At 43.3% G+C, this 62,185-nt stretch overlaps 2 protein-coding genes across 2 annotated transcripts; one reads left to right on the plus strand and one right to left on the minus strand.

The window, feature by feature from the left end:
- The first annotated feature begins 7,156 nt into the window (after nucleotides 1–7,156).
- LOC131091654 (GSK-3-binding protein-like) lies at nucleotides 7,157–7,793 on the plus strand. The gene has a single exon (XM_058037835.1). The coding sequence runs from the start codon at nucleotides 7,191–7,193 to the stop codon at nucleotides 7,791–7,793; it is 603 nt and encodes a 200-aa protein (XP_057893818.1). The 5' UTR covers nucleotides 7,157–7,190.
- Nucleotides 7,794–30,188: 22,395 nt separating this feature from the next.
- Nucleotides 30,189–60,407, minus strand: ESRP1 (epithelial splicing regulatory protein 1). Its single transcript, XM_058030928.1, has 14 exons — nucleotides 60,276–60,407; nucleotides 59,942–60,070; nucleotides 58,990–59,103; nucleotides 56,421–56,535; nucleotides 49,174–49,272; nucleotides 49,017–49,071; nucleotides 46,997–47,107; nucleotides 46,778–46,910; nucleotides 46,649–46,691; nucleotides 45,057–45,358; nucleotides 43,320–43,538; nucleotides 41,196–41,394; nucleotides 39,209–39,377; nucleotides 30,189–30,279 (listed from the first exon to the last, which is right to left on the minus strand). The coding sequence occupies exons 1-14, from the start codon at nucleotides 60,405–60,407 to the stop codon at nucleotides 30,189–30,191; spliced, it is 1,911 nt and encodes a 636-aa protein (XP_057886911.1).
- Nucleotides 60,408–62,185: the final 1,778 nt, after the last annotated feature.

A 62,185-nucleotide genomic window follows, 5' to 3' on the forward strand; every position in this document is an offset into this window, starting at 1 on the left:
GCTGAAAGGTTTGCAACATTAAGGGGTGTTTTTCATCATCCACTGAGGGTGAACTTAGCACTAAAAAAACATACAGGAAAATACAGTTGTTAATGTGATGGGAATTATTACTGTGTAATAATTTATGGGTGTTGTTTGTTGACTTGGCTATTGGGAAATTCACTGTCTAAATATATAGGCTTGATTTTAAAAAGGGAAAAATCAAGCTAACCTAATAGATGGTTGGAAGATAAAATACACAGATAGCAGAACAAAAATCCCCAAACCCCTCAAAATAGGCTACTTCTTCACACTCTGACCAGCAGGTTGAGAAAGGTCATTCTGCCCCTCTACTCCACTGTTGTGAGATCCCATCTAGGGTACAGCATCCAGCTCTGGGCCCCCCCGCACAAGGAAGATGCAGACCTGTCGAAGCGAGTCCAGAGGTGGGTCAGGAACATGGCTGGAGGGCTGGAGCACCTCTCCTGTGAGGACAGGCTGAGAGAGCTGCCTTCCAGGACCTCGAGGGGGGCTAAAAGAAGGCTGGAGAGGGACATCTGACAGGGTATGTAGTGACAGGACAAGGGAGAATGCTTGAAAGAGAGCAGGTTTAGATTGGATACTAGGAAGAAATTCTTTACAGTGAGGGTGGTGATGCATAGGTTACCCAGAGAAGTTGTGGATGCACCATGCCTGGAAGTGTTCAAGGATGAGCCCACACAATGGATTACCATCCCTGGAAGTGATCAAGGCCAGGTTGCATGGAACTCTGAGCAACCAGATCTAATGGAAGGTGCTCCTGCCCACACTAGGGGGGTTGGAACTAGATGATCTTTAAGGTCTATTCCAACCTGAACCATTACATGATTCTATGAAATGTGTTTGGATACATGCAAGTTACTGGAGAAAGAAAAAGAATGAAAAAAAGGACTGTAAACAGATCAAAAGGACTATTTTAGGTAAAACAGAAAGGAGCATGTGCAGTGGAATCATGCTGTCATGGACATAATATTTTTAAAGAGAAGAAGGAAAGGTGTTTCAAGAAGCTGGATCTATCTGTCTTGTTATAAAGGGCCAATAAGTCTTGAGAAAAATGAAGTTTGTTGGTTTTAAAATCTTTTACAAATCTCTCTCACAAGAAAAAATGGCAGATATTAAATATCATACTGAGTGAATATCACAGTGCTCTGCAGGATTAGATTAAGAAAGAAAATTTAATAGGAATTGTGAGGAATTCACAATGAGATTAGTAATACCACCCCCCCCCCCCAAAAAAAAAGAAAAAAAAGAAAAAAAAAAAAAGAAGAAGAAAAAAAGTGATCTCCCCATGGTCAGAGAGCAAGAGAAGGAAATGTGACCACATCTATAACCACTGCAGCTGCCCCAAGAGGTTTCTTACCTGAAGGCTGATCATGCTTCTGTGAGGAGGAAATCCAGGGTCTGAGTTGCACTAAGAGCACAGTTCAGACTCAAAACAAGAAGAAGCTGTCAGATCTCAGGTAGTGCCTGGTCTTCATTTTTCTTTTTAAGTAACAGTCATCTTTTTCTAATGGCTTAATGCCAAAAGTATGCTTGAAGGAGGAATTTCAATGAGGAAAGCTGGCAGTCCTGCCCAGGTTCCATTGATTCAGTGGAATTGGCTGCAGTCCTTGTGGGACAAGGGCTCCCTTAATTTTAGACAAGTCTACTTCAAATATAATTAGACAGGAGTCTTTTTTTTTCTTCTTTTTTGCCCTACATGCTGAGTGAGACACATTACTTGTAATCATTATATACTAGTTTATTGATCGTGCCTTTTCAGTATTCACTGTAGAGAGGCTTGTTTTAACAGAACTGTCAAGAGACATGTCTGGTTAACAAACAATTACCAATTGAAGGTATAGAAACAAGCACAGCGATTTTGCCAGGATATACAGAAATGTGCAGGGTATTTTGACAAAAGATGAAAGGGCTTTTCTCTTGAATCTGGTATTTTTAAAGAGATGTTCCTAAAGTCCGCTTAATGACGTTTTAGGAGTGGTTCAATACACTGTTTTCATCTCTGCTTTCTGTATTTCAATATTCGTAAGGATTGAACAAGTGGAAATTATTCTCAGGAATATTGCCTATATGGAAAACCTATGAGAGCCCACACAATGGATTACACCGGCTCATTACTTATAATACATGTTACCATTAAAATGTATTCCAGTTATTAGGAAAGCTGGAAGTGAGTCAATTATTTGAATAAACAAACAAAGACTTGGTTGCCCTGTAGTTTGGTGCATCCCTGAGATGTCTGTAGGCTCCTTTCCCACGCCTCCTGTCTCATTCCTGAACCAGCAGAGGCTGTTGTGCAAGGCAGCCTGGCAGCTCCTAATGACCAGGGAGAATTCCTGCACTGTCCACTGCTGCACATTTGCTGCAGGCACGGGGCATCCACTGCAGCTTGTGTGCATCAGAGGAGGAAAAAGTGTTTTGCAGCTTAGGAAAAGAGAAGCATCAGCTTATCAGGCCAATGGAATGTTACTGTGGTCCTTCCAAAGGGGCCCTGCGTTCTGACTGCCTGGACAAGCTGAAATACAGCAGTTTGCTGTGTCAGACATGAGAAGAAGGTGAGAAGACAAAAGAAGGTGCCAGCTTTTTGCAGTCTCCAAAAGACTGGAGAGGGTTTTTTGTGTCTAAAAGATATAAGAAACAGTGATAACTTCAGCAAAAAGAAGTCACTCAGCCTCACAACTGACTGTAGTTTCCAGCCTTGTTAGGAAGCAGTATCCCCACATGCAAATTCTTAGGTAATTGAATGAGGACAAACAGAGACGATACATGAAAGAAACAAATCCCAAACATCCACTGGGACAAAGTATGCACATTTCAATTCCTCAAGAATGAAAATCTGTATTTTCCGAAACAACTAATGTTTCCTGTTTCCATTAAGGTCTCAGACTGGGCATCCCAAACCATGCAAAGCTGTTGGCCAACAGGTTTATATTTACCCTGGGAGTCAAGGTGAGATTCATGACACTGCTGCTTATTAAAGCTCTTGTTTTAATGTCCTTGGCTTTTGCAAGTTATGACACAGTAAATACATTTGTGTCACTTAGCAACTTCAGTTGTTTCTACAGGAATGCCTTTTGTTCTTCGAAATCTATTACAAATGCAGATTACAAAACAATTATTGGGGAATCTAAATTTGTCTTATTTGGATGGTGTTCTGGCCTCTCTGCATTCTGCATTTGAACTGCGCACAGGAAAATAATTTACTTTGCACAAGCACCCTTCATTGGCACTATTGTCAGGAAGAGAAACTCTGCATATTTAACAAATATTACAGAAGTTTCTGTAGAAAATAAAGGATGTGAGAAACGCCTGGAGAAAGAAAGGACTGGAAAGGACTGCTAGTCACTGGGTTCACCCAGTTCAAAGCTGTCTTACTGTTTTGTAAACAACACTATAAATACTTTAACACTGTGATGCAACACTACATAGTCTCTATCATGAATTTATCAACCTGATTCATTTCTACACATGCCAAAGTCTGAGATCACAGACCATGCAGCTCCAGCAAAAGGGTTTGAAATGTAAAGACCTGCATAAATGAACTATTATTTATCATTTTCACATTGACTGGGTTACAGGGTCTCCATAACAGATTAGAACATGTGCATGATCCTGAACATGAAGTCAAAGGACTGAGATTACACTGGAATGCAGACTTCAAAGGATTTAAGGGTTTTCTTTCTTTTTTTTTTTAACAAGTTTAAAGCTCTGAATTCACAACCATGTTGTCAGGATCAATATAAAAGGTAAAATATATAAGTTGACCTTTATATTCTGAAATTAAAATGTATCCTCAGGAAACACAATAAAATTATGTCAAATTTTTATAGATGGACACATAATTAATATAATTAGTACTTGTTTATGAAACTCAGATTTTGTCCTCTTCTAGGAATATCTGAAGGACAAGTACTGCTAAAAGTATCTTGAAAACTGTTTTCTAAACATTTGAACAGATAAAGTGAGAGTGCAAGTGAACAATAATCACAAATAGGGACTAATGACTGCTCTCAACGGTAATATCTTACTAATAGAATAACTTAGACAACAAGCCGCCAAATGAGAATTTTGGCAATCCCAGCAGACTATACACAGAAATGCATCTGGGGAAAAAAAAAAGAAAAAAAAAAAAGAATAGCAGCAATGGTCATTTTCTGTCCAGAAAAATACTGTCAGGGGTCAGAAAAAGTTTGTCAACAATTTTGCAACTCCTTTTATACTTCCATTTTAAAAAGAACCTCACTCTGTGCTTAGTGTTCTATGCTTTGGGGTTTGGGGGATTTTTTTAATTGCAATTACTGTGGTAAAGTGCTAAAGAAAAGCAGTGTTGCAGAGCTCATCTCCAGCAGCAGAAGACCAAGTGTGATAACCAGGCTGGGATTCTCCTGATTAAAAAGAGAACACAGTGAGTAAGCTATCGCTTACTCAGGACTTGGCCAAATGACCTGATAGCTACAACTGACGAGGCCTCAGCTTCTTTGGGCTGACCTGGCAGCCAACCCTGTCACTTATGCTCACAAACTCCGCACCAGGACACGTGTGAAAGCCCTTTATTAGTTGAAGCTGTTCTCATTTCTTTGGAGAGGCACTAGCAAACAGCTGTGGTGTTTCTGCCAGGAACACCCGACAACGGCTGCACACAGTTTAGATCTGCCCCTAGCATGGACTCGGGTTTAGTCCCAGAAAGGTCTCTGCGTGCCGGCAGACTGACATCCATTACACAGATATGATTATGATGTAAATTCATATTGAGCCCTCTTTGGTACAGTTTCCCCACATAAACAAATCTTTGAGGGAGAACCACAGATATAGGATGTATGATCTTCTCCAGCATTTTAGCCTTTCTCTCAGCATCCAGTGAAAAGAGCAGATAGTACCTAAGTCATGGCTGAGGATCACAGCTCCTCTAGGAGGACAATCTGAAACACCCTTCTCCTGAATGCCCACAAATCTCATTTTGTTCAGCTAGTAACCTGATCAATAGCATTCCGTGTAAACATTTGCAGTATGTTTGGTCCTAAAACCCTCAGCAGATACTCAGTCCATTGTCATCCAGTGACCACTAAAATTTTGCATTTAAAAATATCTGGGGACATCAGGATTCTGCTAATGACTAGCTCTTCCCTCCCTATCTGTGGCACTGATCTGCAGGATCCTGCAAGCTTTTCCAAGCATTGCCGTTGGTTAGGGATGCAGTGAAGCACGATTTGCGATTATCATTGCCGGGCTCATGAAAGCCCCAGGTGTAGATGTAATCACAAGCAGCACTGAGCTTTTGCTGGTATAGCTTATTTTGCTTTTGTGGGAGAAGAAAAGGCTGGAATAAGCTGTACTGGTTTATTGCAGTTTTGCTTGTATAGAATACCAGATTACCTACTCAGAAGTGATCTGAATATAGATCTCCCTTGGAGTTGAAGTAGATCCATCCACTGCATCTGTGTAGGCCTGCTTCCATTGCTTTTGAATAGATACCGCATAAAATAAGGATTAAAGGTGAAAGCGTTTTCTTAAAAATATTTGGGAGCAGGCAGGAGGCAACAAAATCTCACTTTTTCATCATTTGTAGAAAAATGTGATCTGAGTTTTAATTGACAGTTACCAAAAAGGTGCTGAAAATAAGAAAGTGTCGGTACCTTAAGTATGCACATGAATAAATAATATACAATTAGGTAACATGATTTATGCCCAGCTGACACAAATCCAGGCAGGGGATGTAGTACTGGGCTCGGACGCCCAGGCTGGAGTGACCAGTGCCATGTGCAGACAGCAGGCATGCTCACAAACACGTGCAGTGCGCACAGGGTCTCCTGCTCTGTGCAGCAAGTGCAAGTAGCTCAGGAGGACATGAGGACAAACGGACCAAAGGACATGGCCTCTCCTTTGCCAACCGCTTACTGATTAATCAGGGGCACGGTGGTGAGAGCAGTTACGTGTATGAGCAACTCACACTTTACAAGCTGCTCCCAGCGGAACCGACCGCATGCCCCGTCACGTGAATAAGCGTGTTCCGGACTATGTCCCAAGAGTTCCAACACCGAGACAACCTTTTTTAAGGCTCATCACAGAAATTCCAGCCCCTGCTTGAATGATGCAGTGACAGAAGCAAGGGAAGGAATGGGACTGGGACATGAAGAGACAGGGCAGAGCCTTGATGTAGGTGATGAAGTAAACCGCAGGCTGAGAGAAACCCCGACAGTACACCTGCACAGAGTTGCTGCACGTGTGCAAATCCTAGCGATGCAAAGCGAGGCTCCGAAGGCATTTCTGTGTCAAGGAACTACACCCCGAACCAAAGCGCTGCCGGCTGCGGCCACACAGCGGGCACAGCAAGCAGGGCAGAGCCGCGAGCCGAGCGGTCAGAGCCGGGCGCTGCGGAACGAACGCGCCGCGATGCCGGCACGGCTCTGGCTGATGGGGACTACCCGCAGAGCCGCGGCCGCTCCCGGTGCGGGCCGGTCGCGCCCCGCTGGGAAGGGCCAGCTCCGCTTCCAGGCGCGCGGTGCCGCGGGAGAGCCGCACGCGCGCAACCGCCGGGAGCTCACGGGGCAGCGCCGCGCGCCCGCACCGGCGCCCCGGGGCGGTTAACGGCGGGGCGGGGCGGGAGCGGGAGCGGCACCGGCCGGGCGCTCACCGGGCCCTCACCGGGCGCCGCGCGCGCCCCCTCCGAGCGATCGTCCCGAGGCGGCGCGGGACCCTCCGCCGCGCGCCCCGCCCCCTCCTGCCAATCACAGCGGCCCCGCCCCCGAGACCCGAGGTGCGGGGTTTGAAAGCGGGCCGGTCCACGCGGCGCGCAGACGTGGGGGGGGAAGGGGACGGGACAGGCACCGTCGCGCTCGGTGGTCGCGGGGCGGCTCGCCCGGCCGACGGCGCCCGGCGGCGGAAGCCGCCCCCGCGCTGTTGGCCGAGCCCTCCCCGCGCGGGGTGCTGGCCTCGGGAGCGGCCGGCGAGCGGTTGGTCCGGAGGGCCGTCCCCCTTCCCCCCCCCCGGCCGGCGCAGTGGGAGGCGCCCGGGCGCGCGCGTCACCCATTGTTTACAAACCAACGCCAGCGGGCCGAGCTCCAGCCGCGACCGCAGCGCCGGAGCCGCGTGTGCTCGCGCGCGCGCGGGGCGGCGGGCGGGCGGCGGCCCCGGTCCCGCTGCGGCGGCTGCGGCACGGCGGAGACCCGGCAGAGATGCCGTGCCGCCCGGGCGAGCGCTTCCTGCTGCTGGAGCGCCCGGTCGCCGTGGGACAGGCGGGCTCTAAGGAGGTGGACGCGCTGGTGGCCAAGCTGGGCGAGGTGCTGCAGCTGAGCGCTCAGCGGGCGCCGCCGCCGCCCCGCGCCCCCAAGCACCTGGGGCCGGGCAGCGCCCGCGACCGCGCCGCCCCGTACTCGCCGCGGTGCTGCAGCGGGGCCGGGGCCGGGCTGCTGGCGCCGCGGGGACCGGCCCCGCCGCAAGCCCACTCGCAACATGTTGAGCCTCCGCGGGCGGACCGGAGCGGGCAGCAGCGGGTGACCAAGCAGCTGTGCGGACGGGGTTGGCTGCGGAGCGCCGCCCGCCGGAGGAAGCAGCCTCCGCCGGGGCCGGGCGACGGGCCGGCGGAGGAGGAGGACCCGCACCGGCTCCTGCAGCAGCTCATTCTTTCCGGCAACCTCATCAAAGAAGCCGTCCGGCGGCTGCAACTGGCGGCGGCGGCGGCGGCAGCGGCGGCATCCGCGGCCTCCAGCGGCAGCACCTCGGCGGGGAGCGGCGGCGCGGACGGCGAGGTGGCGGCGGCGGCGCAGCCCCTGCAGTAGCCGGCGAGGACGAGCGGCGGCGGTGACCGGGGCGAAGGAGCCCTCGCCGGGCGGGCTGCGGGAGCGCGGTGCGGGCTCCGCCAGGCTGTAAGTGTGTCCCGGCGGCGGGGCCCCCGGCCGGCGCCGGTTCCGGTTCGGGCGGGAGGGTGCCCGAGCCCCCCGCCCAAGGTCACCCGCGGCGCGGAGCCCGCGCAGCCCCGGCCGGCGGGGCCGCGCACGCCGCCCGCCCCGAGCTGTTGTTGTGCCCCCCTCCCTCGTCTGCCTTCCCCGGGAGCTCCTCCTTCTCCTCCCCCCGCCGGGGCAGCCCGGCCGGGGCCGCGGACCCCCCCGCCGCCGGTCCCCGCCGCCGCCGCCGAGCTGCTCCGTCTCCCAGGAGCCATTTGCAATAATCCTCGCTGACCCCGGCGGGAGGTGTTTCCTTTCCCCTCCCGGGCTGGTTTGGTTTTTTGTTGGGGGTTTATTTGTTGTTATTTTAACGTTTATTGTTATTATTTCTCGTTGTGACTGTATGAAGCAGTTTTAAAAAATGTGAATATCAAAGCTGGAAGGCAGCTGGACTTAATAACAAATAAGTGAATGGAGCCTGAGATGCATTGTTCACATAAGGTAGCCGAAACAAGTTTTTTCTACCAAAAAGAAAAACCCTGAATCCACCCTTCCCGACAAACTCAATGGCTCAAGTACAAGATGCGGCTGTTGATTTTAAATATATGCACTTCGTACCGGAGCGTTTGAAATGTGTTCCTGATTTACAGGACTTACTGTCTTAATTAACCTGTCTGTATTGAATAAACGTGGTCTTGTTTTTATTTTTGGGTCTGTGTCTCATTGTTAAGGGGAAATGAATTCTGGTTCCTGAGAACAAAACTGTGTAGGCTCGTTCCCCCTTGGTCTTCTTTCAGTTGTAAGATCTCCATTTTGCAAGCAAAAAAAAAAAAAAAGATCCCCACAACAATCCGCATAGTCTGATGCAGTGGGACACCGGTTATTAATGCACGGAGATGCAACTGAGCCCCTTTGTTTGCCAGCAGCGCTCATTCGCGAGCCATGAGACGCCCCTTGAGCAGCCCAGAACGTGGCTGCTGGAATTTATAAGTCAAATCATACCGAAACAAAATTGGGTGTTTTGTACTGGGGAAGGAACGTGGTTTGTGTTGGTCACTTGTTCGGTTTGTTTTGATTAATTTTTTTTTCCTTTCTCTGAGGATAGAGGGGGGGGGGGAAGACTCTAGAAAAGAGAGAAAAGGTCTAGGCAGCAATCAGTTGTTTTTTTTTTTTAAATCTGTAAACCAGAATTTGATAATTCGATGCTGGTCATTAAGTTTGAATACCTATTATGAATAGCTTCCTTTGTAAAATCCTGTGTTGGGTTTTTAGGAGTCATTGAGCTTCAAGATGAGAATTGAGCACATCAGACAGACTGGAGCTTAACAATCTCCCAACCCCCACTCAATTTGAGGTAAAAGCTTCTCCTTTGAAGAAGGTAGCAATCCCACATGAAAGAAAATGGAAGATGTTTGCCTTTGTCCAAGAGAGCAATTTGAGCAGCTACGTTTACTTGTGTGATTAGTTCTTTTATGAATACATTAAATCCACAAAATATTTTAGATTTCTTTCTCTGCCACAGCTGCTACTAGAAACTGATGCTGAAGCATTTTATGATGTCTCATTGAATTCCTCTTGCATTAGGACCAGTATGTGTTGTTATTATTAGCTTTATCTTGACTAATTTATAAGTTGAATGCAGTTTTTTCCATATCAAAGCATGTAAAATGCAAAAAAAGAAGTTCAGTGCATTTTAGAACCTCCTTAATTGCTAACATCTGAAGTCCTTTTTCTCATAACTTGGGCTGCTTTCGTGGCATTTTGCACAACTTGGAAAAGATTCAGATCTGCCATTAGTTCTTACTCTCTAATACAATGATGTACTGTGTAGGTTATCCTTCAAATTAATTTTTATTTGCAATTTTCTTGTTTCTTTCTCCAGGAAAAAAAGTTCAGTAGCAGATACAAAGAATATAACCACTAGCCACAATTGAAGAACTAGTTATTCTTGTATTTGTCCTTTAGATGCTCAGGGAGGTAGGTATTTGCTGTGTAGATGCTGAATTTGAACCCTGGGATGAGTAGTTTAATTACTAAAAAAAGCTGGAGGAAACAGGCTAAAAGCTGGGCATAGCTGGTGGAGCCTGAATAGTTAATTATGGTTAAAAATATATGGGCGGGGGTCAGCTGGAATTCTGAAAGCTGGTGAGTTTGACTTGAACTTTTTGCCACTGATAATTATGCATCGATTTTGCATCTCCTTTCCCTCCCCCCCGTCCTCCTCCCCAAACCCCAGCCCCTGTATACTAATGAGAACAGCTAACTTTACAAGTGTCCTTTGTAGTCAGTGAAAGCCTCGAGACATTCCTTTTAAGGATTTTACTAGAATAACACTTTTCAATAAAGTGGCAGTTGAAGTGAGGCGTAGAAAAGATGCTAATAAATTTCACTGTGACTGGCTGGTTTTTAAGCTTCCTAAATTACTTCTAAAATAGCTTTTACTTTCTCCTTTGTGCAAGGCTGGGAGATGTATATATGAACAGGGTTATAGGAAGCTAATATGCAGAGGGTGTGATGATTCAGTAGAAGGAATTTTGGCCCTTGTTTCAGATAACTTGCATAACTCACCGACACATCTTTGTCACTTACATCTTCCATATAAGCCTTTATCTTCTTCAAAATACAGAACATGTCGCTCCTTCATAAGGGAATGGATCAAACATGGCTCATTTTGGTTTTGGAAGACACATTTTAAAAGGTGTTGGACCAATTGAAGTATTGCCAGAAGGTTTCCGCTGATTTTTTGCAAATTTTCCTTTTCTTTGCCTTGTGCTACTATGCAGGCATACAAACTGTCGTATGAAAGTCATCATCTGCTTTGTTTCCCAAGCAAGTGTTGACCTGGGAAATAATAATTTTTCTAGGTTTTATAATTCTGTGTTTCAGAGGTGGGGTTTCTTTACTATATTAAGTCTGTGCCAGCCCTCAAATCCCAGCTTTTGGTTTCTAGAGAAAAAAAAAGGAAATATATTTGGCCTTTACAGTATGCTTACACTTTCTTCATTCATGAGTGAAAATGTAAGTTTACTTCCAGGTTTAAATTTGGAATAAAATTGTATTTTCATGATAGGCATTTAGCTGGGTTTTATCTCTTTTTTTTTTCCTGTACCGTGAAGAAAAAAAATTGTTCAAAACACACAGATTTTGCAGTGGATGACATGAGCTGTTGAATCAAAAGTAAACCATTTAGATTTTTGTAACAAGTAACCTTTCAATGCATTGGGAAAGAAATCTAATTTCATTATATCTACAGGGGGCTATATGTTTTGAGGGTAAACTTGATTTTAAATAATGTTGTAAACAAATGCACTGAAGGCTCACAAGCTCATCTTTCAATGTGCCTCTCTGTGGTGTTGCACTAGCATGGCACTGGGATGCCACAGATTTTTCATTTGTGGTTTACACTGCTGCTTACCTCCTCCTGAGCTTCCTCTATATGACTGGACAACTGTTTTCCTGACTGCCCAAAACTCAGCTTTGCATCCCAGTTACACCTTGTTCTTTTTACTCCCGTGTTCCCAGAGCTCTTAAAAGTACCTCAATTTAGCTAGAAGTCTGGCAGGTAGAATGATTTTTGTCTGCTATTTCCCTCATGTGACCCATATCCCTTGTAGCTCACTACTGTGTATTGTACCAGCACTCAGAATCTACTGTAAAAATTACATTGGCATGGTACTTGGCATGATAAACATGGTGGGAAAGTAGGAACTCCACCCTAAGTCCTTAAAATGAGGTTTAAAAAAGCCTTTCAAGCAAATAGCAAACTCCTCACGTGGAAGGCAGAAGGGAGAAGAAGGATCTATGCTGGTGAGTGCACAATTTAAGTTCTGGGCAGCTGGAGCCAGTCCCAGTGTTGGTGACTTCTCCACCAGCTCCATATAAAAACATTTCTCATTCCCTCCTAGTCCCTGGCTCCATGATTTTTGCCTCTTCACCCTGCATTCCCTGCCTTAGCCAGGCCATTTTTTTCAGCTTGTGGTTGAAGTATTTCACTTTTACATGTCTTTTGTTCATGTCATATTACTCTTCCCAAATATTAAGTAGCTTTGTTCTCTTGAGTTGCTTTTTGCTGGGTGCTTTTGATGTGCTCGTTCACTTGACTTTCAAATATTGTCACTTAGTCACTTCTTGGTGGCCACGATCTGGTTAATTCCTTACAAACCTTGCAGCGTGAGTTGGAGGGCAAGCTACAAGGGTCCATCTTCAGTTTGTACTGAATTTCTGCATAGGGCAGAAATCAGAGGAGAAATCCTAGCTGATGAAGTTACCAGAAAAGTTATTTTCAACTTCTATGGGAATTTCCTCCTGTTTTTGTTTTTTTTTAGAAGTAGCTGGGAAATACCACTTAAAGTGGTACAATAAGTACATAAACGCCTTTGGGGGGACACAAAAATGACATCAGCACACTCATTTCCTGACTCAATGAGTTTTGTTCACTTTTTCTCTTCCAAAAATTATGTTTTGGCTGTATGACTAACCTCAGTCACCTTTGTCAAAGCTGCAGAACTGCCATTATGCAATTTCCTTGGCAAAAGGCAGCTGCTGGAAAAGAATTGGTGCCCATAGAGAGGAAGGCTGAGTGTGCCCGAGCTGCATTAGTAAACACTGTAAACTCCACAGCAGAGGAAGCTACAGGAAATCAGGCACCATAAATTCAGAGGCGTGCAGCATTAACTGTTCCTTATGCAATATCCTGTATTTAAATTGTATTATTTTTGCTTCCCATTATATAATATGGTGGTGTCTGGTGGAGTAATACAGCCAGCTAAGGGTGCTCTTCATCACTGCAGGCATTAGGTAGGACATGAGCAATCAAAAGAAATTGTAAAAAACACCATGTCTGTGTGTCCTGCTTGTAATTACTGACTTGGCAGGACTTCATTCATGAAGAGGTGCAAGGATAGGCTCTAAGCTCCTGAGCTGTATGAAGAAGTTTAATATGTTCAGTTCCAACCCCAAGAACATCTTTTATAGCAGCAACAATTTTAAAGCTATGGGCAAAAAAAATCCTGCTGGAGCTTTGAGCTTGGAAGCCAAGTGGTAAATTCAAGAATAAATGGACCTGCTTTCATTTTCCTCCCATGTAGGTACTTCAGTCCTTATCCAAGGATCTTCACTGCTCCCTGGCACACTATGGGGCTTGTATCATCAGCTGCCCCTCAGGAGATGATCTCTGATTGATTTTACAGTCCAGGGAAGTTGTAGTCTTCCAGCTCAATGGGATCACTTTCAGGAGCAGTGCTGACTTAAATACATTTTTCATTTGGTGGTAAGGGATGAAACAGCACCAGGATAAAAATGTTTTAATTAGAGGAAATGGATCCTGGCTGGCTTAATAGTAAATATTTACTGCTCTAACCATTTTACCATAAGAGATTGGGGCTTATTCTACCCACATCACAACAATTGTCCTAGTTTCAAGGCTTAAATCTACAGGAGCATGGGCTCACCGTTAAAGTGCAAATTTGGGTTATTAGTGTTCTTACATCCACATTGCAATGCCTTTCTTGTTTACAAGCCTAACTTAGTGTTCCAGAGGAAACCACACAGGGCTGAGGCAGGTGATGAATGCATGTATGTACATCCCCAGATTCTGCAAAATGGAAGGTGAGGGGATGCCTAATCCTCTCCTGGTGCCAGCAGGCAGCATTGGCACTTGCTGTTCCAGCAATACTGATCTGTCAGTGCATGGATATGCTCCACTGGTGTGATATCTCATCTCTACATTGTTTTAGTAGGTAAAAAAACAGACATTTATGTTTTCCATCTTGCTGTTCTGCTCTGTTGTTAGTTTTCACGAGGCTGCTTTGACAGCTCCAATGCCTCTGATGCAAACTTCCTCAGCTGCTGTCAGCTCTGACCTGAGCTGTGGCTGGATTCTGGATCACAGAACACAGAAAACTTATTCCTGTAAAAAAGGAGTGTGCCAGACTGGTAGTAGGATGGAAATAAGAAACATAAATTTCCACATCAACACACATCTGCATTTGTGTATATCTGTTCTTCTGCTCTTCTCCCACAGGTTTTTTTTTTTCTGGTGTTTTTTTTTTTTGTTTTTTTTTTGGTTTTTTTTTTTGTTTTTTTTTTTTTGTTTTGTTTTTTTTTTCTTTTAAGAGAGGCCACAGATGTCAAGAATCTCTGGAAATCAAACTGCCTACCTCAGCAGGGGTTTAGAAGTGATCCACAGCCCCTATGTTCACTTTTCCTCTTATTTTCTGGAGAACCTTTCACAGCACATGTGGTTTGTGTTGATCCTGTTCTCCAATCTGCAGTGAAACAAAGATGCTTTGGGGCTAAAGAGCAAACATGCTCAACCTGGGCAATGTGCATGTGCACACACAAGCATGGATCAGATATGAGTGGCTGAAACAGTATTGGTGTTCAGGATCAAATGTGGAGATGTTTTATTGACACTAAGAATAAATATAGACTTATACAAAGGACTGCTATTAATTCGATTTAAAACTAAATTTTTCAGGGAAAAAAATCTAGTAAAATCTAAGAAAGAATATAGTTTTGCTTTCTGTCTTGTTGTAAAAGTTAAGGCAAATGTGTTTTAGTGTAATACTGCCTAAGTCCTGCATGTGTCTTGCCTGGATAGCTGTTCCTGAACAGGCCTTATCCTAGAAAAAGCAGATCAAACCCTACCAGAACTACCAAATTATTGTAAGAAATAGAATTTCAAATGGATTTTGGTTTTCCTGCTTCTTCCTAAATATAACAAAAATCCTTATTGAAAGGTATATATCAATGATGAATAACTCTTTGAAGAATGTCTTCATGCAGGAGTGACCTAAGTTTGCAGCCAGCATAATGCAGATCTGCCTTATTATTGCAATGGCTTTAGCTTATCTGTTATTGGAAGTCTCGATTATTTTGGCTTTAGTAATTTTAAATATAGTTACAGACATATAGAAGTTGAATTTGTGTTATCCAGGAGGATATGAACTTTTAAGTTCATAAACTTTAGAAAGTTTTAACTTGGAGAGGAGAAATTAACTTGAATGGTAGACCTAAATAGAGTACTGATTTTCCATGAGTAATTTCAACTTCACAAGTTGTTCAGTTTATTTGAGCTCTTGTGAATCAGCAGAGGAGATTAATAAATTGACACCAAATGTGATCTTTTGGAAGTGATAGTCATAGAATCACAGAAGGGTTTGAGTTGGAAGGGGCCTTTAGGGGAGCTGTTCCAGCTCCCCTACCATGGGCAGGGACACTTTCCACTAGACCTGACTGCCCAAAGCCCCATCAAACCTGGACTTGAACACTTATGGGGATAGGGCACCCACAGCTTCCCTGGGGAACCCATTCAAGTGCCTCACCACCCTCACAGCAAAGGAAAAGCCATTCCCCCTTGTCCTGTCATTACACACCCTGGTCAAAAGTCCCTCTCCAGCCTTCTTGGAGTCCCCCTTTAGTGCTCCAGGTCTCAGGAAAACAGAGCAGAGGGGAGAATCATCTCACCATAAGTAAACCTTTAAAACTGTAGGGACTGTCATACTGGATGAGACCTGAGCTCTGGGTTGCTCAGTACTTTGGATGCCAGGCAGCTGCTTCACATCACCTGCTGTGTGATGGAATGGCCCCCAGCAGCTCCTGTCCTGATGCCTGGCAGTTTGGCTGCTTCTTGGTTAGAGTCCCTTCGGTGCTGTTGGATTTTGGAGCTTTTGCCGTGGTTATAGTTGATTTTCCTGATAGCTCTGCAGGACACTGTGGTGTTCCAGTGCTTTCCCAGCCAGGAGAGCTGGCCTGCTGTGCGGCCTGTGTCTGCTCAAATTCAAAACTGCTTTCTGTGGATGGCAGTGGGAGGCTGATCAACATGGTCAGCGAGCAAGGTTCTCCCTGTGAGAAGCAGAGGGGCTAGCCAGCCCATCAAACCTGACTTCTGCATTTAATGCTGAGGGCTGATGATCAAAGACTAGGAATGCATGTTTCCTGTGGAAGCTGCCTCCAGAGAGGAATGTGGCACTGCAAGTCATGCTCCATATGAAAGACTGCTCAGGACACGCTGAGGCTGACCAGCAAGAGAAACAGAAGATGAGACTGCACTTCACAGAGTTGGATTTGAGCCAACACAAAGATGGGAGCAGCTCTGGGAAAAAGTGGTTTTATACACTCTAGATCAAAGGATCTGCACTGAAACCCAAGAGGGTACCTAAGCTTCAATGCCCCTTACTAACTCCTAGAGAAAGAGGTTACTGAAACTGACTGAGCAGATTATGGAGCCCCATCATGAGAGGAAAGATTGTTAAAGACCCATCTGGAGAGCTGTCAGTAGGAACAAACTTCCTGATGGGAAAAGCAGTTGCATGGCAGAGAAAACTGGGACAGGCTTGAATAGCTATCCCTGACTGCATACAGAAGTATGGAAATGTGGACACTGACTGTGGGCAGCACTGACTGTTCCTCCTGTTCTGGTGCGCTGTTAGCCTGGGTCTTGCTGGGGTTTTACCCTTTTCCTGTCACTGATTGACTCTGGGATTGTGGGTTTGCAGGGCAGATGGCAGGACAGACATAGTTTGGGGGCTTGCCCTGCATCAGTTGCATCAAGTTGCCCTAGCACTTGAGATCTGAACCTTTTGTCTAATGTTCCACTTAGAAGCCTCTGTGGGGAAGTGGGAGAAGTACAGCACTGCCCAGTCTGATTTCTATAATTGTGGCTATAAAACAACCTGTGTGGTTATTGACTCTTGGTTGTTGCAAAGTGATTTTGAAAGCACTGGAGTTGTAGCAGCTACACCTTCCTCTTAACTTGCCTTTTTTTTCTCTTTTGTTAAGTTAGTTGCTACTGCACTTTGACCCGTGACACAGTGAACGAAATTAAGTATAAGTACTGTCTATTGTCTTGCTGCTCTTTTGACTGTACATTCAGCAACAATGACAAAATTTTGTTGGTACCAAAGACTTCAGCACTTACATTGTCATTTATAGGTCACAGATGAAATTCATGGCCCTGGGTGCTCATCAACAGCTTCCCTTGAATAACTGCTGTTACTCAGTTGTTAACACTCACACTCTATTTGGTGATGTCTCTGGGGCACAACAAAGCTGATTATATAATTTACCACATCCTTATGTCCTGGATGTAAGGATAAACCTTTTTCCCATGAAGACAGCCAGATATTGGAACAGGTTGCCCAGAAGTTGTAATCTCTCTCCTTGGCGGGTTTGATTAGACTGGAGAAAACACAGAGTAACATGGTCTGACTTCAGAACATTCCCTGCTTTGGACAGGTTTCTGGACTTGAGACCTCTTGAGAGATGCTTCTGACCCAAATTATCCTATAATCCCACAAAGCTGGCACATTTGCTTGCAGCAAAATATTCCTTTCTAATGCAGTACATGGAATTCACCCAGTGTTTCCCTAAATCTCAACTAGGAATGAGGAATCCAGGCTATGTGAATGTAGTCCTTATCAAGTATGTAATTACCAGGCTTTTTCCTGCCATAGGTTCGTTCACCCTGACTACTACTCTCATTTAGGATTATATGACTGAAAGGACCATTCTTCTCAGTTTCTTCTATGTTTAGATTCTGATGTTTCTCACTGAAATCTATGATGCTTCAAAAGCAGCAGCATCCTTTCCCCTGGCACCGATTACTCACTCATCCATGGCAAGCAGGATGTCCACTGTTCTGCTGATACTGCTCAGGCAGACATGTGCACTTTCTTCTCCAGCAGTAGAAAAGACAGACAAAAAGGACAGAAAGGATGGCAGATGTCATCTTTGTGGTTTGGACATTCTTACTTTCCTCCATGGCTCGCACCTGGATCATTTGGATCATACCTTTGGACTCAAGAGGAAACAAACCACTGCAATGTTTATGCATGCCCAAGGGCAAGGGTTATTCCTAAGAGGCCAAGAAAAAAGCCTTTTCCTGGATTTGAAGGAACAGAGTCCGCTGTGTTCTTAGGATTGTGTTCATAGTGGCAGCTCTTGTCTCAGTAAACCCAGTGCCTTGGGACCTGACAAGAGCTGACACCACCTTCTGTATCAGGAAGCAGTTTCCTGTGTACCAGTGATATCTCAGAAATTGTTCTAGGCTGGTGCCTGTGTGGGTGTTTCTGATCACTGTGCCTGGACAGCAAAACCACTCCAATTCTGGTTGTTCAAGATGAAAGTTAAATGTGAGGTCAAGTTTCTGTTTGGTACATAATCAAATTCACTTTCTTTGCTTCAGATAAGTCATGAGCCTGAGACCACCTTTCAGACATATCTGTGTGCCCTGCACATGTCTGCTACCCAGCACATACCCTCCTGTTCTTCTCTTGGCAAGGGCATTAGGAAATTCCGAAGAAAGCCCACATGTATGATCTTAACAGGGCATGGCCAGCCCAAGCAGTTCAGCTGTCCAGATCTCCCGAAGCTCTCACTATAATCTCCAACAGCATAGGCAAGTTGTTCAGCTTTTCTGAATGACAGCATCTCTAAATCTCACCTGGAATATTGTCTGGCTAGCTTCCACAGGGATGGCTTCTTCAAAGTAAAACCAAACTCCCTCAAGGTTTCAGTTGTATAGGGTCAATTATTAAGGAAAAAAAAGGAGTGTGTGTGTGTGTGTGTGTGTGTGTGTGTGTGTGTGTGTTTAGTTTTCTACGGTGGCAGAACACTGTGGGTATTTCTTAGCAGAGTCAGACATTTGTAACAGATACATGGGTGCTTCTAGAGCAGAATGTATATGGCCAACACATCTCCAAGAGCCAGCTCTGAGGAACCAACCATTATTTCCCAATGAAATATCAAAAATGGGGAATGCTGGATGGTTTAATCAGGCCTGTTGCGTAATTTACTCTGGGGTAGACCATTCACATTTTTTCCCAAATGTGTCCCGGCACAAGGGCTTTTCTTGATGCTTAATTCTCCCCTCTCTTATGTGAAATGCCATTATTCTCGTTGCTTTCTGTAGGAGGCGTGACCAGAGCCCCTCATGGCAGTGTAGCCAGAAGCATTGCTGCCTGCTGTGAACCACCACAGTCCTTGCCCTTGTCTCCATCCCTGCCTTTCAGAAACGAGAAGAGCTTGTTTGGATTTTTAACAAAACTGCTGGACTATCTCCTGTAATACCCCATCATCCTATCCGGCTGCAATATACTACTTTTGATTTTTGCTTGGCTGGCTGGCTAGCAAGCCCCTTTTGCATGTGCATGTACTGCACTGGCGTGCCACGAGGCGAGCAGAGATCTGTCTGTCCCGCTGCGTCTTTGGCCAAAACAAACCAATCCCTTTAGCACCAACGAGATGCCATTGCAGTCACCCTCTGGCCTCTCCCTCAGCAAACGAGGCTATAGAAACAGGCAGGTCTCCAGCCCGCCCTGTGAGAGTCAGTGAGGAGCGCTCGGGGCAAGTCAGCGGTGCCGGGGCCTTTCCGCTCCCGGGCCGGCGGCGCCCGGGCAGGGCTGCGTGAATCAGCGCGGGGGACGCGCCGCGGCACCGGCACCGAGCGCTCCGCGGCACCGGCACCGGCACCGAGCGCTCCGCGGCACCGGCCCCGCACCGAGCGCTGCGCGGTGTCACGGCACGGCTCGGCCCGGCACCGGCTGCGCGGTGTCACGGCTCAGCTCGGCACTGGCTGCGCGGCGTCACGGCACGGCTCGGCTCGGCACTGGCTGCGCGGTGTCACGGCTCAGCACGGCCCGGCACCGGCTGCGCGGTGACACTGCCCGGCCCGGCTCGGCTCCGCACGGGCTGCGCGGTGTCACGGCACGGCTCGGCTCCGCACGGGCTGCGCGGTGTCACGGCACGGCTCGGCACCGGCTGCGCGGTGTCACGGCTCAGCACGGCTCGGCACCGGCTGCGCGGTGTCGCGGCCCGGCAGGGATTCCCACATTCCTAAGCCGGGCACTGCTCGCGCGGTTATCCTTGCACCTCCCTCAAGTGCGAGGCAGAGGGAGAGCGCTTCCAAACGCCGTCTCTGAGCGTGGGGATTGAGGATCTGCGCCAGCGGCTCGTGTCGGCTTTGAGGCTCCGTGTTCTGTGTCGTGGGGCTCTGCCAGGACTTCCCGTTAGATACTCACAGACACCAAAAATAGATGCTCCACTACTGCAGCATGCTAGCTGACAGTAATGATAGGGCTTTGCTTACTAGTTCAGTTACATACTGGCAATCAAGCCTCTTTGCATGCTTTATTTATCAGGTATTAATTGCAATTTCCACTTATCACCCCCAGCCGAAATCACTGCATTGTCTGTTGCAGCGGTCAGACATTTACTTATTTTTGCTTTTATTATTAGCACGAGAAAACTCAATTACAGCAGGCATGCATACACAAACACACAGTAGTAGGTCTGTGCTGATGTTCTTAAAGATACACATCTGCTGATACTAAAAATAGCTCCTTGTCAGCAGCTTGGTAATTTTAGGCTCAATGAGAATTCATCCCCATGGTAACTGTACAGTTGTTGAATCATTTATTATTTGAGCTTCAAAATCACAACAGTGCCAGCAATTTTCAATCTCTGAACATTTTTAAGGACCCTTTGCAGTGTTGCAATACTCCTTGCTCCACACCATCAATATTTATCAAGCAAACAGCTGTAGCTGACTACATGCTTCTCCTTGGACATAGTGGGGCTGGGATACTCGATAGCAGGATGACAGTTTGAGCAGGTTTCACTTTTGCGATAACAGCAGCCCCGTGATGTGGCTGTTTGGCCAGGGATGGTACACACGCAGCCCTGCAAACTCCCAACTGGCAAAATGAAACTTTAAAGTGTCAACCTAAGCCACGGTCTTTGTCTCCAGAGCCAGAAAACAGGATATCTCAGGTCTCGGTGTTGCAAGAGGCTTTGTAGATAAGAGGCTGTTAGTTTTTAACCTCTCAGATAGACACTGTTGACCCCAAGCCGGTGGGGGACACACTGCCTGGCTTTGAGGAGATAAAGCTGTTTGCACTTTCACTTGCTTATAGATAATGCTTGTAGCCATCTTGTGCTAAACCCAAGAGAAGCCAGACCCCTAGGCTAGCAAAGAGTAAGGTGAAAGTCAGGTTCCCTGAGGCCAGTGGTTGCTCACTCTGCTGTCCTGGAGCCTCCAGAGAGTGGAACCAGGGTAAGCTCTGCAGGGTGGGCAGGAGGTACAGAGTGAGCACTGTCGGGTTTGAGACAACAGGAGTCACTCAGCAGCACAAACACTTCCACAGCAGCCAAACTGCAGTGAAATGGGGTGCCAGATTTCAGGATGGTCTAAATCACAGATACCAGTGCTCCCAGCAACCGCACACACAGAGCTTCTGTTGCACTTTGCTGGCCATTAGATTTACTGGAGTGCACAGTACAGAGAGAGGTAGGAAAGGTTCAGTCCCTTCTAGTGAGACAAACTGTGATCTGAAAGTCTGACCCAGAAACACAGAGGCTATTCCCAGGTGCCAGCAGTTGTAACGTGATACACTTAACAGAGCTGATTCTCCTGGGTTAAAATATTGTAGCTGTTACACACTGTCAAGACTGATGGCTTATTTTTAGATCAAATGTATTTTAATTGTGTGAGCTTTTAAGAAGCTCTTGGACAAGGTAATCTGCAAGGTGCTTTGAAATTGCCTTTTGTCTTATTAGTTCAGTTGAGTTGAGCACAACAAAATAATCATGTGCAGGCACCTTTTACAGCTGCTGTGCAGCTGCCTTCTACCTTGAGCAGCATTCTGTAAATCTGTCAGTACCCCAAGTGTGTTGTGCATCACCCTGGTGGGATTTGTCAGGTGATCCTGGTGTGCACTGCAGGGAGAGCCAGCGTCTGCCATCAAGGAAAGCGCAGTTTCCCCTCCAGTGCAAGTGTATGATCATCACTGATGTCAGTTCAACTCACCTACATGCCAAGACAATACAGTGGATTTCTGACAGACAGGAGCACGAGAAAGTGGCCCATCCACAAACCAGCCCTCAGCTCTGAAGTTGTCTCCTGGAGAAGCAGTAGTGATTCTTTATTCTTTATTCTTTATTCTTTATTCTTTATTCTTTATTCTTTATTCTTTATTCTTTATTCTTTATTCTTTATTCTTTTTTCTTTATTCTTGCATCTGGTTCCTCAGTCTGCTCATTTAATTAAACCAGAAATGGCCTTCCTTCCAGTTGGTTCAGCTGCTGTACATTTATCCCAGAGCACATAGATAGCACAGAGATAGATTTGGAAGACACGTTTTTGTATTTCCACCTCCCAGGCTCCATCTTCTCAGGCTGGGAAGTGCTCTCTGTGGCACCTCCTCAGCTGGTGGAGGTGATGCCAGGTCTCACTGTGCCACAGACAGACATGGCAGTAGCAGAATTACTTGCTTGTAGCAACAAAAAAGCTGGTCAGAGCTCATAGGTTTTATAATGAGTTGGGAAAAATTCACCTGCACAATAGGCCATAAGTGGAGTTTATTCTCAAACCTTTTGTGGCCAAGAGCTTTTCTTCAAGCAGTTTTTCCCACTTGCCACACAGTGCTGGGTGGGTGGTTTGATTCTGCCGAGCAAGGTGCTGCCCATGAAGATGGGGTGGCTGTGCCAGCAGCTCCCAGCTTTTCCCAAACATTGTTTTCCTGACAAAGGATGAAGATCTGAATAATGACCTCAAATATGCTGTTACTGCCCTGAGGTGTACAGCTAAGCACAGCACCCAGCTTTACATTGTCACTATTTATTTTTTTTACCTCATTATACCTTTTGAATCCTGCTTGGAGAGCTGTGGGGGGGGGAAGAACATCCACACTGATGTTGTGTGATGCTCCAGCAGCATTGCAGACCAAGGGCCCCACAGCCCCTGAGCTCCCCAGCTGGTTGTAACCCAAGGTTACAGAAGCCTTCATCAGGCACCAGCGAGGGCGTTACTGAACCTGCAGAGCAGCTGCAGTTGGTGACCACACATGGAAAGGAGACCCAGCCTGCCCGAGACTCTGAGATCAGGTTGGGTTTTTGGCTTTGGGTACAGTCTCCTTGAACATAGGCTGCTTTTTAACCTGAAGTCAGAAAGAAATAATGAACATGTCATGCAATTCCATACTATTTTTGCAGTCACTGTCAGAAAAAGAATCAAGTGTTAAAGCTCATGTCTCAAATTTGCTGTACTAGCTTTTCCCATCTGGTTGTAACTGTATTTCAGGGATGGCTCACAAGCAGTGGGGTGCTCTAGTAATGTCACTCTGTCACTTTGTGCTTACTTTGTGATAGCTTTTAAGTGACATTTTTTCCATGTAATATCCCTTCCCACTTCACCTGAAGGCAGACTTGCATGGGCTGAAACTTTTTAATATATGGGCTGTTTTGTTCTGTACTTGGCCTGAATCTTGCACTCTAAGTTACACATCAGTCTCCTAATGCAGGTGAAGCACTGCTGTGTGCCTTTTCATGCAGTGAGCACGTGCCAGATGCTGCTGCTGCTGCTGCCTGGGAGAGCTGGGGCTGCTGGGGAGCTCGCAGCAGGCACCTTCCTCTGCAACCTGATGCTGCCTTTGATGTAGGGGCTCAGACTGGAAGCTGAGCAAAGCCATGGGTGATCCTTTGTTTCCTGGAAGCCAGATGGACAGGTGGAGGGACACATGGACAGTATGGACAGAGCCAGCAGCCTCTGGATTGCAGCAGCCCATGCAACTGCTCCTGTGCATGGAAAGGTACAGGACATGGGATTTGGTGTTGGAGATCTCAGAGCAAGCATTCACAAAATCCCATTCTGCTGCTGATGCTTCTTTAGACAATGATGGATAGATTCTCTCTGCAGGCACCAATGTGTAGCAGCTCTCTAAAAAGCAAACCAGGCTTGCTGATTAACGTAGGCCATCTTTAATTTTCTCTGCTCTCATTTCGGTATATTCTCATTTCATTCCTGTGCCATCATGATGGGCTCCCCCTGCTAAGTGCACTTAAATGTGACTGCAGCCACTGAGAGAGGACTCTCCTCTGTCCCTTTCTCCCTCTGTCCCTCTCCATCAAGGATCTCACTGCAGCTGAATTCATACAGCCTCAGCTCCTGCCCAAGCCTCCCAAACACCAGCAACAATTCACAGCAGGGCCTCAGTACTCCTCGTCCAGGCTCCCTGACTGTGGTGAGCCCAGGTCCATTCTTTTATCACCAGTCAGGCTCACAAATCAGCATGAGAGTAGTCATTAATTGCTTGGGCAGACAAGGCTTGTAGCTTTTGAGGTCCAAACCACTCCTGCATTTGATTTCTGTGGTGCAACAAAAGTGGGTGGGAAAAGTTCCTTCCTCCCATTTGCCCATCACAGGAAGCCTTGACTGAGTGTGGGATGATTTGATGTGCTATCATCAGGGTGAGAGCCTCCAGCTGGCCTGCTCCAAATTCCCCCCAGATCTTCTCAGGCTGTTTCATTGCCTGTGATGCTCCAGTGACAGACCTGTGCTGTTGATGGTGCTCCTTGGTTCTGCACTGCTCATTCCTGGCTTGGCTCTCTTGTGTGTGCGGCCACCATTGTTGATCCAGCTCCAAACTGTGTTCAGTAATAGCCAACTATAGAGTAGTTAAAGATCTCTGTTGCTTCTCCATGGCCAAGAATACCCTTGGAGCATCAGACTATGCCCAGGACCCAAGGTGGTGTGTGGTGGCACAGGGCTGGGTGCATGCATGGCTGGTGAGGGAGAAGGGATTTTCAAAGGGGGTTGCTTTCATACTACGAAATCACAGCCCCAGGATATGATTAGGGGCATATCTTGTAGGCAGAAGTGATATCTTTCATTAACTGAAGAGATAAAGTTGAAAAATCCCCAAAGTTCAAGTGTGAGATGATATGATATTTCTGTGTTTCAGACAGTTTGTCACAGGCAATGAGGGGCAGTCAGGGCAGGGCTCACTGGAGTTCATGTGGGCTCCTTGCTCAGCTCTGGCCCCTCAATCAATCACCTCCCTCAAGCCCAGCCAGGCTGATGTGTGCAGCCACATTTCTCACAGGAGCAAATGAAGAAGTAAAATTGGCATTTAATAACTTTTCTCAATGCAGTCAGCTTTTGCAGCTGTTTTCCAGCTTGGTTCTGTAGGCAGTGCTTTGGCTGTATATCCTTTCAGCAGGGTTTGCTGTAATTCTGTTCCTGCAGTGTCTCATTACAGGAGCTCCCAGAGCAGACCAGAACCACATTCCCTGGGGAGATGCAGGTACTACACCAAGGAACTGCCACATGACATGCCAGAGCCACAGGAGAACAGTTTTTATCCCCACATTCCATTTACACCATGAAAACAAATTTTTTTTTTTGTTTCCTTTAGTAGTGCATGACCTTCCATCAGCTTCACAAACCAAGCAGGTCAGAGGTGGCAAAGGGGGAAAACAAACTCATCTTGCTCACACTTGCTCTGAGTGCCCAGAGTGACCTACAGCGTGTGAAAGGATCGCTTGGCTCCTTTCTGGGGGAGGACAGGAGAGAGTACAGTTGTTTACATCTCCATTCAAGTGATTAACGATTAAATGACAACAAAGCAAGGAATTTGTGTGGCCCCGAGCTGAGCGTGCCTGTCTGAGCACCTGCTGAAATAACCAGTTGTTGTGAGGGGTTGGCAAGCCCAGCAAACACAGGCTCCAGAAAGGGACACGGTCTGGATGGGAGGTGCTGGGGAGCAGACCATGCCCTTTGTCATCCTCTCTCTGAGGCAGCACTTTGACATTTGCTCAGGATGGTTGGTGCTTTGGGTCCCCTCTCATCCCCTTCCCTCCCAGTGAGGGGCACAGCCCAGCTCTACCCTATTCCCAGCTCCAGAGAGGAGCTGCAAGGAGGTGACCCTGGGGAAAGTGGAACAGAGCAGAGGTGGGAGCATAGAAAAAAGAAAAACTTTCTCCATGTAACACAATAAATTTAAATATAGTCTTTATGAAAGTATGATGTATTTTCAACTTTTTTTTTCAGATTAATTCCAGTTACCTTCATATTATAAATTCTTTGCACATTCAAACACGTGAGCTATAGATTCCCATCTCAAGTTCAATCAATACTCTTAACCTCAAGAAAGTTACATTGTGAAATTGGACTTTCATCTTTACTGATGGAGTCGCAGCCTTTCCTGCTTAAATAAATAAAATTGCCTCTAGCTGAGAACCTGCCTAACTGAGATAATGGAGATATTAAGGGATAGCAAAACTGTGAGATTTGCCAACTAATTTTGCAAAAAGAAAACAACATACACATTTCCCCCTTCTCCGGGAAACATTTCTAGTTTGCTTTCTAAACCATACATACATTATAACAGGGAAATAATATTGTATTCAGCTTTAGGTTAAATTATATTTAATGTTGTAATGAATTTCAACAGAGATATATTGAAAAGGAATATAAAGAATTCAGTTCTGAAAATACAGAATACAAAATTACCAAAACACTAGAGAGCTTGTGAAAAATAGCAAAATATATAAAATCTGAGTTGGGAGCTAAGATGTACAGGTAACTTTACAATATCTGAGGTCAGGGTCCTAAGAAAAAAGCATTATCATCACACAGATGAACATCTGAAGAGGACATCTTGTCCACATCTGTGCCTGACAGTGGGACCAGTTATACCAGTGCCAGTTTTGATAAGTGCTTGGCCAACCAGTCCCAAAAGATTACCAGGGTGGAGACTGCAGAGCCTGTCCAGGCTGTTCAGATCAGTATTTAGCCACTGCTGGTAGGAGGAGGTGTGTTCTGAACCCTTAATCCCTGCCTGTAACTCCATCCCTCACTTTGTCCCATGCACAACAGGAAGAATTTGGTCCTTCTTTCTTTGTAGCCGCATTTTTAATATACTGCTCTTATGCCTGTCCCCAGCCTCCTTTCACCTAAATAAGTAATGCTAATGCCTTCAGCAGGCCTGGGGGAGTTGTTTTCACATTGCTTCTCTTCACTCTGCAGTTTTTGAGCAAATTGTTGGTTATAAGTTTTTGCTGAAGTTTTATGATTACCCTGTAGAGAACACTTGGAAAAATACAAAGACATCCCAAACAAGAAGCCCATTTGTGCAACCCAACATGAAGTTTGCTTTTGCAAAAGCATTTCATTATTTTTGCGATCAGTTTGTGATTTATATTTCCAAACATCTTCCAGCCTACTGCTTCCCATCCCCTCATTGTCTGTCTCTATTTGCACACTTGAGATATTCCTGCACAGTTAATAGGCAAAAATTCTATTCCCCCATCACTTCCCTAGTGGCTTATATAGGCTAATTTTCCTTATGCATAACTACTAATTTGTAATTGTGCTACATAATTAAAGGCAGAACTATTTTCTCAGAAGGAAAAGTTGAAAATACCATTGAAGAGTATCTTGCATCAATTAATCATGTTCAATGTAGTCATGTTTACAAACAGGGATTTTAAAAAAAAGCCCCATCAAATACTTCAGACTGTAACAGTATGAAGTTTTCCAGGATAAAATGTAAATCTAGATTACTGTGGCTGGAGTGAGCAGGGAAGGGTTGCACCAAGGAAAGAGAAGGGCAAAAATCAAGGAAGAACTAAAGGAGGAAACATTGAGTTTTTTTTGAATTAGACACTAGAAATGAGACTATCACTTTCGTTGTCTGGAAGACTTTTTCTACTTTGTCACCCCACCACCCTCTTTTGTTCTTTCTTCCCTTGTACTTACTTTCAGTGATACCAAGGCACTATTGTGGATCTGGGTTCATGGTCACTAAAAAACTCCTACAGCACCACCTACCTAAAGTGTCTGTATTCCTCAGTTCTGCAATATTTATTTTGAACGTGCCGAAGAACCGATCCAAATTTAGCCTCATACATCTCTGTTTCAGGGCTTCCTTCCCCCTTTCTTCACCACAAATGAGGATTTTAATTGCCATGGAAAGGTGCAGTGATCTACCCCTGTGCCTGAAGCCCAGTCCCAGGGCAGGCAGGGAGAGCCAGGGCTGCTAAAGGACAGCAGTTATTTAGGAGCATGCATAGCATCTGATTTCTCTGGTAAGAGTGAGAGCTGTGGTGATGGGTTACTGGTATAGTCCAGAGAGCTCAAACTACCAGCTCTGACTGACCCTCTCTTAGAGCAGACAAGGCACTGGGTCTTAACTACAGCTCACATTACTTTTCTTGCACAGAAGACAGTCAGACACCAAGAAGGGTGGGGAGAACATGAAGTGGCAATATAAAAGTAGGAGCACAGGAGAGAGGCTAACTGCATTTCTCATTTTCTGAGTACGAAGTGTGATCAAAGTTGAAAATGCCTACTCCTGTAAGTCTTTTAAAATTTAAATACTTCAGTGCATAGGAAAAGCCTACAAGATAAGAATCAGAGACAAAGCATTTAACATCCCACACATTTTTACAAAGTTACAGCAGCTTTTTTCTTAGATAATCCATTTTACATTCCTAATTATTTCTGCACTGTGTAAAATATGCCTGCATATAAAGTTTACAGTGACTTCTTTTGCAGAGATTAGACAAATATGTACAAAAGATTTTTTTTATTAAAATGTCAAATGCAAAAATTAGAGGTTGAAAAACACTTGAATTACAAAGAACTATTTTAAACTGTGTGCAAAATTATGTAAAAAAGACTTTTTTGCTATTTCAAAGAACAAAAGAGATCAGACTTTGTAGGTTCAGGCTGAACAATTTTTGTGTTAAGAGCAGCTTAATACTTTACCAAGCAGAAACCCTCAAGGATTTGCACAATTTCAGCACCTGTGCTCTCAGGGAAGGGCTTAGTGGTCTGTGTGTGCATGTCTGAAAATTGTGCATGAACTTTAAAACAGTAACAGATCCATTTGGTCACTTCCAGAGTTCTGGTGGTTTTTCTCTTGAGCACAACTGGCTTGAGAAGCAGAAAAGCTGGAAACAATCAAAATCTCCATCTAGGCTTGCTGTGTTTGTTCAAAACATCAGAAAGGGCAGAAGGATCTGCATGAAAGAGTTGTGCAGGTCACTGAACACCACGATAAAAGCAAATATTAATTTCTTGATTTCCAAAATTAAACATCTTTCCAGAAGAACCAAAAGCTTTCGCTTTCACCTTGCGCACACACAGTTTTAACGACATTTTCTACTGAAGTTCAGAGTGCTTCAATAAGAGTATACCTGAATTCATTCACTATTACATGACCTTTCACCTTTGGAGGTGAAGCTTTAAAATCAAGTCTAACATGGCAATGCCATTCCTATGTCTCAGAGCCTGTTTGAGCCACTTTCCTGTCTCTGGGCCAACACAGGCAACTAGCACTGCTAAGCTGTACACTGGCTGAAAACAAACACAAACCCCATGAGTTTTTCCAGCTGGATCAGGAAGCTTCCTGATCTAGTCACTGGATGGCAACACAATAAATGGATGGGAAGTGATGTAGCACAGTTTAGGCCAGGAGTCCACTAAGCAGCTAATTATGGCTCTGTCAGTGCAGGGACAGGATTTAGCTTCATCAATCCAGCCAAAGGCCAGCTTGTTAGACAACAAGCTGAGATGGTCACTTAGACACATGCAAAAGTAGCACACTTGGAGCAGATGACAGTGAGGTGATGCTGCAGGTAAAGCTTTTGACCAGAAGTAGATTATACCCTGGGCTAAGATGTCTGTCAAAAGCAGAAGAACTAGGAAAAACAGACAGTTTTGTTGCTATTTTTCAGATGGAAAGCTGAAAAAAGGAATAGAGGAAAGAAATGGGGGTAAAAAAAAAATCTAATAACTTTGTTAACTACATATTTTTTTCAAAGACTAGAGATTACAGAAGCATTTTTTGCAAATACATTTCTATATCTTCCTCTAAGACTATGAGCCTTGCAGTTCAACTTGCATTTTTCTGCACAAATGCTTTCTGGGTGACTTCACCCTTTGTTCCTATACAGAAGATCAAGTAATCCAAACTTGAAAGGCTGAAGCAGCCTGATCAGAAAGCTCACAAAAGCAAGAGAGTAGCTGCTATTATACAAACTACTTCATTGCTGGAATTTTACATCAGTGTGAAGCTTAGATATTGGATTCTGTAGTTACCTAAGAAAGTGACTTATTCTGTCTAACCAACACCTCATTTTAGTGCATTGCTAGGAGAGTAACATCATCTCCACACTTTGCTCCACAGAGAAAACTGGCTCTGAGAAGCTTCCTGCAGGCTCTCAGTACTGCTACTGAAGCTTAAAGTAGCACGCATTTGAAGCCCTGGGAAACATACAGAGCAGCAGCCCTTAAGATGACTGGAGTAGTTAAAATCCTTTAAATTATGGCTTTCATAGGGTTTTACATATTGTAGTGTGACATTCTGGACGCAGCAAAGTGTAGCCACCTTCTCAGGGCAGCAAATGACAAATTTTGTTGAGTATGGTGGTTATCTGAATAAAACACTATGATACCCACAAGCCCTATCTCCTGGGGCTTGTTATCCTTACCTTCACTAAGGAAGTCTAACTGCTGGGGCCTTTAAATGCAAATCCATTCTTTGGACACTGTCCTGGCCGCATCATTTGTGTGTACAAGTCCATCCTCTGCTGCATACTACAAACACAAGTTGAGATAGAAGCAATCAGAAGCCAAACTAGTGCAGAAGAGAGCCAGCAGCTGGCTGTGCAACCTTAACTTTTCTTAAAGTGCTGGGCAGATATTGAAGTTCAGGCTGCAGAATTAGACATTCATAATGCTCTCACCACCATGGCATTAAGTGCAATTCAACAACAGAAACAACACTGGGGTAATCAGCTTTCCCTAACAACAACACATTTGTACACACAGGATCTTGTTGAAGACCGCTGTCCCCAGACTCTGGCAGCCCCAACTGTCTGACCTCAAGACAGTGTCCTTGGAGACTGGAGACAAACATCTCCTGCACAGTCACACATGCCTAAAATCTCTGAAGGAAAAGTTAACAGGCTCACTACTAAATAGATTTGCATAGTGCTAATACTGAAGGATGTCACTGGCTTCTCCTATTTACTCAAGAATTTCATGAAAGTAAAAAAAAATTAAGAACTCACTCCTCCAAGAGCCCATACTTGCTCAAAGCTACCTCAATAATTTTCCTTTACCTCCTGAGCATGGCATCAAGCACCTAACCATTTCCATTGCTATTTCAATGCTGTTCCTTAGACCTGGAATAACCTCTCCAAACCACACTAGAGAGATAGCTCTCAGATGACCTCCACTTCTGTGCTCCCAGCCCAAGACTATGAAAATATCATGAAAAATTTCTACTGGGCTCTATCAGTCTTCCCTTTGTGTCCTTACATTGGTGTTTCAATCCTTAGCTAAACTAGTGTTCATGAAGACTAAGTTTAGCCCAAAGGCTACTGGCCTAAGATGCTTTGTGGAGTCCTCCTCCCTCCACATAAGTCCTATAGAGAGTCCTAGCCTATACTGCACCTCCCTAAATTGAAGCTCAGCTTCTTGAGTGCCTCTGTAGCTTCCAAGTCCAGCAGGCACATTTGCCCCCAGGCATATGTCCTCACTGGTTTGCAGTCTTGACCTCCCTGAGTTCCCATTATCTGCAAAGCCCTGAGTCATCTTTATGCAGCAGAGTATGGAAGGGAGGAGTTTCATCACAACAAGTAGCAAATAAATCCAGCAGCCAAGCCTGGACATAATTCCTGACCATAAATCCAGCAGCCAAGCCATTCCTGGACATAATATATAGATGTTTATAGCCTCCCTGCAGAGAAACCTCTTCAAGGTGTTTCAGGAAGTGAATGAAACTGACTGAGGTTTAACACTGCTGCTTCTACATGGAACAGCTGTCCATGCCTAGAAAGAAAGCTGCTTTTCCTTTTTCCACAGGAACTGCTTATGATACTTGTTTATCCCCACAACTGTGCTCTGGGCACCTTTGTGACAACATCTTCACTGGTGGTTCCACTAGATAGCAGAGATAGCCTGGTGCCAAGGACAACACTTGTAATCATTTTTGTCAATTTGGAGCCTATTATCAGAAAAGGCAGCTGTTGGAAGGTAAGACTTTATGCTCTAGAGAACCATCTTCATGCAAACTTGTCACAACACCTCTCACTAATCATTTCCTGTATGCCTTTTCTGTTACACTAGTAGTAATACAAATCCCTAAAAAACAGTCAATACACCTTTGTACTACTCAGATTCTCAAACATAACAACCAAGAGTCAGCTCATGACACTAATGAAGCCAAAAATAAGTCTTCCCCACCACTGCACCATTCAGCTTTAGAACTTATAGCCATCACATGCTGTCTTCAACCTTTTTTTTATGTAGCTATAGAGTAAGGATATGAATCCATGGCAGATATGCCCATCCACAGTTTGGATGCAAGCTCCAGGTCAGTATCTGCCAAATACATCTGGGGATGGAGCTCCCCACAGCTGCCAGGAAGGCAGCATTTGCCTCCAATTACTTATCTTTCATGGACTGTTGAGACACAGCATCTTTTGTGGTCAATGGCTACTGCCAGATTTTAAAGGCTAGTGCCACAAAGGGACCGGCTTGTCTTGTTTTAAAGCAATATTAATGCTGCAATAATATAATTTATACAGGAGTAATAAAGAAAAATCTTTTATTATGCCCAAAATATTCAATCTGTAGATGCTGGAAACTTTGATATTCTTTTTCAGGCCTTTCATAACCTTTCTCAAGGCTAAGGGTGCTACCTGTTCTGATTCCCTAAGAGAAGATAACATATGGACTGTTCCCAGCCCATTCTGTGTTCACCCAGTCTGAGGGGTGACAACCTCCCAGAGGAGCAGCAGCAAGTGACTTAGAGTGGTCATGTCTCCAGATGGAAAAGAAGTCAACAGAAGACACATGAAAACATTGAAAAGTGCCTAGGCAGGCATACAAGACAAGTATTCCAGTCTATATTCTCTAATCAAACAAGCCTCAGGAACAAATACTTGCATGTTTTACATCAGGCCAGACAGAATTTCTACAGTTGTTCTTAGTAGGTGTATATCACTATATAATGATGCAGTGCAAGAGCTTGAACTCTTTTTATATCCTTTAGTTCTCGAAATCAAATATGAACTGAAGTGTTTCCCAATGCAAACCTTTTTTCCTTATGAACTGATCCCTCTTCCTGAATCTCATCAACAGGCAGATTGGATTTTTTCCAATCAGTATTTCTGAGATTGTTATATTCTCCAAAAAAATCTCAAAATAAAACAATTAATTTCAGAAATCAGTTTTGGATGCAAGAACAAGTTTTCACATGTTCTAAAGGTTGATATTGGCATTCAAGCAGCATTTATATACCTCAAGGGACCCCAAATATTCATCACTAAACTATTATGCAGAAACATTGAGGTTCATGGTCTCTCCTGATTTCCTAACAAGTTTTTCCATTATACATTTGGTTAACAGATACCAATATCCAGAAGGAAGCTGTTTATATTACAAGTGGGTGTGAGTTGGGAGCAGTCAGCATACATAACCAAGCAGCTTTTCAGATCTCTGCCAAGTATCTTGCAGGTCCATCAAGAGAACCACAAACATACCCAGCACTATTTGCACATAGGAACAAACATGTGCATAGACACCATCTAGAGGTTTCAGCTCTCTCCCTGCAGATTTTCTATCCCTATTTTTCCTTTGACTTTTTTTATCTGTAGTCCTGAAAGTTTTTTGTTTGTGAAGTATATTAACAGTTGTCTGCTTTGTGACAGATACTGACAATATCCTTTCATCAAGCTACGGATTAGTAGCTTCTATTAATTTCAGGAATGTAAAGCAGGTCCTGATTGCAAGTTAGTCTTATTTCATATCCCTTACTGTAATACTCAGAGGAGCACTAGCAGTGAAAGAGAACTTGTCAGACTCATCCATTAGTGTTTCAAGATTAAGTTATTTCCCCTCTTTTCGAGGCCTAGGAAGCTCAGCAGACCCAGAGCACCTCTGCAGCACCTCAAAGTGAGATCCTCTGACTGAAGCCAGCAGGAGGAACAGGAAAAGGAAAGGACACACATTACCAAGTAGCCTTCAGAAAAACTCAAAATTTGACAGATGATCCCAGACTTCAGTAAAGAGCAGATCATTTCAGAAACAGGTAGGGATTTTCAAGCACTCCTTGGGCAGGTATGGGACATGATTATAATGTGCACATATATACACAAGCTTACAGCATAATGTCTATAGTGTTCACTACTGGTAAGCAGCCCATGAGGAAATGCAGCTTCAGTATAAAGCTTTTTTAGAAGTGGTTCATACAAAAGTTAATAGTAAATTTTTTGGTATAATCACCAAAGTTGAAAGTTTTAACATGCTACTTTGTTCACAAAAACTTACAAGACGTGTTACTAGCAAAAGTATTTACACAGCCTGTTCCAACATTGGAATGTTTATCCACATTTAAAGAAAGAAAGGCTGCATAACTTGACAAACAGTAGAAGTAGGAACACAAAACCATCAGGTCACCTGTAAATCAAACAAACATTTAGATCCCTGTGACTATATAATCATGGAGGAATATTACAGATGGTATACTCAACAAGGCAGACTTTTTTAAAATTAGAACCCAAAAAACTTTCAGGTCCAAGGAGTCTTATTCCAAGATCAACCCAGCTCTATCCTTGGAAATATCCTCCTTTAAAAAACCCTCCTTCCACCTATCCCTGGAAACAAAGCTCCTTCAGTACAGATACCTTCCCCACATTTAACCAGACAACCTGCTGCCCCCCTCTGCCTACTGAAATCAACTTCCCAGCTGGATAAGGCCATGTAGCATGACAGCAATAAGCAGGGGGAATGGATCCAGAAGCTCTGCCACAGAAGACTGCAACAGTCTGCCCTGGGTAGTGCTGGGGCTTCCAACACACCCCTGTTAAGGCTGCCTCTGAGTAAAGTGAAGCACCCAGCAAGGTACCTTGGTGCCATGAATAACCTGAGATCATTGCAAGTGTTTTAAAAAGCCACCTGCATGGATGACACAAATGCCTTCAGGCACAACAGGCAGATCTTCTCTCCCACCATTGAACTGCGTTGTAAATAGACAAAAGGAAAAACTGTACTCATACTGATCTCTGCGGCAAGCTTGCACAATGCTGCTGTAACAAGTAATCCCTCATAAAAATCCAGTTGTTTCACTAGTTAATACAGGAACAGTCAGAAGATGACAGTAAGAGGTGGTACCTGAAAATCAAGTCATTGACAATATTAAGGAAACAAAAGGAAGAAGTCCCCACCAGTCTCCATGGCAGCATTTTGTGTGGTAGGCTGAGTAAAAACTTGGACACTGCTACCAGCAACAACATTTTAACAGATGTACCAGCCTTGAAGAAAGGTGGGGTTTGTTTGGTTTGGTTTAATTTAAATAATTTTGCTGTCCTGATATCCAGATAGCTGTTGATCAGAGCATTACTCTTCTGCTGCTTTCACCCACCATGGCAGTTTTACTAATTAAAACCTACAAATGAAGGGATAATGACAGCTTATGGAGGCATGCAACAATTAGTCTTCCCAGCTAATGCACTCCTCCTCCAGTGAAATATGCTAGTAGTTAAAGGCATCCCTGCTGTTCTAATCCTAGGCAAGCTACATTTATTTTGAAACTGAGTAATTAAGTGTCCCCTCCAAACAATCATTCTGGTGACAAATTTGTGACATTAACTAAAGAGTTAAGGTTATTTTGACAAATTCATGATGGAGACGAGCTCAACAGAACAAGGACAGGTAATGAAGAGTCCCAAATTCAGACACTTAATTTAAAACATTTGAACTCCATTTATGGGACAGCAACTAAAAGCCACGAATAAGCTTTTATATCCAGTGAGTCCATCACTGCAGATGTGATTTCATGCAATCAAAGCTGACATACTTAGCATAAAAATAATAATAAAAAACAAAATCACAAGAGTTTAAGAGATGTGGCCCAGAGTGTTGATGTGATGCTGTGAGTACAACTAAAAGAGGTTTTGTTTCTGGCTGCTGCTGTTCTCCATCTGTGACAGAGCTCCCAGGCTAAATACACATATGGTTGTTTCCTAACCCAGTTCTGTCAAGTGATGCTGGTTAGCCAGACACAGACATATGTAAACAAAGCTGCTGGCAGCAGCTCTGAACAGTATCACCCACTTGTTCCTAGGTTTGCCAGTTTTGAATTCCCTGCAACTTAATTGTGCTTCAATAAGAATCTGAGCAATAACCAAGGTTAGAAAAGCCTCACTTGTTTCCCATGATGACCATTATGGAGAATCTGATTCATCACAGAGAACAAGTAAGACTTTTTTCTAACCTTGATTATTGCTCAGATTGCTCATTTTACTTTTACACATACATCTGCATGTATGCATACATAAATATCAGTGCTATATGTATGTTGCATATGTATATACTTCTACAAGGTTATAATGTACATGCTTCTACAAGGTATAATGAGAAAACCCATACCTTATCCAGAGCAGGAAGGGACATAAGCAGACATGAGAACACTAAGACATTACCCTGTATTTCCCTGTGCAGCAAGTGTCAGAATCATACCTTTATCACATAAAAAGGCCTTTTAACTCAAACCACTCCACTGTACACACTGGTCCAACAGAGAGATAACTCCAGCTTAACCACTATTAGACAAACACAGTGAAACAGACCCACCCTCTTGAGCAGTACCTGTATCTCTCAAGACAAATCCCACAAAGGTGTGAACAAACAGATTTACCTACCCACCTTGGTTCAACAGCACAAGAATTTACCATAGGGGTCAGAACACAAGAACGCTCTTCCACTTATTTGGAGTTCAAGGACTTTTTGAGGCAGGTGTGGTTTCTGTGTATTCACTAACTCACAATGAATTTCCTGCCGTGGAATTTATCCAGTTTGTTTGAACCTACACCAGGTTTCAGTTTCCATATCATGTTTTGGCTATGAATCATACAATTAAGAATTCCTCTTTCCACTATGCTATTTAAAATACTTTCTTAAAAAGGAAAAAACAAATGCATTACTACATGTATGGATTTTGACAGATACTTTTGAGGCTTTGAAGGCACTGCTTAAAAGTGATAAAAATGGCATCAGAATTTAATAAATACAATAAGATTCAACTTTGTTTTAAAACTGTTTACCCTGTAGCAATAGCTTTCAAGTTTGTATACAGTAAAAGTTTCTACAGGATGTGTCAGCAGTTGCCAAGTAGTGCAGTTATTTCCAATGTACCTAGAGCACCTAGTACACCTAGGATTAGATAAAGGAAAACGCCCCCTTCCCATGAATCCTATTGTTCTTTCTTAAAAACTTGAGACTAGGCAGAGAGCAAGACCACTGATTTGCTGTCAGAACATGTTGCCAGATATAATTACAAGCTGAACAGTGATATCAAAGACTGACAGATCCTGAATAACTTGCTCTCCCTCCTTTTCATTAGGAGCTCACTAAAGCTATTTTAATAGCTTAGAAGGCATTCATTTTTTTACACCACTGGTTTCATCCCTAAAGCTGTAAGAGCATTAAGACATGTCTGAGAGTTTCAGGATATCTGACAGGTACTGAAAACCAAACAAATATCTCCTACCTTTCCACCATTTAAGTTGATTTCTGTGCAGAAAATGGAGTTGGACCACTATAAAGCAACTTGACCTTGTAAAACACAAGTTGTAGAAGCTTTTGGCAGCAGCTCAAAGAAGTTTCCTTATTTCAATAAATATTCACCAGTTAGATTTATGAACCATTGTCTGATCATTACCTACCAGCTCTATATTACTTTTCCTGGATGTGCTTTTAAATGGAACACTTAGTACAGAGGATACCCCATTCTTTCCTGCTGCACATACTTAATTTTTGACTTAAACATCAGAACCAGAAAGCTACATTTAGGAGAGTTCTGATTGCTACTTCAAATGGACTCAATTATTTTTTGCACTCTGAAAGAAGCACAGGAACTTGCCTGAAAGGAGTAAGTATTAAAGAAGAACAAAAAACAAAAAAGAGAAACAAACAAAAAAACCCCAAACCAAAACAAAGCTAAACCCCAAGAAAAACCAAGTCAAAAACATCCTCTTCAAAGAATCACTACATCTATTGGAGTATATACAAATTGTCTGTAGATCAAACATTCTGGATAGAAAAGCAATACCTAAACACTGAATCTCACAACAAAGAAGCCAACTTGAGTCCAGAAATTTTTCCTTATTTTCTTTAAAAGGGCAGTATTTGTAATTGGCAGTGAACTTGTGTGATAATGGTTTCCTAAAAACAGTGAACAACTGCCAGTTAGACAAGAATATAAAAAGGATATTTTGGGGCTTGGGATTGATGGGTCTGTGACCAACATCCATGCCCACAGCCTAAGCAGCCAGTGATGAGACTCATGTGGGAACTCCCTCAGTGAGAAATCACTAGGGCCTGACATTTAGCCTGCAGTGGCCAGTCTATTCTCATCCTAAGAAGTGAGTCAGTGACCACAGACTATTACTGCTACTGTGTTTTCATGAAATATAGAACTGTTATTGAAAACCTTATTTTATATTGCCAGTGCAAGTTTGGAATTTTATTTTTCTTAATCTTACATCAACAAGGCTGAGTTTGGTAATATCATAACCATAAGACAGATATTGAAGGCATTATAGAAACTAACTCATGAGTGAAAGAAACATTTTAATAAAAAACCACAACAGTCATTTCACAGACATATAGGTAAAGTATAAGAAAACCTTTGTTATCTCACAGGTATTGAAGTGCTCATATTGCTTAACAGCTTCCTAAGTAGCTATTTGGTCCCTGCTGCAGAGATAAAAAACTTGAGTTGTTTAGCAGATTTCCTAACAGAGAAATGGTTTATGGCTTAAAGGGAACATGGCTCCTTCCAAGGCCTCATGACTGCAGAGGGCAACAGATATCCAGAGAATTTGTTCTGTAGCAGGTAGCTAATACATCCAAAAGAATCAAAAGCCCTTTGTGAGAGGTGTTGATGTTGGAAGGACATGAACACATGCCTCTATATGCCTTACATGTGCATTCAATACAACATGTAGTCATAGAAGTAAACAGTTTTCATCATAAAGGTCAAAAGTTATTTTGTTACAAAGAGGCAGTATTTCAGAAGTTGCTAAGGCAGACCCCAGTCCACCCATTCTAAAGAGGGGCCAAGGGCTTCTTTGTGGACATGGGAAAGAGTACTGCACGTGTCAATTCCCACTGAGGGCATAACAAAATAAACAGGTAAGTTTGAGAGGAATGTTAGGTGAAACAAAAACAAAAAATATACCACTTAAATGTGTGTACTAGGTTAAAACAAACAAATACACTAACCAGCCCCCCTGTCTCCCAAACATTGCTACCTGCAATACCCTAAAACTTGGAAAATCCCTAGTTATCCTGAAATTGTTTCCCTGAACAAGATACCAACAAGCTGTTTGTGGCATCACAAGTCCTTAGTAGAGCAGACAATGTTCTTTTGTGAGTTTTGTGCATTTGCTGGGGACAATTAAAAAAAAAAGAAAAAAGACTTCTGTGCTGCTGCTTGGGTTCTCTTCTGCTTTACCTGGGGTAATAAGCTGTGTAGTTCATGAAGAGCTGAGCCCCAGCAGGGTAGTAGGCTGTGGAGGGCTGGAGTGTTCGTGGGTTCAGAAGCATGGATGGCTGATACAGAGCAGCTTCTGTTGGCACAACTGCAGCAGGAGCCGGAAAGGAGTAGGCAGGGGGTGAAAGGCCTACAGGGAGCAAATGCAAAATAGATTAGGACCTCTGAAATTCCAGAGCTAATACATACACACACAACTCCACAGGACATCAGGAACCTTCTCATGCTTGTTCACCACAGAAAAGAAATGTGAGCCACCAATGCAAGTGTGACTACAGGGTGTTACACTTAGCATCCAGCCTACGGAAAAGTCAAAAATACACAAAAAAAATCACCTCTTGCTCTGGGAAATAGGGTCCCTTTCTAAAACATAGGTCAGTTTTGCTTTTCTAGGCTCATATTTTAATGAAGTCTGCATTCAAAACCTACAAGACTTCTGCACAGTAAGAAGTAAGTGTCTGTGACAAAGATCTGTTTAACATTCAACAAAACAGAGAAGACTTTCATCCTGGTACTGCTTATGCCTTAATTAAATCAACAGCAGAGTGAGAAAAGCCATGGCTTTGCAGCTTGAAGTGTTAGCACTAAATGAAAAAAAACCCAACCAAAAACCAAAAGTGTACTTTGTGCTGTTTCAGCAATATGTTAGGCCCTAAATGAATTCTCACTGATGAGAGTTCACCCTCCTCCTTTGCTTAATGCTTCTCCTCCCTACTTCCATAGAACTGAACATAAAGCTTTAGATAAAGTAAGCCTTTAATTTTACTATTCAGAGTTACAGCCAGCATCTCACTGTATTGTAAAATGAGGAATGACAGGGCCAAAAGGCCTTATCTGAGGAATACATCACAGGCATTTGTAATTGGAAATGGGAACACTGACCAGTGTGTTTCCAAAAGTTTGTGACTCTGCCCAAGAACCTGTCCTAGAATCTGTCAGCTTCCAACCCATCTGGAACAGCCTTCACATACAGGACTATCTACTGCTGACCCCTACTCAAGATACTTTTGTTGAAAGAAAAAAAAAACCTCTCCCAAGGATTAGCTGAAGGTCTACTTGCACTCAAAAAAACCACCCCAAAGGAAGTTGGCAGCTGCATTAGCAGCTCTGACTAGCATGTAGAGGACTTTTCAGAAAAGATCTACAACCTAAAAAATACACTTACATAGAGAGACACCGAAAAAGCTACTACTTGACTACCTTGCCATTTACGACTTTGGAAACAAAGTATTATTTTTCCCATAGGCTCAGATTTATGTGGCACAGATGCCTTAGCAAGTTAGCCCTTAAGCTCCTCAAATATTTCCCCCAAAAGTTTGCATAGAAGTCAGTGTTCACCCTAGTAGGTCTGAGAGTCAAAATTTAAAAGGAAATACAGATTTTGCAATTCTCTGAGGCAGAAGCCACGTGTATTTCACTCCCACAAAGCCAACCTCCATTTCATATGAACAGCAAAATGCAAAGGAAGAGTTCAGTCAATTGCAGCTCAAAAAGCAGAACATATGATTAAGTCTCGAAGGGGAGCATTACCTATGGTTTCTCAAATTAAGTTTTGGAACTGAAAAGGAAGGTCTCTTACTTGACATGCTCACCATGACAAAAAAATATAAGTACAGATCAATTAAAATACAAAACGATTCTTTAAGGTCTAGGTAAGGCTTAGAAATTACTTTTCAGAATCCTCACTCACCCCAACCAATTAAAGTTTCAAGGAGGGGAGGGAAAATTTGCCACTGGAAAAGCAAAAGTAGTTCTTCAGTCATAATAATTTATAACCAAAGGGAAAAACAATGATTGCAAGCTGGTGATGATTTAAGACAGAAGACCTTATTTTAACACCCCCATCTCATAATACTACCCAAGAACCAGGACAAGAGTCAGCAAAGCAGCTCCAGTACCTACCCACACACAGTGTAGAGCAGAGTGGCAAGACCCAAGCAAAACTTACATGGTAACTTACATGGTGGCGGGGACAAGCCATTTCGATTTAAAGTGCCCCCCATTAATACAAAGTTCATCTCTTCAGCAGAACATTGAAAGACTTCAACATATCTGTCCTTCATAGTCTTCTTATGACACTTCTGTGCAGCCAGGAAGGCTCGATCTGCAGATTTCATCTGAATGAAAGCATCTCCAGATGGACGTCCCTACAAACAAGGCAGACAAAAAAGAAATGTTTCTGTAGGTTCCATGAAGGAGCAGAATAGCAATAATTTGTGCTGTTATAAGTCTCTTCAGTCATAAATATATTCATCTCCAAAGTCAAGTACAGCCAGTCATCCTGAGCACTCACCAGCATGTTTAAGCTCTCCTCTCTAAAGTTTTTCCCACTTGTGATAACTTGATTGTATTTATTCACCTGTTTTGATTATGCTACATTGTAACTTGTTACATCTATATCTAAAAAAAAAGACACCTATGGGAGAGACTGTAATTCAGTAGTACTTTGGTGCTTTGAGACCTGCTCTTGCAAATTTACTATGAATGCAGAATTGGAAGATCTAGTCCCCATTTATTACCTGTGATTTTTAATATTCATTATAAAAGTGCTCATTGCTAAATAATTTGTTTTAAATTTTATTTTCTGAAGACCAGCATGGGCTGGGATGCTTTAGTAGAGTACTAACTAGCCCAACATTTAGTATGAGCTTGCAGAGAGGAAAAAAACCATCTTTGTATGTGTAAATGAGTGGGATACACCACTGGGAGGAGTTATTTTAGCCACATGCAGCTGCTGATTTGAAGCAGCCAAAGCTAGAGAGAAATCTGAAGCTGGCTCCAACTCAAGCTCTGGGCCAGTCCTTCTCGTTTTGGAGGGGACAACAACACTGTTAGCATCCTTTACACAGTCATTTATGATTAGAGGATTGAAACCTGGGAACTTTGAGAAAGATAAAAACCTAGTAGTCAGGCAAAAGCAGTATTTGGGGAGAAAAAAAAAAGTCTGATAGCTTTGGGCAGAGCAAGAGTAGCAGACAGCCCTTAGGGTTATATGCACACACCAATTTCCTTATCCAGGTTCTTTCATTAGTGCTGTCAAGGGCTGATACTACTGTAAATCATTACTTCTGCTTTAGTATTTGCACTTTTCTTAGTCTCTCCCAGCACTACACATTCATTAGTTTTTTAGCCTTGTCTAGGTCAAGTTTCCACAGACACAGGAATGTCTTTAGATAGACAAGTACTGAAATAACTACAGTCCCTTCTCCATCCCCATATTCCTGAAACACAGAAGTCCTACTTGGGACCAGGAAGTATTTTTTAGTTTTGGTTGATATTCAGCCTAAGCTACGACAATTTGAGAAAACTCTATAATTTTTATAGAGTTTTTTAATCAGCTTGTTCCATTGAACCACTCAGAGCATCTCCATGGAGTTAAAGGATTCCTCCCCCTGAAGTCACAAGAATAGAAAGATAAAGATCACAAGAATGTACAATCCTTTGTCTAAAAGGTTTTCATAGAAACTGCTTCCATAAAAGAATGGCAAAGATGTCACACTTTATACACATCAATGAGCCATTAATCTTGGTGCTAAGCTGTGACTGTTTAAAGAAAGCAAGAACACAGGAAACCTTCTGACTTTTGACACGGGAATTCCTGTCTCTAGAAGGCTGCAGTCACATTTGTCCTCAAATATACTTGTGGCACATTGTTCAGCAAGGCAGGGACAAACCACTCCTTTGAGAGCTAACATTGCCCACACTTGTGTTTTGATGGCACTTCTCACCAGGTACAAGAGGAATCATGCACACTGTTGAGCAAGACTCTTCACTTCAAGCCTCCCACAGCTCAGGATCATGGCTGCTATTCCGGGAGCACCAACCCCTCCAAAACAGGCTCAGCTTTCAGCACATGGGTCTCAGTGAAAGAAACCACTCTACACCAAATGCAGCAGTCTGCACAGCAGGGCTCAAGTCATCTGCTGCCAGCACTCTTTAAGAGGAGAGCAGGAGGCACATTAGTACAATTACTGCTAGTCCCAAAGGTGCTTCCCTATGGACATCATCATCAGGACTGTATTCACAGATACAAGCATTTGGCAGAGTGGCTAGAAACATGTTGCCTACCAACCTGGTGATTTAGAACCATGTGAACTCCATGGGTCCGAATATCTGTAGAAAACTCTCCCAGGAAGTCCAGAATGTCCTCTATAGTAGCAGCATAGGGAAGCCCACGCAAACGTATGCAGTCTCTGATGTTAGTGGGAGGCACAAATTGTTGAGGTAATACTGGAAGAATTGGAGGTGTTGGGAGAGGAATGAGAGGTGTGGAAGAGTACCTGTTCAGCACCTGTGCAAAACAAAAACAGATTACAGAAGCCTCCTCACTCATTCTTCAGCCTAGAAGGAGTAAATACAACCCCAATGCCACCTGTTTTCACTCTGGGCGGTATTTTAAGATACAAATGAGCTAGAGAGAAATATTAACTGCAAAATATCTGATTTCTAAGCACTGTGTTGTGATTTAAGCTCAGAATCTAGCAGACTTCTATAGTTGTTCTATGATAAATAGTCATGCTATTGTTCTAAAAAAAATTTCGTTCTTTTTTTCTTTAAAAACAGTTTTGCTTTGGGATAATGCAAGTCTCAATAGAGATCTTAGAACATGAAACCTGTATATCTACAGTATTTTTATTGTGCAACTATCCTAAAACATTCTACCATCTACAGAGTCACAATGACACTTCTACCCAAAAATATCTCCTCTGCAAACCTTTAGGAGAGTTTGGGAACTAGAAGTGCATTTCACATCCCTAACTGTGCCTGCCATAGGCCATTCAAGAAACATTACCAAGTCACAGTACCCATGACATTTACACTTTGAAATTTCTTGTTAATTTTAACAGAAAAAAACCCTGTCTGGTGAAAAGTTGCCTGAATATTCCATCACTACTCCTGAACTCTCTCTGAGCAAGATTAATATTTATTTGCAGTTATGCAGCTATCAGAAGGTTTTACTAAACAAAAACATATGAGAGTACTTGAGAAAAATGCAATGACAAGTGAGCACTGTGGCTCTGCCTTCTAATCACTAATGTAATCTTTTAAACACAGCACTGAAATCTCTACATATTAGGGAGAACAGAGCTGCATAATTTCTTGGATGCAATGACATGGCTACAATTTGCATCACAGATAACTTCTCGGCATGACTCTAAAAGGTATCTACCTCTACTGAAGCTCTGCAAATATTTTTGGAGACTTAAACAGTCCACTCAGCTCTCCTCCCTTTCCCTGACAGCTTAGCTGCAATTAATAGTCCACCAAGCCCTGTTAATCCAGACTCATCACTTTGAAACTCCTACCACCCTCTGCCAGGTAGCCTGTGCATCTGCAGAAAATGGCAGAGATCTGCCCTTAAAGACAATTTGTAGAATTCTTCAGATACATTACACTGGAGAGGACCACTATATCAAAAGGCTTTGCTTTTTTGTGTCACTGACTAAAGATAAACCTTTTAGCTCAAGATTTGTTGCTAAACACTCCTGAATAGATAATCATTGGACTTAGTAAAATTCAGAATATATAGTGTAAAGCACAAGACCCACGTCTACATTTTACAAAGCTATTGGAAGCCAAAATCCCAAAGGTTTGTATATGATTGAGAACATCCTTATACCATAAGATCTTACATTTAAAGGAAACAAAGTCTCCACAGAAATTCAGACAATACTCATTCCAGCAAGAGTCAAGAGTGAGAAAAGGTAAAAGAAGCTTTCAAGTCAAGGCCCAGCATTATTTGCTTCCTCTACTTCCAGCATAGAAGTTTGGACTACAAAAAGCCAACATTTGAAAGGTTTGCACTCACCTGCTGAACTTCTGCTGCAGTGCTCCGGAAGAGTTCAATGTACCTTTTCCCCAGCAAATCCTTGTGCTTTTTCAGTGCATTTTGTGCATATTCCTCACAAGCAAACAAGACAAAGGCATCTCCTGTTGGCCTGCTGTCAGGGTAAGTGACAAACAGGACTCCCTCCTTTCCTCCTGTTACAGGGCAGTGCTGGCCAAAGAAAGTCAGCACTTCTTCTGTTGTTACATTGAAAGGAAGACCTCGCATCCTGACAATCACTTGGTTTTCTTTTGACAAGAACTGTGCAACCTCATTGGAAGTACCTTTAACAAGAAGTACAGAAGCACTTCAGTCTAGTATATAAAAATCATGTTACCCCATCATTTAGAGGAGATTGATCTTTATTCAAAGGAAAAATAGGGAGTACTTGCAACATTCAAAGCTCAAGGAAAGCACAATCTGTCAATCTCTTGTGTGAGCGGGACCTGTGCTATTGTTCCCCTTGTCTAACTGTGGAATACCTCTGGCATGCTCTGGAGCCATACTATATGGCAACCAAGTCCCCAGATCATTGTCCTGGGAAAGAAAGCTGGAAGAGCAGGTTGAAAACAGCTCAGGGATTTCATCCTACCTCAACAGAACTGTCAAAGCCTAACAATTCTACTTTCAGTACCTTCAAAAGACCAGTGATGCTAATAACACAACCTTATTCACAGGTAGTTGCTAACCAAATTCATATCTTAATACAGTCCTTTCACTTACAGCTCTCTTATTCTGCAGAGTTTGGTTGTACCAGACACACCATTCTTCATGAATGTCACTGTGCAATGTCTTTCCCTGTCTTTCCTTCCAAACCTATCAGTTAGCTATGGAGGTGACAGCTTAACCACTCTGAAGCCTCAAGCTCAGATCTCCAGTTAGTCACTTACAAACCTCAGCCCAAATCTCAGTCAGGAAGCAAAGAGGAACTTAAAGTATTATTGCAGATAAAACAGCTTATTTGCTCTTAATTCAAATTTTGTATGCTTGCAGACAAAGGGGAAGAAAAAGAGATTAAGAGAGAGTTTGAAGTGCAAATTTTGCAGCCTCTCAATTATCAGCAAATTTTTCAAGATTCCCCTTAAATAAGTATTTCCCCCACATCCTCCCCATTAAGTCTGAGGCAAAGATTTGATTTGAAAAAAATCAGTTCCATAAATCCCTTGCATTTACACTGTGATATCTGTTTGTTCTTACATGCATGCCTCCACAGCAACAGCAGATATATTGTTTTGAAAAACTACTCTGGTTTCATTTTTTCAGCAATCAATAGCATTTAGATTCCCACTATCATGAAGATGACCTAACAAATTAAGTTCATATACAAGATCACTTTGCCCAATCAAATCCAGATTGACAGGCTGCTTGAAAGTGGCAAGAATGTGGAAGAGAGGCAGACAGATAAATCATGGATCATCTTGGACTGTTGCTAGCAGGATACATAATAATCAATACACCAGCCAACTTCTTGTTCAAAGACAGGAAAAGGGGCCACATTCAACAGGAGCATTTTGCAGCCAAAAGTTAGAGATGCTGATGGAACAAAGCATCCCTTTTCATCCCCTAAAAATTACCTCCTGCAATTTTAAGGAAGTCTTCACCTGTTGCCTTGTATACCTAAAGGAAAAAAAAGGAACATGTGATTGGCATGTAATTTGCATTCATTTCAAGAAGAGGATGTCAAAGCCCACCATGTCACCCACCTCTATGTATCGGTTCCCCATGTGATGCTTGTGCCTTTGTAGTGCTAGATCTCTGTGCTCTTCACTCACGAACCTCACAAGAGCCTCCCCATTCCTCCTACCTTGGGCATTGAGACAGAGTGCAGCACCTCCTCTGCAAAATTTAAATCAAGAGATGAAACTCCATGACCTATGCAGCTGAAGAGCCACAAAGGTACAAGTAAATTCTTCACTACTAACTTGGCAATATTTAGACCTTTGAAGAACCTCGCTATGTCCTGGTCAGATGACTGCCATGGCAATCCTCTTGCTCGGATAACAGCATTGTCATCCACAAGTTCCATCTTGCTGCTGCAGGCACAGAAAGAAGTGGTAATGCAGAGACATCTGTCATACACCAACCTGTCTGCTTGTCATTTATAGTCCAGGAACAGGCTTCTGTCCCTGCTCCATGTCTGCTGGATAGCAATGCCAAGGCAGTGAGGCCCAAGTGCCACCAACAATTGAAAGCTGTTGTACAAGTCTCTCCAAGGGACAGTTTGCTTTGTTAAGTTGCCCTTTCCAAATTCCCCTTTCATGCTTTACCACATTTACTCTTTGAGCTGTCATCTCTTCAATCATATTTCCAGTTAATTTCCCTTTCCTGACATCATTTGTCCTTTTCCATTATCTGAAGAGGGTTACTGGTATAAAAATCAAGTACCTGCAGTTCCAATCTAGCTAGGAAGATATTGAAGCAGAACAATTAGATATAACAGACCTTAGTGCTTATTACTTCTACTGTGACAGTGAGTAAGAACCAGTCACAAGCCAAGACAGAATCTGTTCAGGGTGTACCAGCACACAGAGGACTCTGGCCTGAAGAGTCAAGCCTTAACATTGCTGGCTGGGGCCATCACTGTGCTACTAGAGACTAACATAGCTAAAGGCTACATTGGCTGCTTAGCATGGGAATAGCTTAGCCACAGAAAGCCAAGTTTAATTGGTCATTACTACAGTCCCTTTTGTTCCCTTATTTCTTGAAAGTGTCAAGTTCAACAAAACCTCACAGCTACCCAAGCCTGCCTGTCTGGTCATCACAGGAACAGCTTTTTTGCACGAAAGAGCTTAAGTGATTGATTAAGTAGATAAAGTGCTGTTCAGTAGTAGAGGACTCTCACATACAAAAGGGCTGTGGTATGCCTGGTGGGTCATGTTTCTCACTCACATTTTAATTTCTCAGGTGGTCTTTCTGTAGATGTCTGTCTCAAACTGTTCCCCCTTACCTCCTAGTTCTGTACTTCTCATTATCTCAAATAAAACGTGAACCTTCCACTTCATCCCAGAATTCCATTAATGAAAAGGAAAAAGGTTAGAACAAGGCTGAACATAGCCTCTGAGCTAATCTCTCTGGATACTGTCTACCAATGTTGCATTTTTTCTTACTTTTTTTTGACTCAAGTATAAGCATCATCTACCGTTATGACAGATCCTTAATCTGAAAGAGGGAAGTGTTTGTGTAAGATGGGAATATAAATAAGGTCAGTTTAACACTAGTGATTACTACTAGTGATTTCTCAATGATTTCTCTGCAATATCACAAGATGTTAAACTGTGTTTAACATCTTGTGATATTGCAGAGAAATCATTGAGAAAACCACTGAGAAAAATCTGTATTTACACATAGAAAAAAGGCAGTTATACTAAAAAAAAAAGCCCATAATCAACTACCCAAGCAACAAAGCAGGCAACAAAAGCAGATAAAGCTTTATGTTTAAAACATATTTGGGAATAAGAATCACCATAGATTAAACAACTGAGTGGTAGCACAGTATTCCTGGCATGATATCTTTATAAAAGTGTTTTTTCCCTATTAAAAAAATTCTGTATATGCAGTACCTGTGCAGTAAATTGCAGGAAGAGTGCAGTAGTTATTAACTAAGAGGGTTATTTCTGAAACACTGCTCGTTCTTTGTTAATAGCACAACACATTTAGTACCCATTATAAGCACTTATTAGCAGAATACAGATCTCGGCAGCTAACAGGCAACACTGAAGCCTAACAAGAAAACAGGTTTGTATCTGATCATAGATTGCCTGTTCCCTTTCCCACTTGAAGGATCTAATCAATTCCCCTAGCAGTGGGAAGGCAAATAAATATAATGGTAACAGCTATCAGCAAATTAGGAAGAGAGAAGTACAGCTGATCTAAACAGTAACCTTAAATAAAAAGTGGTGGGGGCTGAAACACGTGCAACAAGAAGAGGGAGGAAGTACTTACCAAGGTCCACTTTCAAATTTGTAGTTTACCCTTTCTGGATCTGAAAATCTGTGATCTATGAAATAGAGCACAAGTTATTTCCTATTTTGTCAATGTACAGGACAGGCAGCAAAACCAAAGAAGGAACAAAGAAAACTCATTCATCATCGTCACTTACTGTATGGTTCAGATATTAATGTTAAAATAATATTCCCCATATCTTCAACTTGAGAGGCTCCATAGGGAAATGCTGGACTGCTCTTGTCAAGATTTAAATCTTTTTGCTGGAGTTAAGTCAATCATCACCAAACAGATTTCTAATTGGTTTCCTGCTATAGCAACACACTTTCATGTTGTCCTTGTAAGTTGCTTCTCAGAGGAAGATTTAATCCATCTTCCTGCTGGGATACATTAGCTGCTCTGCCTTTGCCTCGAGTTACTGCCACCTGTGGGAGTGCAAGGTCACTGGAGAAAGCATCTGGGGACAGGAGACCCCATAATAAGGACATGTATTTAAAATGTATGTCTGACAGATACACTGATGCATGTGGAAGAGACTGGAGCCCTGTGCTCTTTAATTAACATCCGCTTTAATCTTCAGGGGAAGTTCTGGGGCAGGAGAAGAAGCAAACAATCAACTGAAAGCTTCAGAAATGGAGGGATATACCACATGCTTTTTGACCAGGAAAATCCCAAAGCAGAGCAAGTATCTCACCGCTTCAACAAAATTCGTAAGTGACACCTTGTCTAAACCTTGCCCACTCTTAGAAGTTATAACCCAAGTTTTGTGCTGTTGCACAGAAGCATTTTGAGAATCTGGTTAGAGTCACCAGTCATGTGTTTTGCCAAGAGGTAAAACAGAGACCCACAACCCATAGCTTCAGTCCAAAGGATTTTGGAAATGACTGCAATAGAGAGCAGGAAGCATCCTGTCCCAGGAAGGCCTTAGAAAGACTATTTTTTTTCAGACAACTGTAAACAGTTTACTATGGTATCTCCTGTTTTCCATTATATTTGCCTCTCTCCAACACCAAGCTACAGGACTGCAAGATTATTTGCAGTTCTACTCCATTCTTCATTAAGAAAATTTTTAAAAAGGTCTTTTTCACTCTTTTTCTTTGAGGACTGAAGGGCAAAAAATGTAATCAAGAACAGAACAAAAATAAGGAAATCTGGGAATAAGTGTTGCACTTTTTATCCCCTTTATCAGTTTGCATCAAGACTTCAGAACAAAAATGAGAGTTTCTTAAACAAGACCCATCCTGACATGGAGGTACAATAATGCAACACATTGAAAACAGCCAAGGGCATCAATTATTTGCCCACATGCTCCCCAGACTACATTAAACACATTTCAAATGCTCCAGAGCCCTCATTATGATGTCCAAAGGTTGCTACATAGTCCAAGATAGCACTCCTATTTTAAGAGGAAACCTGCTTTCTCTACCTAGATCTGAGCAACATTTGAGTTGTCAGATGCCTACATGAAGTGCAGGGAACAGAACAGTTTCTGTTAGAAACAAACACCTCATACCAGCTTTGTTCTATCATCTCATCAACAGGTGAGCCAGCACAAATTTCTTTGTGGGATAAGGTCTTCCCTATTATTCGTAGGATGACAGCAAGACATCCTACAGAAACAGATTTTTAGAAAACTGTTTAACAGTTGTCTTGTTGCAAGTGAAAAATAACTTGAACTGAATTAATGCATTCCTCTAACACAGCAAGGAAAGGAAAGCTGCTGTGCCAACAAAATACACTTCAGGCTAACTTGATTTTGAAGCTTTGCTGGTTTTAAGTGTGCATTGGAGTATGGAATGTGAGAGGATGATGCTTAGTCTTAGAAAAACATTTGAAGCTTAAGTGAATTATCTTAGTTTGAAAACCAGAATATGTAAACCAGTGATTCCTCCCCTCCAACTGCTGGACTATAAATAGTTTCCTAGTTATTGCCTTTACTCTCCCCCTCCTAGTACCTTCTTTGAGGTAAAGTACTGAGAACATCATATAGTTTTCTTAAAAACCAAGCCAAAAAGCCTGAGCAACTCCAAAGCATGGTTTAAGAGATTATGACTATTTATGACAACAAAAAATTTCTTAATCACAGTCTCTCTTCCTAAGCTTTAAACAAGCTCAAGCTCACTACCTCCTCTGCCCCCAGAAAGGGGGGGTTGGAAAAAAAAATAACCCACAAACAGACTCTGACAGAGAGGGTGCCTAAGCAGCACCACACAGATGTTTCTGGGCACCTTGTATATCAGAGCAGAGGAGTGCTCCTCCTCCCTTTCCTGACACTGTTCCCCCTTAGCACCTAACAGCTCCACACTGGCCTTGTTCAGAGCCTCTGCTGTTCACAGAGGGAACCAGAAGCTGCTGATTGTGCAGGTGTTGGAACCCCGGTCTTGCCTGACCAAGTTTTATGAAGATTTTGGAAAAGTGTTTCCTCTGTCAAAAGTCAAGAGAAATGGGGCAGGAGTTTCAATAGTTATTCCAGCAGGGGACATGCATACACATGTGCTTGGCTGTTAGACTGTGCTGTCAGAACTGAAAAGGCATTTCAATATTTCCTTTGTGCTGAGCCAAAGATCCCTACAAGTGATCAGCATTCAGAGAGGGGAATGAGCAATGTGAGAGGGGCAGGAATTTGAAGAGAAGCCATCACACAAGGAAAAAAACAAGGACCCCACCCCATAATATTCTTCAGTGAAACTGTTTTCTGAAAAAACTAGTCCACAGGAGAGGCAGTTCCTGAAAATGCTCTAGTGCCAACAGAAGCTGGTACCAGTTGTAAAACACAGGGAATCAGTTGTGCCAAACTCTAGAGAAATATAAACACAGTGGAGAGGAGGAAGTAAGTCATCAACATTATTGCAGGCATAACCTCACAGCTTCACCTCTGATTAGTTAGAAGCACAGCTTTTTGGCAAGACTGCAGAAGAAAATTGATCATTTTCTGCATGTTTAAAGAACATGTTAAGTAAAAATCTGTATTCTAATGAACAAGATTGACTACACAGAGGTAGACATCTATGGACAGAGGCACTAGAAATTATGGTACTTGGGAAAAAATAGAAAGGAAATAGTCTATAAAGCCTATTCCTTGTTCTGTGAAGGGATAGGAGACCACATCTATGTTTCTGTACATTCATATTTAAGGGATGCTTCTCCTGGGCAATTGGAGAAAGACAATTACAGGGGATAATCCAAGTTCACATTTAAAGAAGAGTTAGAAACCAGACATGGCCATCCAGAGCCAATATATGCAGTAGCATCTACATGTATATTCTTAATGAAGCAACAAGCAAAAGACAGTCCCAAATAAGGCAGGATGGGAAACAAGGAACTACTTAATCCTAGTATGCAGCTGTGGTACCACCTCCTGCAACACTCAGCAAGTTAAAGGGAGCAGGAAGGAAAGGTATATTAGGGTGAGCTCTGTAACATGGAAGAAACTTCTAAACTATTTCCTCAGATGTAGCACCACAGCTTCATTCACTGCCAGTGTCCTCCAAGACTTATTCCTTCTCACTGTCTCTTAACCTGAGATGACATGAAATAGCATTGCAATTGTGCTCTGCACTGATGCTTTGCCCTTTGTTCTGTTTCTTATTTAAGTCCCTTTAGACAGAAGATTACATCTTTCTACATAATGCTTTGCATAAATGTAATGTAATATACTATTAGCCAGTTCCTGAGTACTATTACAGGAAATTCAAATAGCAATATCCAAGATTCTCACCTAATAACCAATTATGGGCATTTTATTGCCAGAGTTAAGCACTATTGGTTATAATTGTGCTCCATATTATTGTTTCCAAGACACCCAGGTAAAAACACAAAAACAAACCAAACAATAAAACCCCAACAAATCAAGTTTCAGTACTACAATATCCAGCATATTAAACAAGCTGTTCTGGAGTGCCCCTGAGTTTCTACTGACAACACTGGCATATACTCCTAGTAAGAAGTTATCCTCACACATCCAGTTCAGAAGTGAATGGAGCAAACCAAATACTGGAGGAAGCAAGAGCTATTTGCCATTTAATAGCTTCTGCACACCCAATCTCGAGGCAAAGGATGAGTCTTCTGCAAACCTAATAGGAATAGTCATGCAAGCTTTATTCACTCCACCCTGAAGGCACTCACAGGCTGAAAACTGGCTCAGCAAGCTTTGCAAATCAAGAAGTGTAGCAAGTATGGGAGGTACAGAGGGTGCAAGAACAACCCTCCTCCTTTGTATGCTTACACATTAAAAAAAAAATGTCGACAGACCCAAGTTCTTTTCTCTGCTGGAACATGATCACTTCCCTCAAGTTTTGTTACTCAAAATTTCTCATAATTGTCCTGCTGTCATTACACTTACACAATTCTGACAAAGTCTGCCAGAAAGCTGTCTCATACACAAGAACTGTTTTGACACTATGAGTTAGGCAGCAGTAGTACTCAGAGATAATTACAACTAGTCTCAGTTCTGCCTTGGTCCCTTGAATTTCATAGCATTTTAAACATTGCTTTACTTTTATCTAAAAGAAATGAGTTGCTGTTTGTTGTGAAACGTATAATTTCTTGCAAGGATTGGGAGTAAAGATTTGTAAAGCTTTCACCTGAGTTCTTAAGTTTGGCATGGTTTCATTGCTGTACACAAGTTTCAAGTAGCCTCCTGAGAGAGTAAGTCCACAAAGTACTTTCTAAAGGAAAACCCAGCCAGTTATTCAGTCTATTATCTCTATGCTCTTTTACAAGATTGTGCTTGCCTTGTCTGCAAGAAATACATAGCCAAGCACCTACAATCCAGTGTACTGTATACTGAAATATGTATCTGGAATTGACTGTGCTGTAGGAAGTTATCTCCCCTGACAGCTGGGAACAGCTGTGTACATTTCTCATTTGCCTGTAATCTGTTATTTGAGCAAAAGTGACCCATCAAAACAAAAGCTTTTGAAGAATTTAATAACTTCAATGACTGTAGATTAATACCCAACTTTCTGCTAACTATTTCATATAGTAAAAGTTTCCTCTTACTGATCACAACCAGGCTATACACATATAAATGGAGATGTAAGCATATGAAGGGATGTGCCCAAAAATCCTTCTACTCATGCTTCTACCAGTCTGTAAATGCAGGTCTCAAATATCCAGTCAGCTCCATACCAAAACCTCTATCTTCACCAAATGCTAATATATCTATAGTTTCTGTGGCAGAAATCATGGAAGGGTCATACACCCTCTTTACCTGTGAGGCCAAGAAACTGCACTTTCTACCAGAATAAAAAGAGCTTGATCAGATTCTATGAGCTAATCTGCAGCTTCATTTCAACCTCCTGTACTTATTTCTGATTTGTTTTTGTGTCCACACCCCAGCATATCCATACATGAAGGAAGAACTAAACAACTCTGCATACAATTTATGGAATTAGTCTTTATACTCCACACCTGCTTAAACAATCTTTTTATCCTAAAGATCACATACACGTCCCTGGTCTACAAGGGCAATTAACCTGTGCAGCTTCTGACACTGAGGAGATTAAGTTGATATATTTCAGCAAGATGAGGAGAAAGAAAATTATCATATTTGCCAATAAAAGAACAAAAATTGTTTTACCCTTTTTGGTCTCTGCATCCTCTGCTACCACACTCACACAATTAATAAGGGAGAGACAATTTATTTTTGCCATGTTGCATAAACATAGCAAGTTTACAAATAAGAGCCTCAGCAGTCACAAAACAAAATAAGCCACAAAGATAAGTGCAAAACAAGAATGAAGTTAGGTTAATCTACCTTAAGAAGCATATCTTATCCAGAACTGGGACTCAAGCTGAGTGTATTTGGATAGACTGACTAAGCTTCTGGGAACTTGGAGAAAATATTATTGGCAATTGCCAAAACTACTCTCAGGCAGCACGAACTCTAACTCCTGACAGTTACCTGACTGGGTGGTAACAGGTAACACAGAGTGGTCTGCCCCCTCTCCCAGCAGGCAGGGAATACACAGTCCATCACCATGCCCTGGCTGACCAGTGACACTCCAGGTAGCTACAGTCATACAGCTCCTTCCACAGTGGAAAAGCATACCCCAGACATTCACATAAGGAGAAAACAAGGGCAACTCTCTGAAACAGCTAAAGTAGCTCATTGTCTTTAATTTCTCCAGATTGTGTCAAAACATTCCCTAAACAATGTATTAGATTTTTGACCATAACTTTAAGAAGTCTCCATCATCCAGTTTCAATGCACCACAGCATTTATGTCACTTTTCTACATAAAGATTCAGATCCATTCACACTCTAAGTGTACTGCTTTCCTTCAGAATATGGGGAGAAATAATTTTTGCCCCTTCATTAGCCAAGATTAAGATTAATTTGCAGACAACAAAGCAGAGCAGAATGGTTAAACACAAAAATCCACCCCATATGTGTATTTTATGCCCCCAACAGGTACAAAGCCCAGGCAATACTAGTTCTGCAGTGAAAGCCAAAAAATTTCTGAAGCCACAGACATCACCTCTTAATGGCAACCACTCCAGGGACACAATAAGCAAGTCAGAAGAAAAGTTATTAAAAACAATAGCAGCAGCACCAACCACCAATACCCAAGACAAACATCTCAAATTCCTTTATTCCTCCTTGATACTTGACTTTTGTGACCACTACTCCAATAGCTCAGTAGCTCTACATTGAGGAATATTTTTGGGATAAGGACTGAAGCTTGCAGCAAGAGGGGAGACTGCCAGGGAAGAAGGCACAGCCAAATCACAGCTTCAGCTCTCAAGCTCAGACTAGGGAAGAGACAGGATGGGGTTACAGACCCCTTCAGACTATTCAGAAAGTAGTTTTAGACATCCCTATCACTGAAAATGGAAACCTACTACTGACTGCATCTTGGTGCCAGCCAAGCCTCACCCTGTGAGGTGTAGCATGTGCACCTTCTCTGAGACTGAATACCACATGTTGCAACAGCATTCCTGTGTTAGAGATTCACTACTAGGTCACACCAAGAGTAACCATCGCCTCTCCTGAAAACTAAGGTGGTCTCCCAATATTTGCTCTTGTCTAAAATAAAATAAAAATCTAACTGATGCTGTAAAACTCAACCCCCAAACTTAATATTACAATTCACAACAGCAATCTGAAAAAAAAAAAAGTGCTGCTGCACCATCACTGTGACATTTAAAGAGAGACAAATATCAAGATGGTAAAGAAAACATACAGAAGTCAAGAAGAAATACAGAATTTTCTCCATGGAAGCATTCATCCTCATATGCTTTTATCTTTATCTTTGTGAGAAAACTAAGTACAGCTCCGAGTCACTCATTAAAGTTATACCACCCCTAAACATGTGTTGCAAGCATTACTCATACACCTCTGTCCTAAAATTCAGCCAAGACTGTAACAGCAGCAGAGACACCATCACTGTTAAAAGGATACATTCTGTCATGGCTGCAACATCGAGTTTGCTAACTTCAGGTGAGCCAGGGCAACACTTCTTGAACTCTTTCCGCAAGTCAAAAAAGGAGTAGAAGCATTCAGGCAGTGAAATATTCTGTAAAAGGAATAAAATAACCACTGTCAATTAGGGTGAGTTTAACCTACTTTGTGTATAGATACCAAACCTTCTAACAATAGCTTTAGAATAGATAGGAAACAAACAATCTCTTTGCTACAGATTGCTCTTCATAGCTCTTCTTAGCCAGGTAAGTATGTTCATAAACCTTTTTTTCTTAAACGGCTTTCTCTTTATATTGTTTAATAAGAGAAATGTGCTTTTGCACTGCCAGAAAAACATTTGCCATTATTACTAGAGCTTCAAATCCAACATATATGTAGCAGAGAAAATGCCTCCTATTGCAAGATTTATCATCAGTTCTTGATTACTATTTTAGCTATATGAAGCCAGAGGGTAGTCAGTTCAGTTTGTAGAATTAAGCAAATTTCACAAGACTAGCAGATATTTTACTTTATAGAAAAGGCTCTTTTCAGAGAATAGTCACACTTCAAATATTTATTTCCAACAAATAAGAAATCTGACTGCACAGAAGAGGGTTTGACATGGTGCAGAGGTTGTCAGCCCATGCATGGTAACTGCTTTAACTGCAGCATACAAGGCCAGAAGCAAGTTATGCAGCCCACTAGAAGTCAATGAAACCCTTCTTGCCCACCACTACATCTACCATGTGCTTCTAAGCTTTTTGGGAGTGGAAAGGAGAAGACATGGAGAAGTCTTGGGGGCAGCTGTTACAACCAATGCAAACCCTTATTCCTTCAGCTAGCTCTTCATCCCAGACAGAATACCTACATATTCCTTTGGGCTGTTTGTTGCCTGCAAGGCCTTTGTGGACTACAGATAAAGGCTTTCTGGGACTTAACAACTAGTTAGCATGTTGGCATTGTAACAGAGAGCAGCCTATGTGAAATCACATCTTGGGAGCCCAAAGAACACAGTTTAGGCTCTAAAACAAATTCTGCTTTGAAAACATTAGAGCTTATCTTAGCATATGGACCAGTGTATTAGGCAAACTATACTCTTTTAAGACTTATGAAAATGCAGATGGGCTTGCCAACATTTCCTGCTCTAGTTTTAGCACGATTTTCTTCCTTGATGTGAAATGAAGTTCTGTACTTCATTTATGTTCTTTTGGAATGGCTGATGCCAATTCATTCTCTGAATACCAGGAGTTGCTAAATGGCTTCAGAATGGATATCTTAGAAATAAATATCTTCTCAAGAGCCTACAGATTTCTGCCTATCTGGATCTTAGTGATTCCACACTCCAATCCCTGCATTAGGATATTCATCAAAAAACGATTACAAGTCTCATAAGCATCTGGTTTACTTAATCTACAGGCAGCACAAAGTAAATTACAAATGAACCATTCTCAACAAAAGAGCAACAGAAGAGTTCAATAAAGATGTGATGCCTGTCTGCAATCCTGTTATGATACAGAAAAAGGATCCCTGACATCAAACCAACTAAACTAACTGTAGGATGTGTCCCTTCTTTTGCTCACATAATTTAAATGGATAACAAATTTTACTTTATTAGCCAAGAAGAAAGTCTCTTAAAAACCTGTTTCCAAATTTTCTCATATTTTATGTCATAGAAGGCAAGTTACATATATAAGAACTGTCCCTTCACTGTGAACAATGCTCACTGTTTCTCTTCTAAGCCTTCAAAGCTATCAATACTTAAAGCACAAACAAGTTCTACAACCAAGCTCATTCAGTATCACTTCTGTAACAGCACAGACCTGCAGCAGTGTCCCTTCAAAGATGGGACAGCAAATTGATGGGCACAGAAGTCAAGTACAATGAGAGGAGCAGAACAGCTCAGTTACAGAGCAATGCATGTTCATACCAAACCACAAAATGAGGTGTTATTAATATTGAGGCAGCTATTTCAGAACCAGAGAGACTCACATATTGCTGCAACCCTATCACTAAAAAAACGCAGGCAGGACTCCATAACACTGTTCGTGATTTGGCAACTCTGAAGTTATGGAAAACTCCAGACTACAGGACAATCATCACTCACAGCCTGCCTCACTCTACTGTTCAGCTCCTTACAAATATGAACACTGCCCTCGGAGTGTCAACTCAATACCCAAAGATTGAAAGTTGATATAACTAGGCACAAATGTAAAATTTCAAAAAACAGTTTATGGTTAAGATGGTAATTATTTAGCAACAATCTCACATCCTACCTGTTAACCCTGTAGAAGCTACAAGTATATTGTATATATATAGATACAATATGTTGCACCTTTCTCAAGAGCCTCTTCCTTCTGATTTAACTTAAAAAGGCATCTCAAGACCACATAAGGACAGGGCACTGTACATGCCTTCTACACAGGCTCTTTAGCCTCTAAGCACATTACATATGAGCAATGTTTGTGCTGCAGTTGTGTGGAGGTACCCGCATACCAGAGAGAAGTTGATTTGTTTTGCAAGAAATCATAAAAAGCACATTAAGAGTAAGACTTAAGCTACAACTACATACCTTTTTGGAAGCTTCAGGGTGTAGAACCTGCCTAATGTGCAACTGTCCATCAGTACAGAAACAGAAAGAAGTACCCACACCAATGTTCAGTTCATTGCTCACGGACTGATTAAACTGTTGGCAGGAACAAGAAAAGACATACATGTTACAGAGATCAGAGTGGCACCACTAGGCAGCGTCATCAGTTGGTAACGTTATTCCTGGGCAGCAGGAACACAGAGCTGGAATTCTTTTTCATATAAGCCTATTTCTTCACTTCTGTAGATTTGTTTCTTACTAGCTAAGCACATGCTAACGTCCATGATAAATCTCTTCACAAGGAAACCACCCCTTTCCCCCCTCCTAATGAGATATGGCTACACAGACAGCCCACACCACAGAATAAAATCCTTTTCAAGATTTGCAAGAGCATTGCAATGAGACAAAGCTGATTGCAAAGACCCGAGGCAGTACCGGGGCAAAAGAGCTTTTTAGACAGGGCATTCAAACATGTCAGAAAGAAGACAGGCTTTCAGCCCTACCCTCAATGGGAATCACACACACTTCCTTGTTAATCTAGAGGCTTCAGCACCATCATCTTCCCAGGACTGACGAGCACAAGCCTTAACAGGGGACACCTAAAACTGCCCTCTTCCAACACAGATTAGGGCTCACCCTCAGCTGAAACTCACTCAGGGTCCAGCATGGCAGGAGAGGAGGGCAGGGAAATAGCTAACCCTAACCTTCCTCCCTTGGGGCTCAGTTCTTCCCAAGGCAAATAAAGACACGGCAAGGGAGAAGGCCTCTAACTGTAGGGCTTTGTGGGCCTTTCTGGCCCACACGTGTTTGTGTTGCTCCTGTACCAGGCTCCACTGCTCTGACGGTGGGGGTAAGCAGACGATGATACCACCTCCACCCCACGGGGGAGCTCCCCAAGGAGACCGGCACTCAGCGGCCAGGTATGGGGTGTCACCTGTCTCAGTGCCTGCTCCAGCGGTGGAGCCAGTGCCAGGCTCTCCACATCCACCTGGGTGATCTCCTGGCACTCAGCCGTCAGTTCTGTGTGGTCAGGCCGGACCAGCACGTCATGCAGGTGCCCCAGCTCCAGAGAAAGCAGAGGAGGGGGTGAGTCAGCGCTCCGGGCTAAAGTCCCCACCTGCAGCACCAGCCCCGACCCTCCACCAGAGCTTGCTCCAGCCTGGGACACCCACTACCAGCCCAGCGCCGAGACCGCCCTGCCCGCATCCAGCATGGCAGGCGCCAAGGGGAGCAGCAGGTCGGGGTGCTCCCCCGTCGGGTGAAAATACCTCCTTACTCCTCAGGTCGACCACTTTCCACAGGAGCTGGAGCAGCTCTCGCTCGTCTGAGCCCAACCTTGCCCCGTTGGTGCCCGCCGTGGTCACGAAGACAATCACCAGGTAGTCGGGAGACGCCGTCATCGTGCCACCGGGCCAGCAGAAAGGATAAAAAGAAGGAAAGGGAGAAGAGGGGAAAGAGAAGAAGCCGGAAACTTTCCTTGCCCCAGGCGCTTCCAAGCGAGACCCAAGCAGCAGAACCCCCAGCTGCAGCCGCACTCCCCAAGGACCTGGCGTGGGGGAGGCGCACGGCTCCCCCTCTTTCCCAGCCCCTTTTCCCCGGGGTGGGTGTAGCCGCTCCCGCACTAACTGCACTCCTGGGAAAGGCGCAATGGCTGCGAGCTTTTCTGCGCGGGGCCGCGGCAGCACCTGCCCGCCCCCGGCCCACGTGGTGCAGGTAACACACACCTGGCGCCGCCGCCCATTGGCCCCGCCGGGCGGGGACGTGGCAGCGCGCCGGGGGCGGCAGCCGGAGTGCGGGGCCGGGATTGCGGGCGGGACGCCCGGCGCGGACCGGGATTGCGGAGATGTTGCGGGGGCGCGACTGTGGAGGAGCAGCCCCGGGCCCCTGAGGAGCCTCAGCGTGCCCGGAGCCTGGCGAGCCGCGCCTTCCGCCGGCGAGGTGCGCTGCACCGGGATGGTGCAACTCCTGAGCGCCGGGGCGGGATCGCCCGGTCCTGCCGGGACTTGCCGCAGAGGGCACTTCTGCTCCTGCCCTGCTCCGGCAGCTCCGTCCCCCGGACGGACGGGCAGGGGAGATGGCCACGCCGCTCGTAACAGCCCCGGCGGGTCCCCCGCTTTGGTCGGGCCCGGAGGGGGCAGCGTGCTGCCAGGGAGCGCTGTGTCGGCGTGCGGACCGGCTGCCCCCGGAGCAGCTCCGGGGGAGACCAGCGGCTCAGGGCAGTAATGGCTTTTCCTCTGTCCTCCTTAAGGCAGCGGCATCGCAGCTTCTCTACGGTTCTGGCACGGCGGATCAAGTCGTGTGTTAACAGCTGGCTGGTTTGGCTGTCGCAGCCTTCCCTTGATGAGCCGGTGATTTTGGCTCTTTTGACAATCTCTCTTGTTTCATGGTAAAATCTCTATTTTAAAATCTCCTTTTTAAATGCATAATTCTCCAACACAATTTTTTTTCATGACAAATCACAGAACGCAGAGTAAACGGCACTAACTTTCTGCAGAGAAGTCCTGTAACATAATTAATTCTTTAGGACCTCAATTGTTCATTTCCAACTTGATTGAGATGCTGCTTCTTGAAATTTTTACTGAGATCACAGACTCATGGAATCTGTGTTAGAGGGTGATGCTGTTCGAATTTTGCCTTTTTTTTCTTTTATATGTTCTCTGTGTTCTTCACACATATATTTGTAGCTCTGTCACCTACTCAATTAGTAGCTAGTTTTCCCAGTACTTTTCCATGGCCTTTCCCTAAGCAGAAAGACAAAACAAACTCCAGAGCTCTAAGCCCCGGGGGGTACAAGGCCCCAGCGGTTCTGGTTCTTGGTTCTTCCTGGGAACCAAGGCCGAGAATGATTCTTGGAGATACATTCTTATGGACAAAGTACAGCCAGTGCTGAAGGGGGTGCTCCAAAGAAGGGGCTTGGCCTGGGGGGGAATTGAATCACCACTTGTCCTTCTAATTAGTGCTTTTAATCAATTTTGCTAATTTCCTAAAACCTACAGAAATGTACTCACCCCTGGAGGGGGTAGGTTTTTGTGGAAGTTTTCCATAACTGCCCCTGAAGGCCTTCATTAAAGATCCTCTTTTATATTACCTCCTTACTAAAATTATCTTGAGTTTCATTTCCAGGTTGGGAAATAGGCAACAAGGGGACCCATCAGGATCATTGAGTACAACTCCTGGC

The sequence above is a fragment of the Melospiza georgiana genome, chromosome 1 (genome assembly GCF_028018845.1).
Source record: "Melospiza georgiana isolate bMelGeo1 chromosome 1, bMelGeo1.pri, whole genome shotgun sequence".
NCBI classification, from domain to species: Eukaryota; Metazoa; Chordata; class Aves; order Passeriformes; family Passerellidae; genus Melospiza; species Melospiza georgiana.

What these genes read in the sequence shown, in the direction of transcription:
- LOC131091654 (XM_058037835.1), top strand. Translation starts at nt 7,191, where the DNA reads ATGCCGTGCCGCCCGGGCGAGCGCTTCCTGCTGCTGGAGCGCCCGGTC.
- ESRP1 (XM_058030928.1), bottom strand. Translation starts at nt 60,407, where the DNA reads ATGACGGCGTCTCCCGACTACCTGGTGATTGTCTTCGTGACCACGGCG. An exon ending in TGGGGAACCGATACATAGAG is followed by an intron (nt 46,692 to 46,777) that starts GTGGGTGACATG and finishes TTTTTCCTTTAG; the next exon opens with GTATACAAGGCAACAGGTGA. An exon ending in CTTCCTTAAAATTGCAGGAG is followed by an intron (nt 45,359 to 46,648) that starts GTAATTTTTAGG and finishes TTCTTGTTAAAG; the next exon opens with GTACTTCCAATGAGGTTGCA.